The sequence below is a fragment of the Vipera ursinii genome, assembly GCF_947247035.1.
Source record: "Vipera ursinii genome assembly, chromosome: 2".
Lineage (NCBI taxonomy): Eukaryota > Metazoa > Chordata > Lepidosauria > Squamata > Viperidae > Vipera > Vipera ursinii.
The window spans coordinates 272,460,863-272,532,951 of NC_139513.1; the positions used below are offsets into that span (position 1 = coordinate 272,460,863).

The window sequence follows — 72,089 nt, forward strand, 5'->3', positions numbered from 1 at the left end:
TAATTGCAGCTTAGGTAACTATTTTAACACAAGAGTATAGAAAGAGGCCTCAGGGCCATACAATGATCACTCAGGAAGTAGCAGCAGATAAGGGCTAGTGATGGTCAGCATCAGGACATCTCACGTTCTTCTAGGGCTAAGGCTATGTCTTTATGAAAGTAGGAATCAATTAAATGAAGACTGATAAGATAGGAAACTGATATGACTTTTGAAGAAAAAAATAAATCTGCATCAAGGAAGAAAAGTTATTATGCCAGAAGAAATGAATACATGGGTGGGAATGAGACAAACAAGTACAGAAAAAGTGATTGGGCCATTCATTGTCCTAAGAATGAATGAGAATGATGAATGGTGAATATCCAGTTCGGGGGAAAAAAACTATTTAACTCAAGCATATAGTTTAAGCATAAGTCTATTCATTTGTACATATAGCAGAGGAAATAATATAAATTTAAAAGCATGGTTGGTTTGATTGATTACGATGCAGGAGGAGAATGTGAATCTAAAAATTAATGTTGGAAAGAGGTAGGTAACGGTGTTTGATGAGGAAAATAAGAGTGAACTATTCATGTTATATGTACATGACAGTATATTGGATGAATCTATGTACTTTCATGACATATTTGCTCAAGATGGGATAGAGAAAAAGGATGGAGAAATGTTAAGATGGTACAGATATTAGCAAAAGGATAATATCAGATCTACTACAAGTAAGGTTTATTGAAAGAAGCAAAAATTTCTGTTCATAAGAGTGTAATTTTGCTCACTTTGTTGAATAAAAGTGAGAGTTGGGTTTATTAGAGAAATGGAAAAATAAAATGTAGAGTGGGAATGGGATACTGGAGAAAATTGTATGGTTAAAAAAAGGATAGGACTTTTTGAATGAATGTGAATTGAACTTAAAAATGAGTGATCAGTACAAAAGGGATAGATGCTTTGGTAATGAATGAATAAACATTAACTTCTAAATAAACAATGAGTAAATGAATATTACATTCCCAAATAAATATATGAAGGAAAAATGAATATCTTCTGAAGAGGAAAACTGAAAAGTTGCAGCTGGATGAAATCCTGAAAAAGAGAGAGGTGAGCTATTAAGAGAACATATATACAGCAATATATGAATGTGATAGAAGCAAGAATATTTTGCAAAGAAAGAATATTATTGAAGATTTTAATGAATGGTAATGTGGTAAACTAAATTTAGCAATATTTCCTTTCCTTTTTCATATTGACTTCCTTGATGCCTTTGGCCAAGTTATTTAATGCTCTTTCTCTTCATTTTATATAATATTGCATTCTCTGAAATGAATAGGGAATATATATATTAATTTCTGAGAAACAGTATGGAATTTTAGGGAGGATATATGATACAGATGCATGCATGGGGATATACACAGAGAGATGATAGATATATCTTGGTAGGTGGGTAGGTAGGTAGGTAGATAGATAGATAGATAGATAGATAGATAGATAGATAGATAGATAGATAGATAGATATAGACAGACACAATTAACAGTTGAAATATGTTTTCTTGTACTTGTACCTTCCTTTTAGTATGCATTCCTTTTGCTTTTAATGCCTTTATTTGATTATTTTTTATTCCTTAGACTGTACATACTTCTAATTATCTGCAGTTTGTTGTTTCAGCACTAAACTTGTGGAAGAATCATTTTGTTCCCCTGGGAGTGTTTCCCACCCATTCTGAACCGTGTGACTGACCACAATTATGGCTTTTCTACACAAATGCTCTAATAATTAGCCACATGTACAAAAAGAGGCAGAAAAGCAACTTGTGGTTCAGTCATCCTGAAATTTAAAAAAATATGATGAAAATTGTTATTTGGATCCACCTCGTGCTTTAGAAAATTGGTATCATTTAACAGGGCAAGTGTTATTTAATGGTGCTTTTGGTGGATTTTGCAAAATGCAGCAAGTGCCAACTAGACAGAGAATCTTCTGCAATTTTTTAATAGGTATTTGGGATGTTATGTTGCTTTTTCCCCACTGGCAAGATAATTAAGGAGAGATTTTTCTAAAGACAGCACTAGTATGTTGTTTCTTCAGATTAAGACAAAATTGCAGTTTGAAAATTGCTTTCTAATATTTGAGTTATTTAAAGACTTAGGCAGCAGCAAAGACAGGCATAAACTAGATGTTAGAAGGAAGTGCCTTCTCCAAGCTCTGATGGGTATCTCAGTGGTAATCCACAGCTATTAAGAACTCCATCTCTTAGCCATTATCTCCCATTGTTGAAACATAATAGCTTCCCATTGACTGTTAATCAGTAGTCTGGCTATGAAAAGAAAGGGCAGCTAGCATCTTTGCAAACTAAGTCTATTGAATACTTTCTGTTAGCTATTTAATCCTGTTGCCGGTAAACAAAAGTTGACAAATGCTCCTATGGATTAATCTTTATCATGCTTACAAAACAGAGAAACTCATTATGTGGTTTTGACTTTTGTTTAAATCCAGCCTTCAATAAACCATACTTAATAAAATGTGTGGATCCAATAGAGCAAAATGTGATTTTGCTGGAATGAGTTAAACATGCTATAAGGACTGCATCTTTGGGCAGATCCATGCCTCCCGTTTTACCCCAACATGACACTGAGACATCCATCATTTCTGGAGAGCAGGAACATACCATATCATCTTCAACAAATACCCAACTATATAACTCTTTACACAAATTTTGCTTCTGTTGTCCAGGTCCACATCCAAAAAGTTCAGTTTGCATTCTGCACTTCAGTTCCTTATAAGCAAATGCTTGCACTTCAGTTTGGTGTTTGTATCTGTAGTGCAGTGTTTCTCAATCTTGGCAATTTCCAGGTTTGCTGACTTCAGCTCCCAGAACTTTCCTTCACTAGCCATGCTGGCTAGTGAATTCTGGGACTTGAAGTCCACATGCCTGGGAATGCCCAAAGTTAAGAAACACTGTTATAATAGAAATGCCCCTTAGCTTTCAGTCACTAGTCACTGCCCTCCATTTAAACAACAGCAACAGCAACAACAAAAACAATGAATAAGTTTCTTGGTGGAATGTGGTCTTTTTTTTTAAAATAACCAATGAAACTGAAAGGAAATCTGCCACCTTCCCTTTTCAGCTCTAGCCACAAATGGTAATCCTATAATCTTTTTAGTCTCTTCTCTTCTTCTCAGGTCAGGTAAAGAAATACCGGTAGGAGAATCCTCCAGCGAGGACTATTAACAAACATGGTGCATACAAAACATCAAGTAAAAGTAAAGAAATGGGTTGCAATTCAAAAAGAAATTTCTTAAGTCGGCCTCATTTGCATCCAGCTTTTGTGTGGGAGACAGGCCACTGAAGGCTTCAGTGTAGAAAAGTCCTTTGTCAGAAACCAGCATGCATATTGTTTTGAGCTTGGCTGCCAAAAGAGAAAGGTAGTGTTGTAACTGCTGGGAGGAAAGAAAAGAAATAGCCAATAGTCTAGGAGCATTTTTTCCTCTGAGAACTATTTTGATAATGTAAACATAATTACTTCCTCAATTAGCACTCGACTCCTGGAGATTTCTTGCACAAATACAGGCCACATAATATAGAAATGGATTTAACTTTCCAATCTAGTCTAAAGCTGGTGTCTTTTCTCCAAGTAATCTTGCTTAAGTCTTCTCTAACCAGACCAGACAATGCTTAACTTTTCAAGATCCACAAGAAATGGTATATGGGCAGAAGACCTCATTTAAAAGAGCCTTGGTGGAGCAAGTGGGCTAATGCCTCCTTAAGTAACACCAGCTGCGTGCAATTAGTGCAGGTTCGAGTCCCACCAGGCTCAAGGTTGACTCAGCCTTCCATCCTTCCGAGGTAGGTAAAATGAGGACCCAGATTGTTGGGGGCAATAAGCTGACTTTGTAATAATGCCGCTTGGGGTGTTTGTGTGAAAGCCCTAATAAGCAGGCATATATATAGAATGAAGGCTACTGCTAATTTTTTAAGCCGCCCTGAGTCTTAGGAGAACGGCGGGATATAAATGGAATTTTAAAAAAATGTTGTATTTTAAGATAAGGTGATAAGATATTAAAATTGTTTATACTTGTGATGACGAAATTTATATATTTCTTTTCTTTTTCTTTACTCTTCTTTTATGTTTTTCTTTCTTCGCTATTTTTCTATTTTTCTTTTCTGCACTTTCTACTTTTTGGTTGGTTTTTTTTGGAAGAAGATATCATTAGGAAAAATTTGGATTGTACAGAAATGGATAGGCTTGCATTGAAAATGAAAGGGAAAGAAGATACAGAATATTTTCAAACATGGGATAATTTTTATAAATGGCTAGAAAAACGGAATAGAGAATAGAAATGGAAGTTGTATTACTATTAATGTTAAATATGTGAACCCAGACATGTTGTTTATCAAGCACTGAAGATTTGTAACTATAAAAACTTAATAAAATATCTATTTTTTTGTTTTTTATACATTTAGTTTGTATAGTTTGTAACTTTTTAATGGTGCCTTTTCATAAAACAGTAAGAGAAACAAAGTCTTATTTCTGGTTACAGAATAGCAATCCTCTTCTCTCATTCCTCCAAATTTGACACAATTAAGGACCCATCAGAATAAATATGCATATGATTGCAACACAGGAAAACAAGCATTTGCAGCAATTTTTTTGGGAGAAGTTCACAGTGTAATATGGGAGGTCCCAAAATAGATTGTAATTGGGATTTCTGTGCATACTTTGTACCACTACAAAGTACTACTCACTTATGCTATGTCTTCAGTTTCATTTCCCTTAATTAAAATCAAGCACAGCAACCTTAACAATGATATTGAAGATTTTTGGCCACCTGATCTATTTTATAAGCTTGACAATTTTACATAACAGTCTTATTTTCTAGAATAGTAATACGAGAAAGTTTCTTAAATTGAGCTGGATAGTTGCCCATCAAGTTTAATACTGTCTCAGCCGATTGGCACCAGCTCTACAGGTTTCAGATTGGAATACTTCCCAGTAATTAATCCTGAAATTAATACACTTGGCTGGGATTTAGATTTATTTTTACCTTCTCACTGTCGATTTGACTTTTTTAAAAGAAAAAAACAAACAGCTAACACAATATACTCCTGCATTACTTGAATTCTATACTGTACTGCCAAGTAGAATTGCACATTTCTTCTTGGAATGGGAAATATTGTGCCTGTTGCACATTTAATTTAAAAAAGGACATTTTTAGTTCAGGTGTGGAGAAGCTTTGCCAATAGGTATATAAAGCCTGATCTTGAGAAATTATTCTATTATGTCCACCCCACTTTTTTAAAAAAATAAACTTCTGATCTAGCCAATGTATTTTTGTTTTTTGGCTAAAATCCTGAAGGGTTCAAATCCAAGCATCCTAGAACTAAGGAGAAACTTCCTAACAGTTAGAACAATTAATCAGTGGAACAACCTGCCTCCAGAAGTGGTGAATGCTCCAACACTGGAAGTTTTTAAGAAGAGACTGGACAGCCATTTGCCTGAAATGGTATAGGGTTTCCTGCCTGAGCAAGGGGTTGGACTAGATGACCTCCAAGGTCCCTTCCAACAACTTCTTCTTCTTCTTCTTCTTCTTCTTCTTCTTCTTATTATTATTATTATTATTATTATTATTATTATTATTATTATTACCCTACTGGAGGGTTAAAAGGCAGATTTTCTTTCTTTGGGAGGAAAACAGGATATATATCAAAGAAATGAGCACTTTGCTTGGCTACCTCTTGGTCTTGCTTGTGATGCATGCTAGGCTCTTCTGTCTAATGATAAAAGGCAACATTTCTTTATTCAAATGTGATTCCTAGTGACTTCATGGACACAACCAAACAGTTCACTTGCCATCAAGTCACAATTGATCCTATTTAGTTATTCTGAGGCGTACTGAAATACAAAAGGTGCTCTCATTTAGGCTTGATAGAAGTGCTTGGAACTTTGAAACGGCTTTTAGATTCAGTTAAGCTTTGGCCCAGACTTTTCTTTTAAGTGCTGGATGCAGCGTTGGTCTTTTCTATAGCCAAGGAAAGGACATGTCAGTTAGCTTCATACTTTTAAGGCCTTGAAACAGAGCAACAGGGATTCTTAGTTAAGAGGTCAGACCAGTTTATTTTATTGTGATGGTATACATCATGGTGACACTTAAAATATATGGGCAACAGTTCTGCAGTATAATCTTAAACTCTATTTCAAAAGGAAGACCTGTTGTAAGACAACAGGAAGCAGACACACATACCCCACACACAAAGGTTAAAGTCTTACAGATTCACTTCAGTTGGTATACACAACACAACTCTCTAATATTTAAATTTCTAATTGCAGGAGAGGCATTATAGAATTAAATAATTCAACGTTTTATTAATTTTTTATTCAAAGGCCCAAGCATTCATGAGATCAGCTGGGTGACTTTGGACCAGTCATTCTGTCTCAACCCAACCCAGCTCACAGGGATGTTGTAATGGAAAAAATAGGAGGAGGAAGGAGGATTAGGTACATTCATCACTTTTAGTTAATTATAATATTTAATAATAATAATAATAATAATAATAATAATAATAATAATAATAATGATGATGATGATGATGATGATGAAAGCAGGGTAAAAATACATAAATAAAAAATAAATAAAAAATAAAACTGAAGCCCTGCCCTTTTTACTGTGCATATATACAAATTGTGCGCTTTTAATCACATGGTTGCAGCTGTAATCTTGACTTTCTTGACCCTCCACAGCTCTCAGTGCATGATCCGATATAGACCAAACCCTTGACTGTCTAAATCGTAGTTTATATCATTGCTTCTGTTTCTTGGTTTATGGGGCAACAATTATTTCCCATAAAAGGAAAGAGCCTCCAAGCACTATCCATGTCAATCATTATTTGGATTGTTCGTTGATTGACCAAAAATATATAAGATCAGGAGCATTTATTATTATTTTAACAAAAGGGACCTGGTAGAGATGATACTATATGTTTTGCTTCACATCTAGAATTCTGAAAGGCTTAGAAATCAGCTCCCCTATTTAAAACAATAAAGAAATACTGTAAAAACACATGGAGTTCTAAGGCTTAGAGTTAAAACGGTGTGAAACTTGCAAAGTGCCTGTTAAGGAAATGGGCTGTATTGTTAAGGAAACGGACTGTGCTGTCCTGCTGATTATGTTTTTTTTTTATGGTTTCCATACTCTTTCATGGTTTTGGTTTTTGTCATGTCTTTGGTTATTTTTGCTCCAGTATTCTTTTTTTTTTGTTCTGTGTGTGTTTTGAACTTCTTTTTTTTGTAACTTAAGCCAGCGTTTCCCAACCTTTAGGAACTTGAAGATGCGTGGACTTCAACTCCCAGAATTCCCCAGCCAGCATAGCTGGCTGGGGAATTCTGGGAGTTGAAGTCCACTCATCTTCAAGTTCCTAAAGGTTGGGAAACGCTGACTTAAGCTGCCCAAAGTCACATTGGTGGGAGGGATAGCTGTATACACTGGAGAAACAAAGTAAATAAATAAACCGGGGGCGGGGAGAACGTCGTGGTCCTTGCAGGCAATCATGGACCGAAAATCACGCACCAGATCTCCTAGTCGGGGTTATGAGTCCAACTTTCCCAGTTTTGACGGGTTTTTTTTCATTCTCCGCTATTTAATGCCAGAAGATGCCCCGACCTTGGACCAAGCACGTGTTCGATCACTGAGCCCCCGATCGCGCCCCATCGATGGCCTCGTTTCTCCGAGCCCATCCCCATCTTTACCCTCCCGCCCCAAGGGTTGTCGAGGTTTTGGGCCCCGGCCCCCCTCACTGGCATTGATGGGAGCGCCACGTTGAGGAAGGAGCCCCCAGCGGAAGGGCCCTGTCCTGGCATCGTCAGACGGGCAAGCGATTCTCTCTCGCCGCTCAAGGCAGAGCCCCAATAGCCGCCGGCTTCTCCTTTGACGTCAGGCTCCAGTTATTAGAGCCGCGCCAAGCCAACTGGAGCATCGAAACCCGACAACCGGTTGCAGGAGCCGAGAAGGGCCGCTAGGGGCGCTGCGGCATTTAAACTCGGCGCATAGCTCGCTCGGAGGCCGGTCGCACCATGAGGGGCTCCGGCGCGATCGTGCTACAGCTGGTCCTGCTCCTGGCCCTTTGGGGCCCCGCCGAGGCTGAAACTTCAGGTACCTCATTTCCCTCGTCCGCTCGTGGGTCCCTTCTTTTCATTTGTGGGAGGGCGGCTGGAAGACTCTGCAGCCACCCAGGCGTAGTCATCCTTGGGTCGTCTTCCAAGGGGACTGCTAAGTCACCTCCGTAGAATCCACTCTCAGCCAAAGAGGGGAAAAATAATATTTACCCGGTACGAGCAAGGCTCCTTCTTCGGGAAAAAGACGCTGAGCAGAACCCCCTCTCCTACCATTACATTTGGATATTAGTGCATCCAACCTGCCTGCTTTGCGGCATTGGGACCCGACTCCCGCGCCCGTCCTCGCGGCCAAGCCTGGGAAACAGGTTGTGATTATGAACGTTTTAGATCAGGTTTGGATTTATGTAACAGTATGTAAGAGATCACCATAGTCCCCAAACCTCGCTGCCTCTAAATTATGCATTAGTTTACTTCAACGAAGGTGTGTGCGTGTTGTGTGTGTGTGTGTGTGTGCGCGTGCACGCGCGCCAGTGAATGATGAAGTAGGTAAAGATGGGTAGCAGTTGCTGAGAATAGAAGATGGTGCTCTTCAGGCACCATTTCCTGTGATCTTATCTTAGCATTGCTGTGATAATCTCTGGCAACTACTCTTAATAACTGCACCTCTTTCACATCTCGTTCCTTGATTACTTTTCTTTTATTTTCTTTTAGTTTAGAACTTTGTTGGACATTTTATTCCACAGTATATGTTCCTGTTGAAGAGAACCCTCGCTGCACTAGTGGAATGGACTCTAGTTTATCTCTAACCTATAAAAAGTTTATGTTCTGCAAGCCTGTTAGGTTCCTCGCTTTTACTATTTGACTAAAGTCAATGTTGGGACAAAGGCATTCTGAAAACTCTTGGCTACTGTGTTGGGTAGTGCTTGTGAAAAGATGGGGAAGGCTGGCATTAGAAGAATTCCTTTTACCAATTCCTTTTATCAGGCATATGTGTAGGAGAGACTCACAGCCTCCTGGATGAGAAACCAAAGTCTTAAGAAGGATAATTGATCAGTTGGACACACATTTAGTCCAGCAAAAAGAAAATTAAGAGGTGATGTAGTTTGAAAGACATAGATGATGATGGACCAAGCCAACAAATTCAGGGTTCTTGAAACTGGTGGGGAGGGTGTGATTGAAACTTAGGAATAATTTTCTTCCTAGAGTAAGTGCCAAGATTTTGCATTTTGGTATTGTGCTAGAAGCAAGAGAATATTTGAGATCTCTCCCCATTCAGTAATTCTGTGACTGTATTGAGGATACTATGGACAAAGCTACAATTCAGGTGGCAACATCCAGTTGATCATTGGCTGATCTCAAAATAACCAACCAAGCAAATTTTAGTACTTGAATGATAAAACACCAGGATATCCCAGGGTTGTAGCTTAAGCTGGGAAATTAAAATTAATTAAAAGCTATTCCCATATTATTACTTTAAAAACTACAGTGTTTATCCACATTGTTCCTAAAAATTAAACCTGACTCGCCTTTTATAGAACAAAGGCTGGAATGGGCCTTAATCTCAGGACAGAAATTAATATTTTTGAGAATCTTTTCATTCCCTTCTAAACTTTTGAGAAGTATTCATAGTAAGTGCTGTTAAAAATTTAACTTTCTCTCTCCCAGCTACAAATAGATATGTTGTTTTGTTTCAGTTCAGCTGCTATGATATAACCACAACCACAGAAACTCAATGACCTGCTTCTCCCAAAATCTGGGCTTGCTTAAACATGATTTATTTATTATCCCAATAAGATGTTGTACTGAAAATCCCATAAAGCCATGCATTTTGGGCTAGAGCCCACAAAGACTGAATTCATATTTGGGCTGTATCGTAAAGAGTTTTGTTTAATTGTGGCATAGTATCTTATATAGGTTTCTCTACACTCAAAGATCCAGGAAGTCAGTTTCCTTTAAAAATGGCTAGTTATGCTATATATCTATTGCTATTCTTTCTCTTGGCACAAGACACATTTCAAAAACTGCTGTGCCTTTGAATGTTGCTTCATAATAAGCACACCCACGCTTACACAATTTCTGATATTTTGCTTTTCCTGTTGGTATCACAGCAAACCTCAAAGGAAGTGTCATTATCATTTCCGTCGGAAGATGAATTGAGATAATATTTCACTAAGATTTATGTTTAGTGATTTTTAAAAAAGAAACTTTTTCGAGGAGCAATTAGTTAACATTTGTTAATTTAATTGCATGCATAATAATTATTGAAAAGTGTTCTTTTCATGATCTCAGTTTTTACAGTACATTTGATTAACATGTTTTAATCAATTTCTGAAAAGTAATTTACAGGAAAATAAACAGATTTAAGAAATTAAAACTCGTACATAAAATTCAGGCTAGGTTATTTGAACTAGAATTGTAATCATGTAGTTCAGCTTTACCAGAACCTGGTGCTTTCCAGATAAAATTTGGGAGACCCTGCTACCACAATGCCAGTAGGGTGACCTTGGGCCAGTCATTCTCTCAGCCCTAGGAAACAAGCAGTGGCAAAACACTTTGTACAATGTCTGTGGCAGGTCTTAGTCATCCAGGCCATGGTTGTTCCTAAGGTGCTTTTTTCAAAGGCAACTGGACTTTCTTATTTTACTTGAAGATGTTTTGCTTCTGATCCAAGAAGCTTCTTCAGTTCTGATGTAAATCCTCCCATTCTCCACCATTCAATCAGAACTGAAGAAACTTCTTGGATTAGAAGTGAAACATCTTCAAGTAAAACAAGAAAGTCCAGTTGTCTTTGAATAAAAGCACCTTTAAGACACTTTGCCAAGAAAACTGCAGGGATTTGTCCAGACAGTTTCTAGGAGTCAACAGTGACTCAAAGGCAGAAACAACAACAACCCTTCCCCCACCCACCCACACATACATACTTAGAAATAAGTACTATGAAGCTCTTTAAGAGTTATTTCCAAATAGATATATATATATACTATGCGATCCTCTTGATTTTAATTGGATTTAGACATCATCCAGTTCTGCTTCAGCCACATTCCTATCTAGCTCCATTACTACCACTACAGAACTGGATGTGACAAAAATTCTGGTGGAATAAGATTGGTCAAGAAAGAATGTGTGCCAGTAATTCTATTTACCAGTTATACTTTTTAAACAAGAGTCTGTGGCATTGATAGAATTCTTGACCATACCAAGTTCACATTGCCAATATTTATTCATTACAAGACACATATTATAAAAAGCATCCTGCAGAATAGAAACAGTGTTAATCTCACCAGGATCGATGGCAGTTAAAGATATGCAGTTTTGACAGAATAATCTTCATTCTAAATTAATTTAGAATTTGCTGATCAATTTATTGGTTATGCTGAATTATGAAATCCAGGTACACTTTAGACTGGTAAGACATTAATAAGAAAATGTTAAGGTGAAATTGAGTTAGAAAAAAAAATCCATGGGGACATTTGATAGAAGTTTATAATACCAGACTTGGGCAGAAAGAACATTTTCTTCTTTCATACCTGTTTTGGGATTGTCTAAGAATTATTCTGGGAACAGAGTTGTATATCTTTGTATTTTTTAAAATGAAATTCATTTACCTAGAAGGAGGTGACAGCCACCGCTTTAGTTATATTACAACAGTCAGCAACATCTATTGCTCTGGTTTCTCCAGCTATTGTTCACTTCCCCTTCTTACTCTGGTGTTCACTGTTTATAAGACTGTTATTGTAGTTTTTTTTTCCTTAAAGAGTTTCAAACATCAGCATCATCAAGACCCTAAAGAATTTCAACTGTTGAAGCATGAATGTACGTATATGAATAACACAGCTTCTCTTTTGTGTGGAGCTGGTTGGATTTTGGTTTCATAAGCTCCCACACCTAGAAAAGGGCTTCATTGTTGGCATAGAATATTGATTTAAAATTCAGCTTTACAGGTAACCTTCTACTTGCTAAGACTCTAAGGAAACTCTTGGTTCAGAAACAGATTGTCTTTAACAGGGATTGTTGGAAAGCAGGACCAAGGAGAGGTACTGCATCAGATCCTGCTTGTGGTTTATCCTAAAGCAGCTGCCATTAAGTGAAACCTTCTAATGTATGTAGGAATCCCCATTAAAGTGTCCCAAGTAACTATGGTTGGATATTCAAAGCTGGTCTAATCCAGAGGACCAACTGCATGTCTTTGAGAAGCTGAATAGGAGTATAGCAACGTTCTCTGTTGGGGTCCTTGGTGTTCTCTGAGCTTTGTTGTTTCCTTGCATTACACAAACTAGGTAACATCAAACGTTGCTAGTACTGAAGATGCTACCTAGTTTGGGTCACAAAATATCTGCAAGAAAACAAGCAAGCTCAGAGAGCACCAAGGACCCCTCATTTCAACCCTGGGCTACATATATTCTTTATTGGTACATTTTCTGGTGTTCAGTGGCTTGGTTTTAATCAAATAAACCAAAAGTATGCTAAATAATATTGAACTAAAGAAAACCAGGTTTAAAAGTTAGTCTAATAACACATTAATTTTAGCAGCATTAGGAAAGGCCAAGATAATGCTAGGAAAACTGCCCATCTTGCTTTGCAAGAGTTTTGTGATAGGTGAAGGTTGCACTCCATGAATTGGTACAGTAAGTATTTGGGTTTAAGATGCTATAATCTCTTTAGTGTAAATGATTTCTTAAGTTTAAACACATTACAGGAAAAGAAAAGAATTTACTCCCTAGTGTGGTATGTTTAGTTAAGGGCGTGTAGGCAAAATACCAGAACTTTTAACACATCCATCTTTATTGGTTAAAAACTTACTTTGCCATTATATGTATTATAAGTATTGTGACCCTGCACACTTTACTTGCAGAAGTGTAGAGATTAGACATGAATGGTATATTTGTCAAAGGTTTGGGGATGTATTTTGCTGTTCCCCCCCCCTTGCATAAATTTGTAGATATACACTTGCCTTGAAGATGATGGATGAATGGATGAGTAAGAGACAGGCAATAGAGGATGGATGGATGGATGGATGGATGGATGGATAGATAGATAATATATTTATTTATATACCACTTTTATTATTTTTATAAATAACTCCAGAGGGTGAACATATCTAATATTCCTTCTGTTGTGTACTGGGTTCATTGCTTCATGACGAAGATGAGGTGAGTGAGTTCAGCAAAGATCATTGTTTATTGCTTGCAGGATCTGAACTGAGGAACAGGGCTGCAAATGCAGCAATTTATACCCTGGCCTCTAGGCGGTGGCCAATAGGTGTAAAGCAACCTATTGCCACCCTAGAGGCAACAAATTTGTCTGAGGAGCTGGGAGCTGTTAGCCAGCTTCCCTGCTCAAGCAACCTCCCAGCAATTACCCATGTGGTGTTCGCTTAACAAAACAAGCCCAATACATTACACCTTCCTTCTATTTTTCCCAGAACAATCCAAATTTCATACCTAAGACACAACTAGAATTCACAGGCTCCTAGTTTCTTACCTGGTGCCTTAACTACTAGATATATAGATAACTATTCCTGTTTACATTTTTCTTGATTTTACTCATCTACTCGCTGCTGCAGCTACTGTTCCAGTAATAGGGCTTCCTTGCTATAGTATTGTTATATTTGCCTTCCCAACCTTGGAGGATTCCCAGTTCAAAATTGGCCATATAAATATTTCTTTCCATTTTTCCCATTTACCTGTATTGCTCTACTAGTGCCCTGGTAGACATGCTGAAACTTTTCCTTTTATTATTAACCCTATTTCAAATAAATTCAATAATAAATCCATTGCAGTGTTTATACACTTGAGTTATTTCTTTCCATCATGCCAAGATTAAGCAGGTGCTAGGCATTATTTCTTAGAGATGCTTTAAAATGGATTGTAGAGGATTGACCTAGATGCCTCCGTCAAACTCTTATCATAATAAAACACATCACTAACCATTGTTGATACCACTCTAATGGCAGAAAGTGAAGAAGAACTAAAGAGCCTCTTGTTGCGGGTGAAGAAGGAGAGTGCAAAAGTTGGGTTGAAACTTAACATTAAGAAAACCAAGATCATGGCATCTGGCCCTCCCAATTCCTGGCAAATAGATGGGGAAGAAATGGAGGTACTGACAGATTTTATTTTCCTGGGCTCCAAGATCACTGCAGATGGGGACTGTAGCCAAGAAATTAAAAGACGCTTGCTCCTGGGGAGGAAAGACATGGCAAATCTAGACAGCACACTAAAAAGCAGAGACATCACCCTGTCAACAAAAGTGCGTATAGTCAAGGCTATGGTCTTCCCAGTTACAATGTATGGCAGTGAAAGTTGGACCATAAGAAAGGCTGAGCGCCAAAGAATTGAGGCCTTTGAACTATGGTGCTGGAGAAGACTCCTGCGAGTCCCTTGGACTGCAAGGCGATCAAACCGGTCAGTCCTAGAGGAGATCAACCCTGACTGCTCTTTAGAAGGCCAGATCCTGAAGCTAAAACTCAAATACTTTGGCCACCTAATGAGAAGGAAGGACTCACTGGAGAAGAGCCTGATGCTGGGAAAGATCGAGGGCAATAGAAGAAGGGGACGACAGAGAATGAGGTGGCTGGCTGGAGTCACTGAAGCAGTAGGCGTGAGCTTAAATGGACTCCAGAAGATGGTAGAGGACAGGAAGGCCTGGAGGAATGTTGCCCATAGGGTCGCGATGGGTCGGACACGACTTCGCAGCTAACAACAACAACAACCATTGTTTATGGTGCCCTTTTAATATTTTAACTCTAATATGTATCACTGAGAGTCACTTTGGTGTAATGATTAAGGTTGTAAGTTATAAACTAGGAGATTAGGAGTTTCAGGCCCAACGTAGGTATGAAATCAACTGGGTGACCTTCAGCCAGCCAGTCTCTCTCATTCTTATGAAGAAGACAATTGGAAACCACTTCCAAAAAACCTTGCCAATAAAACTGCAGGGATTCCTGTAGGTGGTTGGCAGGAATCAAGACTGACTTGAAGACAAAATTGGATGGGGTCGTGCAATGTCTGGCTTAACAACCACACTGCTTAATGACAATTTTTTTGGTCACTATTGTGATTGTAAGTTAAGGACTATCTGTGGTGTCCCTAATTCACAGGTACCTCCCAAACTAAAGGTTGCTGCTTGGCTCTGCCTAATGGTGGAATGCACCATTTGCTTGTCATTTTTCTCTGAATGAGAGCATCTGAGCATGCTGGAAGCTTTGATACAAACATAATCCGATCTGTGGAGACTAGACCACCAGTCTGCCTTAGAAACAAGAAGACATGATTCTGTGCAGTGGAGAGTATCAGTTTGATTTAATTTCCTAGTCAGTTATTGACAAAGACATAATGGATTCTGATGAGACACTCTGTCTTCGTTCCACTTTGGGACCTATCTGAAATGAGGTCATCTGTCTGGTGTCAGCACAAAATGTTATTTGCAAGCAGCAAGGCAAAGAAGAGAGAACCTGGGGTCTCTGGCATTACATGATGAAGAGGCTCCAGACAACAGAAGTGAAATATTTCCTTTACTCTGTGACTCTACAAGGCAAAAGCGGTATTTCAGCCTTGTTAGCACACAGATTGCTTTCTTCCAAAAGGAGCACATTTTCTCCCAGTTAGAACATTTGTTCAGGGCTGCTCAGAAGGCAGAAACGATGCAGAACCGTTGGGAAGAATATTATGGATTCCTTCTTAAAATCTCCCAGCACCCTTTCAAGAAAGTGTTCAGGAAAAAGTGAGGAAGAGGGAAAAATTCAAGATTTTTCCAATATACGGTATATCCTGTGCTCTGTGTTATATATAAAGATTAAATATAGAAGGTTCTGTGTTAATATCTCTTCATAAATTTGTGTGGTTTTATTATAGTCTTGACTAACAAGAGGAAAATACATATATATCCACCCACCTAGCCAGTCATTGCATCAATAATGTATTTTTTTTATATTGTGAGTCATAACTAATGCAATATTAATTGTTTCACTTTTCAACTTTACAAATAGATTTTGAGAACACTGGAATACAATTGCCAAAAAAGCAACTTAGAGAAGGAACAGCAGAAATTATTTCCTTTCCATGATGAAAAAAATATCAAACATAAATATGGTTGAAAAACTTATTTAGTTAGGCTCTGTAAAGTTGGATAGAGATATTTAATTACAGTAGTGATTATGGAACTATTATGGAACTTGGTCTAAAGTAGTGCTTTCCCAAACCTGAATAAAATACCTAAGATCGGGTGAATGCCTTTCTTCTGGTAACACACAAATCCATTACCCATCATAACAGGGACTTTTAAATTGACTTAAAGATTGCTATGTCCACTAAAACATATTTGAAAGTTGTTAAGCAACCAACCAAATATCAATAAAACATTGCAAGAAATTGATAAAAGGAATAGCAAGGGTTACCACCATGTTGTTCTCACTTATTCTTTACCATAAATCTGTTAAAAGAAATACATAATCTGTATTGCTGTAACTAATTATGGATTTTATTTTTTATTTAAAAATAGAGACTTTTACTCCATCAGAAAATACCAGTCAGAAAAAGACAGAAATTTCTAGACGTACAACTTGGGAATACTCCAGCACAGGTAAAACCCATAACTTTCTTTCTGAATTTTTCAGTTTTCACTCATGTATTATTTCAAATTGTAGTGATAGTTGTAAGATAAGGTCAAAGAACCTGTGACTTTCAAAATGTGGCTGAGCTTCACCTCTTATCATGCCTGACTGTGACTGGGCTCAAGCCCACTCCTGTTAACCTGATCTTCATCCTTGGGAATTTGGACTCTTGTTTCAGAAAGAAACACTTTAAGATTGATGTATCTTAAAACATTGTCAGCTAAAGCATGCTATGCTGTTTGTCATGTATGGGTGGGTCTACATTTTTCAATCCAGACAGGTATATGAAACAGCTTTCTTGCTAGATATAAACAGCATGGGAATTAGCCTCTGGTGAGTTAAAAATATCACGTAGCAAAATTCTGAAGGCTGCAGAATATACAGTATTTAGATTGATAGACAGAAATATTACTCTGGTGACTGTCTCCCATCTTAGTGTATAAAAACCAGATGTATTCGCTGGATAATTACTGGTTTGGATGTTTCTAGGCTATAACATACCCTCAGTGATGTGAAGAAGGACCCCCAACGTTTACCTCTTCTTGTTTCTCTCTTGTTCAAAGAATTCTTGATGGAATATAGAAATGCCAATCAATGCTGAAAGGATGTGATGAATGGATTTACAGGTTTTTAGGTTTTAAAGTATTCTGAAGCAGTTTGTGCTAAGATTCCAGAGGGTGTGTATTCTTCAGAAAGCTTATTGTCCTTAAAGTTCTGGCCAATCCATGTTTAGTATAGTTTAACTTACAAAATCTGCCATCCAACTTCTCTACAAAGGGAGCTTCTAGGGTTTTAAAAATAATTTCTGTAGATGGTGGCACATAATGACTAAGATATTGTTGCTCCTGAGTTGACGTTCTTTTTCTGTTATTTATTGTTTTCTATTACATTATTTATTTCTCCATCATTTGTCACTTCTGTGGATGTCCCTTTTCTCAAATAAATCTTGAAAGGCTACATGGGAGGAATTTCCTTGTGTTGATTTCCTTTGGGATATAATTGAAGTTCAGAGATATGATTGTAAGGGATACGATTGTTCACTGACAAACAGAATCAGTGCATAAGCTCTTTTACCACTTTGATCAAGTTGTACAAAAAAGTTGCAAAAGATTATTGTAGCATGATAAAAAGAACTTGAACACATGGGCAGGTGATTTCACTGAAGTGGCTCGGATTCAAAAAGTGTTTCGTTGGTGCTTGTTTTATAATGTGGTCCCGAGTACTAAACTTAAGGGAAGTTTAGATGTTTATGTCTCTGAATGGTTTCCTGAGCAGATTTCCTGTCAGTTGGTAGGCGTCTTGTCTTCAAACATTGCTTAAAGGCTTCCTGAAAGCATCTAGTTGGGCACTGGGCGAGACAGGATATTGGTCTTGAAGACAGGTCTTCCTTTAGACCCAGCAGGGTTCTTTTGAAACCCTTCAACTCTGTTGGACTTCTCTTTCCATGTAGCTAAGCAAAGTTGTATATTCTAAAATAAAACATGTTTGTTGCCATTAATTTTACCTCACCTACAGGAAGGGTGGAGAATATAGAACAGCTAGCCAAATGTTATTAAATGTCTAGAACAGCTAGACAATATGTTATTAAAAGGAGTCCAACTTCTGCAGAATCAGAAGACTTGTTAAAACTTTTTAAGAACTAATCTGTTATTGTTCCTAAATAAGGTTATTCCTGTTTTCAATGTGTAGGTCAAGGTGGGAGAAACTTTTTCTAATGTATATACTGTTTGATTTCTAGAGGTTCTGAAGGCCTTACAATAATCCAGAAAGAGCAATATAAAAACAACAGTGAAGTAGAACAATTAACAAGTAATCACAACCAATTGAAATACAGTACTGCCTGGGAAGTGGGAGTAGCAAGATAATTCATCCCAGTGAACACTCATGCATTCTCCTTGATCTGTACCTTTGCATACCATCCCTGGCCTGCATTGCACCTCTCAAACATTCCCTCACGAACTTGCCATGCCTCCAATGCATCACTTGAGTTTCAGGCAGGGTTTAACATTGAGACAGCCTTGCTTGTGCTTGTCGATGACCTTAGTCAGGAAGGCAAAAGAAATAGCAATAGCAATAGCACTTAGACTTATATACCACTTCACAATGCTTTACAGCCCTCTCTAAGTGGTTTACAGAGTCAGCCTATTGTCCTGAACAATTTAGGTTCTCATTTCACTGACCTTGGGAAGGATGGAAGGCTGAGTCAATCTTGAGCTATTGAGAATCGAACTGCTGGCAGTTGGCAGAATTAGCCTGGAGTACTGCATTCTAACCACTGCACCACCATGGCTCTTCCCATAGCAGTGGTGCATCCATTTTTGTGCTGCTTGGTTTCTCAGTAACTTTTGGTACTGTTAACCATGGCATCTTTCTTAGCTAGCTTTGTGGATTGGCTTTACCATTTTATGGAAGTTCTCTTCTCTGGGGTTAGTTCCAGTTGTTATTTGTTGCAGGCAGAGAGATCACTTTCTAGGCCCCTCTTTTGTGAAGTTATGCAGGGTTCTACTCTCTCTCTCCTGCTTTTCAACATCTACATGAAACTGTTGGGTGAGGTCATCTGGTGATACCATCGGCTGGTTTGGGATTCAGATTCCTCAAGAAGCTGATGATACTCAATTATATCTTTTGATCCTTTGTCAGCCAAGTGAGACTATTAATGTCCCAGTACCTGGAGGTTGGGTAGGTTGGAATGGGAATCATCTAGATTCATTCCTACTTCATTGTGCTTGCCATTTTTTTAATCTTTCATTAATTTGACTATAATTTGTTCAATTTTTGTGAGTCGCTTAGAGTCATTTAGAATCAGTTGGCATACTTTAATGTATTTTTATTGCTGTTACTGTTGTAATTATTATTTCATGATATGGTAAGTGTGTTCTACAGCTTACAGAAGGAAAAATAGTGAAAGTCTGATGTATGATAAATCCTCATTTTAATGGACTTTAATTTAGAAGACTTCAGATACAACAGATATATTTCAATGGGCTAATATCTGTTAGATAGAAGATTTGTCCACTATGTATGTAAGACCACAAATGACATAAATTGACACAAATAATGTAAATTAAACATTAGTAGACTTGTACATTTAACAGATTCTCCATCCTCCTAAACTTTATTGTCATGTTAAATCAATATTTTCCCATAATTTAGATTATTGCTTATTTCCAAGGAATATTTGTTAGAAGAGGATTTATTAGAATTATTAGAATTTTTTTTATAAATAAGAGATTTATATGGCATTTCCACAACAAAAGGTCCTTTGTTACTCTCTTTGTAATAGTAAGTAATGGTTTAATATTAAGTATAAATCCTAACCCCATTAGCAATAGTCTTAAATAGAGGATAGCACATAGTATAAGGAAATCATAACACGGGCTAAGTTGAGAGAAATCTGGAGGAGCTGTTTATATGAAGCTGATGAGCATGACATGTCTTCAGTGATGTTTCTTTGAAATAAATCCAGTCACTTTTTTCTTAAAACAGGTCCTTCTTCCACTATGGAAACCTTTGGTCAAGGCGAGAAGCTCCCTTTCTTGAATGATACCATTATCATACAGGGTATGTTTTTCTTAACCTTCAACTTGAATATTGGCTGATAAGAGAGATGTAGGCTAACCTATGTACTACTAAAGGTTATGGCCATGTTTTCATAACCTTTATCTGGGTGAAACCATGCATCATAGGGCAACAAGGTACCTCACATGGACTAACTTATAGAATGTGTCCAAAATCTGGGATCTATGACTCTGAGGGAATGAAATTTGGAAACGTTGTGGGTATTTCAGTGCTATTGGCTGCAGTTGCACTCCTGAGCTTCTGCTGCAGTCATGTGATCTTCATGTTCAATATTCTGTGACAGATCCCCAACCAGTCTCACAATATCTCATACCCTTCTCCAACAACAACCCTCCCCAACAACAACAGCCACTTATCTGCAAGGAATGAAGGGACAAATAGGGAGGAAGGAATCACCATGCTTACTCCCTGGCCTATGCCACCTTCCCCCCATGTACTCCCTCAACCTGGGCTAGCTCCTGGATGATTTCCCTGACCCTCACTGCCTCCCTATGTGCCTTGTCTGACCTGCGCAGCACATCTTCACCCTACTGACCTTTACTGCCTTCCCACTCACTCTTGCCTTTCTCTTTGACATCTCTGGCCACGCCCACATGCCCTTCCCATCCCATGCTTGTGCCTCTCTCACATCCTTATGTACCATTCCTGACTTGCACACGCTCACTTCCTCCTCCACCTCCACCATCCAGCAGCAGCCAATTACCTGCTGCTGGCTACATCATGGACTTTCTCCTTGCAAAGCAAAGCAAATGTAGAAGTTGGTGGGAATTCGAGGGAGGGAGGTTTCTGATGCTCCCTGTCAGCTTCCCACAAGGAAACTCAGAGAGGAAGCCAGTAGGGAGTCTGAAGTGATCCCATTCCACTGCTTTTTGTGCATCCTTGGTCATTTTATTTGTCTGTCTACATAAGGAAATATGATGACCCAAGGGGGCAGGAGATGTTTAGTTATATTTTTGAATCAGCAGTAAAATCTGAGGTAATTTAATACTAGCACTTAGGCTTACGTACCACTTCACAGTGCTTTACAGCCCTCTCTAAACAGTTTATAGAGTCTGCATATCGTCCCCAACTATCTGGGTCCTCATTTTACTGACCTTGGAAGGATGGAAGGCTGAATTAACCTTGAGCTGGTGAGAACTGAACTGCTGGCAGTTGGCAGAATTAGCCTGCAATACTACTTTCTAACCACTGTGCCACCACAGTGAGACTGTTTGATTCAATTTGTTTAACTAGCTGAAAGCTTGGGCAGAAATTGATGAGGGGGGGAAAAAACAGTTCCTATGCAAGGGTGAGCGTTTCATTATGTAGGTTGTTAGTTGCTTTTTTTTACACAAGAGGTTGTCAAATCAGCATGTAACATTCCATTTCATGGTTGTAAGTTTAAATTTTGCATGCAATTTTGCACTGTATAATATAATAATCAGTCGCTAATAACCAGGAGCATTTCTGAAATTCAAAGCACTAAAGAGTTTATCATTGCTACTAATACAAGAATCTAGTCAACTAGCGATCAAAACTAACTTGGTGCTAGATAAGGATCAACAGAATTCATGGGGGACCAGACTTAGGTCTCTTGTGGCAATGTAATAACTAAACCGATGACACATTTAACTCTGACTTCCAGCTCAGCTTGCTCTCCTCCTACTCTAATGTGGCTACCAAAAAGTCTGAGGCAATCCTTTTATTTCATATTAAACTTCCAGATCCATATTCTGGGCTGCAAAAATCCAGATAGCTACTAGATGACATCATGATTTTGAGTTTTCTTTATATTTGTTTCCATCTAGAGGTAATCTGGAATTCTGTACTCCTAATATGGTAGTTATATTCATAAGAATTTAAACTGCTTTGATTTTCTGAGTCACTTCATTATATATGTTCAGTACCTTTTTGTTAACTTTGTTAAGTTTCCGGATTTTTTATTTTATTTTTTGGCTAAAGCTCATTCAAAAAGAATTTAATTCTCCCATTTCTCATGTTGAATATTTGCAAATGAATTTTACAGGCCAAAAGGATGAGCTATTTGGAAAATATCTGATTAATAGAAACTAATTTTCAATCTTTCTCTTTAAAGAAAGGTCAAAAAGATTAGCAACAATGAAATTACAAAGGGTTATATTTTACAAATAACAAAACTGGCAAAATTAGTAAAAAGTAAATGAATTGCCCCATCCTCAAAAATTGCATCATAGGTCACATATTTTTTATCAAAGGACTACAGCTAAATAATCATGTAGCCAGATGGGTTATTTTGGTGGAGAATATTTTTTAAAAAGCGTAACTTCTCTGAGCAAGAAGCCTGTTTCTTACATACTTTTCTGTTAGATTTCAGAAAATGCACAAACCCACATCCTCCATATTGTCCTGAACAACAGACATATAGATATAGATAGATATAGAGATGGATATATAGAGATAAAGAGATATAGAGATAGATATATAGATATCGATGCCTATACATATATACATTTACATATACTTATTTTTCAAACCTCCAAAAGGCAAGACAAGAAATTATGGAAACTAATCAAAGAAAGAAGTAACCTGAAATTAAGGAGAAACTTCCTAACAGTGAGAACAATTAACCAGTGGAAAAGCTTGCCTTCAGAAGTTGTGGGTGCTTCATCACTGGAGGCTTTTAAGAAGAGACTGGACAGCCACTTGTCTCAAATTGTATAGGATCTTCTGCTAGAGCAAGGGGTTGGACTAGAAGACTTCCAAGGTCCCTTCCAGCTCTTATTTGATTGAATTAGATACATATTCAAATGCATATACATGCACATATGCATATACTGTACATATGCATATACATAGGATATAGATTAGATAAAGATGTTGATAAGGATGGAATTTAGCAAGTTGGTGCATAGTATCTTGAACACAGATCATCTTGAATCTGACATTTCTTGCCTGGTGCTCAGAGCACTGTTTCCATTTACACTGGAAGTCATTTGGGGCCAACACTCTGACTGAGGTAGCTACTTTAGAACTTGGAAGACAGTGAAGAAGATTTGAAATGATTCCTACTCAGCTGTTTTTCACATTATTAGGGTTTAGCAAAGCCCAAAGTAGCAAAAGCAGATTAACCTCACACTGCTTGCACCAGTTAATCTTCAAGACTCTAAGTTACAGCTTCCCAGTAGATCTTTTGCATATTAGAGCCATACTGACCGCTACTATTCTGTAGCTGATTTTATTGGTAAGTCCCACTTAGCCACTACATCAATGCAATCTTACAATGACTCTCTGAAATAGTTTTATTAGCATAACTGACTTCTCCTTTTCTGTCTCCTCCTTTCCTTTAAATGGCATATCCCCAGCTCTGCCTTCTTGGACTCCATTGTCAGAATTTAATCTTCCCCATTGTCTTCATAGACTCTACTATAGCCTTTTTGCCTTCCATGTCTTCTGCTGCATCAGCTTCCCATTCATGACTGCTCATGATTCACCATGATCATTTTCTAGCACTATTTTGACATATCGCACCAATACGATCTGTTGATTCACATTGTAAGAGAATTGTCTCCCCCCAAAATTGCCATCATTTTCTGTTCAATGATGGAAGGTGGGAAAGATATGGCTGTGGATAAAGTAGTGCTTTCCTGGTGATAGACATGTAGACATCTGATAGAAACCATATTGCATGCCATTAGATTATCATAAAATTATGCAAATGATGTAATTTGAGCAATGAGTTCATGGTATGCATCATTTATCTCCTTCACAGTCTGCTTGGGATTAATAGCTCTATCCAGGATGCATTCCAAGTGAAAAAGACCTGTGGCTGAACCAAAGTCCTGTTCATTTTAGTGTATTATCTGAACTAATAGAAGGGAATATTTGTAGCTCAGGGTTGAACTGTGGGATCCTTGTTGCTCTCTGAACTTGGTTGTTTTCTTTCTCAAACGAAAGCAATAATTACAAGATTGTGATTTGAATTTCTGAAAGTAAGTACATCTTTAAAAAATAATCGGTGAACAATTAGATTTTTTTCAACTGTCATTCATTTTGGAAAACTAGATACACTGATGTGGCATTTTAGTGTTCTCCTAAATTTGCCTATCAGGAGAGAATAATTTGATTGGATTCATCTGGAACTGGTTCTCCTTGAGTTGTGACAGGCTTCCAAATGCAAAGCCAATAGCAAATTCTGGTGCATCTGGATTCTGATGACAGGATAGTTTATGCCCACTGTTAAGCACAGGCTAAAAGGTAGTATAATAACTCATCTATGAGAGACCAAGCAATTATCAGACAGCCATGGCAATTGTTTTATGAGTGAAATGTTAGGTATACAACATTTTCCTGTCATTGTCTTACTAAGGCCTTTTCAGGAGCCATTCAACTTCTTCTAGAGCAGGGGTCCACTGGCCAGTTTCATCACACCAAAGCTACACTCACCCCATTGCCGGCAGTGCAAAAAGAGTCGCAATATGTCACAACACATCACGTGACGAAGCAAGTTTGACACCTGTGTTCTAGAGTATCTGAAACAAAGTTTCAGTGTGGCATGTGATACTGCAATATTTTAGAAAGCTAAAGATTTTAATTGCCAAATTCATCTGAATGTGCTAATTGTTTTGAAAAGTTCTTCAAATAATACACTCATTTTTTGCAATTCTTTTGTTTTAATCAGGAAGTGTTATCTCTTAAATATTCTCTGTAGGATTTTCCACAGTTTCTCAAACAAAAAGTATCACATTAGCGAGTCCAGCTGAACTTGAACTAATGTGTAGTTTGGTTATCAGCAACACCACAAACGTGGAAAAAATGGAGACTGCTTGGAACTCAGGAAATGCAACTATGAATCCGGAGACCATCAGAAGGAATGAAACCCACTCCAAATGGTGCACTCGATACACGTAAGTGGTTTTTATGTTACATGCTGACATAGTTTAAAGTAGAGAGGAACAATCTATTAGTAGGGAGGGTCCCCCTAGGAGGGGCACCTGAAGTGGCTAAAAGACTGTCACGCAGAACCTCTTTAAAAATTCTTAATAAGGCTACACCTGGAATACTGCATTCAGTTTTGGTCATCGCATTATAAAAAAGATGTTGAGACTTTGAAAAAAAAGTGCAGAGAAGAGCAACTAAGATGATTATAAAAGCCTGGAAACAAAAACACATGAAGAACAGTTGCAGGATTTGGGAATGGCTAATATAGAGAAAAGAAGGACTAGGGTGACATGATAGCAGTGTTTCAGTATTTGAGGGGCTGCCACAAAGAAGAGGGGGGTCAACCTATTTTCCAAAGCACCAGAAGGCAAGATAAGAAACAGTGGATGGAAACTAATCAAGGAGAGAAGCAACATGGAATTAACAACTTCTTTTTTTTATTCAAGTTTTATTGGTTTTTCAATATTTACATATACATATATTTGTCAAGCAATATGGTGGTTGGGTAGTGAAAAGTAACAAATAACAAGTTGTTTGTAAATAGTTCAGGTTGCATCAATAGAGATTCCCTCTCTGATTCCCTTAGTTTTCACATAGACAAAGTGATCAAGTTAGTACATTTCTAGATATGACCTAATCAATTAAGAAAGTTTTCAATGTAATTAGACTAATACATATCAAAATCTTGTTTTTAAGTTTTGCCTAATTGCAATAAAATACTCTAAATTGGCCTATAATATACAGAAGAAACCTTACTTTTTGGGTAACCTAGAATTCCCTATTTCAGTAAAGAATAATTCTCTTGTCTACAAAACTTACATTGTTCATTACAAATCATTCTTATGATTTAACAGTAAATTCTAGTTTTCATCTTAACAAATCACCAATTGTTAAAAAAGATTTTTTGTCTTAACCATTCAACACTTATTAAAATACTATCTTATAAGATTCTAAATTCTATAGTATAATTCAAAGTTTTATTCTAAAAGCTTAATTTTGTTTTCCTTTAAAAAATCTAAAACCTAAATATGAAATCAGTTTATATATATATATATTTAAGATTCCCCTTAGTCCATCAAAAAAGATTTTTTAAGTTCTGTCCTTACAAATCCCCCCCAAAAAGACAAGTCTAAATCTTTAAATCTAACTCTCGCCTTCCTTTTGTGCCAATCAGGCTTCCATCTTAGTGTCTTTAAATTCTCAAATGTGTCTCCCTTTCTTCCTCTACCTCTTATTTGAATCTAGAGAGACCATCCAAATGACAGTTTTGCCAAGCTGGTGTCCCCTTTATAATCATTGAAATATTGCTTTAATAGCTCAGTTTTTGATGTTTGATGTAATTCTTGTTCCATTTCCATCTGGGTTAGGTAGAACATAGTAGGTAATGTTGTTATCGTTTGATTAGCTGTATCCTCAACATACTGTATTTGAAGGCCTTTGATATCTTTGCTCTTAATGTTGCTTTCTTCGGGTGTTGTTGTTTTTTGAACTGTAAGTTTTGTAGTTAAAGTTGAAGTTTGGAATTCAAAGTTGTCTGTAGGCTGCGTTTGTTGTTCTTTGAAGTCTCCTATTTCAGTGTTAATTTCCAGTTCTTCTATTTGTTTTTGGGTTGTCAGTTCATCATTTAAGGTCAAAGTTTGATCTGGTGACTTTGAGTTGTCAGGTTTATCATGCAATTTGGCTTTAATTTGCTCAGTTATAGCCAAGGTTGTGTCCAATATCAATTTGTAGTTAAGTGGTGGGATATAGTCATCCATTTCATTAGTGTTTACAGCTAAGTCTTCCATGGAGGCTATTTTAATAGAAGTCAGTAATTTTCCACCTCCAATGCTCCTAAAAGTTGTTTTCAGTGCCAGGTGTTCCCACATTTGTCTTTGAAGATAATATCAAGGACTGTTGTTTAGTCAGCTGTCAGAATAAGCAAAAGGTTTACTTGCAATTCCAAGTTTAGCCACAGGATGTCATCAGTAGCATATAGAATAAGTTGTAAAATTCTTTTTCCCCAAATTAATATAAAGCTTTTATATAATTAGTCCATTCTTTTTTCCTTAGTTCACATCTTAAACAGAAAATAGGGTAGTAGATCCCCACAAAAATATGAGCTTTTTAATAGGTAGGAATGAGATTGCTTAGTTTCTTTGCTTAATCAGATGGTGGTTTTTTTCTTTGCTTTAAGGCTTAAAATGTTATTCCCCCAAGTATACAAAAGCTGTTTTTGTTTTGTTTGTTTTTTTAAAAAAGGGGGGGGGGAGAGAAAATTTTCAGAAAAGTCCCAGAGGCAGGCAGTTAAGGGGATAAGAAAGGAAAGGTCTCACCCGAGTCCTCCAAATTGCTTCATTGTGCTAGATGGTGCTTTTGGCTTTCGGCAGGGAATGGCTTAATGATCGGCCATGTTGATGGCCGGTCTCTTTTTCTTCGGGCCAAAAGGAGCTGCTCCAGATTCAGGTGGAGGGCTGCTGCCCTTCCATGATCACAGGAGGGCCTCCTTGCAGTGGTCGCCCCCCCCCGGGTGACTTTTGACCCTTTTCAGGGTCCTCCAATGAAGAAAGATCGGACGGCAGGGAGGGAGCTCTCTCTGCGCATCCAAAAGTGCTGCACGCGCAAACCAGAAACCAGATTTAACTTCTTAACAGTCAGAAGAATTAACCAGTGGAACAGCTTGTCTTCAGATATTGTGGGCGCTTCATCACTGGAGGTTTTTAGGAAAATATTGGACAGCCACCCACCTGAAATGGTATAGGTCTCCTGCTTGAGCAGGCCATTGGACTAGAAGACTTTCAAGCTCTATTCTGATTGAAAGAATTGTTCACAGTTAGATTTACTTTTTTTCTGCTTGCTACATTAAAATTTATAATTTGATAACTTTTGAAGTGTACTTCGTACTTCAGCTAAGCCTTTTGAGAGCTGCAAGCAGCTTGCAACTATAAGATGTGGACTTCAAGTTTCTTTCTAGGTATTTCACTGAGGCAGGATACTGATAAACTATATCCAGAGAAGCAGAACCGACACAATAAAGGGCTGAAAGGAAAAAAAAAGAAAATAAAAAAAGTACGGTTGGAGATGTTGGTTTTATTGTGGAATGATACAATAGTGGCAGTCCCTGGATTAAGAAGGTTCAACTATGGACAGGTTGCCTTTTACTAAAAAATGTCAGAGGACATTGTCCTTCCTTAAGCCAACAAACTGGCGAAGTCACACAGTGATTTATGAACCATTGAAATTACACTTTTTAAATAGGCAGCTTGTTTTTAGTGGTTTTCATCAGTCCATAAAAGCATTGTGTGGTTTTACTGATTCATTAACTTGAGAAAGAAAAATTCTATTCACCATTTTTAGTAGTAGGGAGTCTGTTTGTAAGAACGAGTTCATACAAGTGGGTAAAAAACAGTCAGGAATGGAACTTGTTCTTAAACTAGTAGCTGGTTATATATGAAGCGCTGTTGCGTAGTTAAATGAACAGAATTGTTCCAGAAGAGAAGTCAAGAAGCTGTAGGATGATTAAATTATAAGGAAGGAGATTTTGGATGGAGAGCAGGAACCATTTTCCAAACAGCAGCAGACTTTCAAGAATGGAGTAAGCTGCCTTAGGTAGGGGCATAATCTTAATCTTGTTTGCAATGGTGGCGAATATCTGTAGCTCAGTGTAGGATGAGGTGAAGGTGGATTCTCCGAGGTTGTGGGTTGGTTTCCGACCCTTCACAAGACCCTCACTTGGCACACCCACACCTGAAGCCCTTATAATCAGAAGAAGACAGACACCCCTTAAATTCTGCTGAAGATGTTATCTAGCCTAGTAATGAAACATTTGGAAACCAACCCATAAGCTTGGAGAATGAACCTTCGCATCCAAATATAAATCACATGACCCTGGGCATGTTGCAATGGTCATAAGTGTGAAAAATGGTCACAAGTCATTTCAGTGCAATTGCAATTTTGAGCAGGGATTATTTATTTTTTTGGTCATCAAGTTTTTGACACCTTGCTAGGTGGTACTCAAATATTTCCATATCCTAAAAGTGGTACAATTGGTGAAAAGGTTGAAAAGCCCTGGATTAGAGGATGACTGAGGTTCTTTCCATCTGTAGTTATCTGAACTATGATGATCTATTTGGACTAAATATTTCAGCCATCATAAATCTGCATTTGTTTCAACAAACCACTTGCATGTCAACATTTATCAATCCAGAGCATTCCTGTTGTACTATTTTTCAATTACTGTTTTCATATTTATTTTCTTTGTTTTTACTTATTATCACTTGTTTAACTATTTTTTTAAGGATAAAAGTCAGAAACCAAGACCAGATGAGGAATTACACATGCGTTTATAAAACTAAACCAGAAATAAAGGCTACATTTGTTTTACAAGGTAAGATCCAAGAATTTACCCTTCCCTAAACACACCATTTATCAGCAAACCAGAGAATTGCCCCCCACCTTTTCTGCTCAAAGGTGCCAAAGATGCTTTTTCCAAAAGGCAACTGGAGCTTCTTATTTATTTATTTTTCCTTTGAAAACATTTTGCTTCTCATCCAAGAAGCTTCTTTAGTTTTTCTGAAGCTTCACGAACTGGAGAAACGTCTTGAATGAGAAGCAAAAAACTTTCAAAGGAAAAAAAAAGTCGGGTTGCCTTTTGGAAAAAGTACCTTTTGGATAACCATGAGCTGGATGATTGAGAATCTCCATAGATTGTCATACAGGCAATCCTCAACAATTCATTTAGTGACTGTTCAAAGTTACAAACAGCACTGAAAAATATTGACTTATGACCATTTTTATCACAATTATGACCTTTGCAGCATCCACATGACCATGTGATCAAAATTCAGGATGCTTGGCAGCTGGTTTATATGTATGATCATTGCTGTGTCCCAGGGTCAGGTGGTCACTTTTTGTGACCTCCTGACAAGCAGTCAATGGGGAAGTCAAATTCACTTAACCGGGTTACTAACTTATCAACTGCAGTGATTCATTTAACAACTGAGGCAAGAAAGGGAGTAAAACGGGGCAAAAATCATTTAACAAATGTCTCACTTAACAATAGAAAAATTGTGGTCATAAGTCAAGGACTATCTGTACTGCTAAGCTTGTAAGCCGCCCTGAGTCTTCGGAGAAGGGCGGGATATAAATGGAATTAAAAATTTTTTAAAAAAATAAAAAAATAATATTATAAGCTCTCCACCATCCCAATTAAAAAAATCATGAAAACTTGGAAAAAACTGGACCAACCGCAGTAGTCCTCAGTGCTACCAACATGCACAACTTTTTTTTTAAAAAAAAAACAAGGCTAGCAAAATGTTGCTTGTAATGAATATGAAGCAGTTGGAAATCAAACTCAAAACATCTATCTTTCTCATTAACATGAAGGAGCAATTTTGCTATACAGCATCAAAATACTATGTTCTTTTAAGACCTAATTTAAAACATATCAAGACTGGTTCCTTTAATTTCTTTTCATTCTTCATTTTAAGCTTATTCCTCCCTCTCCTTCAGTCTGCATGGAATGTCGCAGCAGTTTTTACTCTTGCTGTTCCTTTTTACCGATAATACGATATCATCTGATGTAAAATGATATTCCACTGAAGACGTAACTTGTTGAATGATTGAGATGACTAAATATAGAACAGTGATGCAGATTAATGGACTCTGTCCATTAAACGTTAATGATTCCTTGCCTTTTATATACAGCCACGGATTTTTAAAACTGAGCAAATGCATTTTGAAGAAACACTGCTGGGGCTGTAAATATATTCACTTTCAATGCTATTGAAAGTATTCTGCTTGTCCCTTTGCACAATGATGTTTTATAGGATTAGAGTTTGGACACTGTACGGTTTAAATGTGAATCTAAGCCCTAATCAAGCATCAGACACCCAAAAGAATTCAGCTTCACTGTTCCTTTAGTTGGGTCAGTTCTTGAAGCCTGATGTTACAACCTCAAGGGAATTTCTGATATGGATAGTTTCCTGCAAGGCGCTATTCATTTGCAGAAATAGCTATGCATTTCCAGACCCATTTGCAATATTCTGATGGGAAAAGCTCTTATCATTTTGGTAAGAAAATTGCTTTTTCATGATAGCATGGACATTTTGAAGTAAAAAATTGAGTATGGGAGGATTAAAGATCAACACTGATCATTAAGGATGTTTAAAATTCTCTGTCTGTATACTAATCCATATACTGTAATTTTGGCAGTAGAACTGCTGCAAAAGTGCTAAATCAAGAACAATGTAATGGGTTGTTGTGTATCTATCATCCTCACATAATCATAACTAGTGTTTCATAGGCGTTTGTTCCATTGCTTAATGTGAATCATAAAACAATGCATGCTAAGAAGGAAAATTTCATTAGGATAAAAAAAAAATCATAGCCAGAAATATTACACTCTGCAGCCGAATGTTAATCAGACTGGAAAGTGGTAATGATCAGATACATTTTATTTTATGCTGTATTTGTTTAGCTCTAATCTATCAGTGAGACACGAGCAATATATTTCACACTGCTATATTTTGTGGCTGGGTAATGGTGTGAGCAAAACAAATTTGCTCAAACCAGGATGTTCTAAATAGCTCCTCATGCTTGGCTCTGGCAAGCTCAAGTTTTTGTTTTCTCTTGGTCAGGAATTTTAACAGTTAGTGTGCAAAAACTGCTTTTTGGTTTTGCTGGCTTGTCATTTTTTGGATGAGAAAAATAGCAGAAACTAGGTTTCCACAGTTATTGGCTGCTGGTACAAAAAGCTTGGGTCATGTTAAATTAGATTATCTGCATAACAGTGAAAATATTCAGGCCACTGTAGGAGAACCCTATTTAACTTGCAGGCATGGTGCTTTTTTAAAAAAAATATGGCAAATTTCTTTCTACCTTTGTAGGAAATGATTTATGAGGTTTCACATAAACCTCATCTTCAATTGTTCTGTGTCCCACTGGTTTGCACAGAAGCAATTATTAACTATTAACAATAGTAAACAATTAATAATGTTAATTTTGAGTAAGTTAGTTCCATGGGATTTAATTCCCAGGAATGCTTAGGACCATAACTATTGCCAGATGTAACCAGGGACATTATTTCCATATAAATTGTTAAGTTTGGAAGACAAAATCTACCTTGAGCCTACTGCCAGTAGCTAGAAGAACCCTTCTAACCTTCACCCTTAAAACTGTACTTCATGATCTACAGCAGAATGGACTTCTTTCGTGCAGCCAGGGCCTGTTTGCTAATCTCTGGTTCCATTCTAACCTGTACTGAATCAGAGATGACTAAGCAGAGTTGGAAGGAGAGAGGATTGGGTGATATCTTGATAGCTCACTCACTCCGAAGAAAGAGAAAGAGGCAGAAATGGTTTCCTGATGAAATAGCCATGTTTTAAAGGCCTTCATAAAAACAAACCTGTTCCACAGAATGAGGGCAGGGAGAGAGAAGGGCTGATCTCGGAAAGCAACAGTCCCTAAAATGGACTATGCCCTGTCCATTTTTTTCATTAATTGATTTTCAGCCTGGAATCTACCCTCTTCTATTTTATCATTTCAAATTGGAAATGGATTTAATTATACTTTATTAGAATTGCCTGCAGGAACTCAGGCAAGTGAAATTGCCCAAAGAGCCGTAGGCACCTATTTCAGTCAAGTATCATGTCCCTTCAGAGATGCCCTAGAATAGATCAGGGGTCTTCAAACTTGGCCCTTTTCTGACTTGTGGACTTAAATTCCCAGAATTCCTCAGCCAGGCACACTCCCTCTGCCTAATCTGGACCCTTTGATTTTCTTAAGTCCATTCTATTATGCATTTCTCTTAAATATACATTTCTCATAATTCATTCAACTTACAGTGCAAAATAATTGTTTTAACTTTTAATGATGATACTAAAGTGCTGCTAATGATGTATATATCAGCCCAAGTAGAAGTGATTTTTCTCTCAGATGCAAACATTAGAAATCATAGCTTTGACTGTAAACATAATGGAGAAATAATTAAGAGGACAGCCTTGCTAATGATGTACCCAAAATTTCATGTTTTAAAGTTGAAAATGGTACAGAGCTGCCAATGATTGAAAAGGCCAGGCAGTCTGTTCACTGGAATTCAAACAAAGGAGACAGTAGAAATCAATGGATAGAAAAAAAATTGAAGTGTCCCCCTCCCTTTCGAGTGTGTGCATGTGTGTGTGTGCGCATGCACATGTGCATGTGATATTTTTCACGAGGAAAAAATGTATTTATTGGAACAGCCATGTGATCATGATAGATAGGTCTTCCTTTTGGTTGACCTTAATTTCTTAGGTCTAAATGATATGAGTTGATGAATTCATTTGTATCTATTAGTTTTCTTGTCTTCTTCCCTTCTCTTTTTCTGGGCAGCTAGTAACCAAAGAATACATACAGAGATTAGTTCTAGAGCAGGGGTGTCAAACTGCCGGCCCGCGGGCCAGACGCATCATGAAGAAACCACGCCCACTCCATTGCCGGCAATGGGGGGAAAAGCTCTAATACATCGCTCAATATCACGTGACATCGCGAGTTTGACATGTCTGTTCTAGAGGGTCTAGAAAATTAGAATAAAAGGATAAAAACTAAAAAGATAGGTACTGTGTAAAGAATATGTAAATATACATTTCACATTACAAAAAACATCTCTTTGCTTGGCTCTATGCTGTACAACAGGGTTTCCCAACCTTGCCATCTTTAAGATGTGGATGTCAACTCTCAGAATTCGCTAGCCAGTCATGTACAGTAATGGAAGCATATGTATGTGTCTATGGACCCACAAAACATTCATACAACCTCATCTTTGAGCCCTATCATATAAGACAGCCTTCATTATCACTTTTTTTTCTGTGAACACACTGGCACACATTTAAAAATGTAATTCTGATGCCCGCTCTCCAAAATGTGTGTGTGTGTGTGTGTATTAAACAGTCCATTTTGAATACTTAGCAGAAAAAAGAGTCTTGAGAGTCAACAAGGTTGATTCTATATGATATAAACCTATTAGAGAATATAGTTGTTCTACTTCAGGAACCATGAAGTCTTCTCCCAGAAGGTAACAAAGAGAAGTGGTCATGGAGAGGATGTGTAGCGTCCCTGGCAATACTGAGGACCCTGGTCATGCATCACTTATATGGATAGAAGGCAGTGAACTTTCAATAATCTTTCCTGCCATCTTCACTACCTTTTGCACAGCCTTCCTGTCTGAAACAGTAATGCTTCCAAACCACACAGTAATACGATACAACAGGATGCTTTCAATTGTCCCTAAATAGAAAGAGGTAAGGATAGGGGAAGAAAGATGTGCTCTTCTCATATGACATCACAATTCTTTTTTGTTTTTCCTTAGTGCCTCAAGTCCATGTAAAGTCTGAGCATATAATCAGTTATGTGGGTGACACCGTGCTCTTGACTTGTGATGTTGGAAATGGGAAAAACCCCATTAACCCAAGTTTTTGGACCTGGTATTCAAATAATGGAAGTGGAGAGGTAAAGTTCTGTTCCCTTTACAGGAGGAATCCAACCCCCATTATTTCAAGATATTTTTCAAGATATGCTTTTGTAATATAGCCATTTTGCCCAAGCTAGACTGTGAATCAAATATTCATAGATTTTGGGTTTTTAAAATTTCCTTTTCACATCTCTATTTCATTGTTATAATTTTCCTCCTAGAATCTTCATTTATATATTTAAATATCTATATATTGGAATTTCTAGTGATGTATGACTTTATGATGAAGATTCTTCACTCTTTTTTCCTCCTGTCAGGTTGTTATCAATTCTACCCTGATGCCAAAGAAGTACAGCTTTATCCAGACACATGAGAACACTACCAAACTGAAGATCTTTGATCTCTCTGAATTAGATAGCAGTTCTTACTGGTGCAAAGCTGGATTTCTACTAGGTGAAAGCAAAGGAAAAGTATCGCTCAAAGTCCTGACCTATCTGACACCTCTCAAACCATTTCTTGTGATAGCTGCTGAAGTTATCGTTTTAGTAGCACTTGTTTTTATCTATGAAGTGTTCTCCAAAAAGAAAGAAGCGAATACTGGTAAGATATGGAGGAATAACATATTCAAATATGCTTCTTTTATTTGGTATTTTTTGTGTGATAAGAACAGAGGATGACATGAATGGTAAACCTATGTTTATGAATGGAGCTTCTTGGAGATCTCATGGGCTATGTGTTATGTCATCACACAAATTATGCAGATAAAATAATTTGCAGAGGTATAATTTGTGTCATGATGTATGATGACCTGTGGAACATCAATATGGCTTCTACCAAAAGTCTGAGCTGATATGTTCCCATAACGTCTAGAATTCCTGAGCCAGAATATATAATGCAAGAGGAATTGTAGGAATGTAAGTCCAACAGAATGGAGCATGCAAAGTTAGGAAAGATTGCAATAAACCATAACATTAGGCAACTTTTTCTTGGTGGATGATTGCATTTTACCTTCATGTAATGGGTTCAGGGCTACATTTAAAAAGTGAACAGAGTTCTTGCAAGCAAGAGTGGCGTACACAACAAAATGTGACTACACCATGACACAAATGGCATGATTTGGGTACATACATCAGACATCAAAACATCAATGTAAAAGGGCGTTGACTGTATGCATATTATCATTTTGGCATCATTGCATGATGTTCTGTACCAGCCTGCTACCAGCCCTGCAGAAAAGGCAGGGACAACCCCTTTACAAATGGCAAGAGGCTAGAATTAAGCCCGCCAAATTTATTAACATTAAACAGCAAAACAAGACACCAACCATGAAACAGGAGCTATGAAACAGGAACTATTCAAGCGGTTGACTTCAGCAAACCAGCCCTCCCACGCATTCCCCTTTTATACAGTTCAGGGCGTGGCTTCTCTCTGCCTCCTTCCGAGGTGCCCCATTGCCTTCCTCTGTTTACTCCTGATTGACTGCCTCCTGCGTCGGGTGTCCTTGAACAGGGCCAGCTGTGGGTCATCTTAATCCACGCTGTCAGGCTCACACAGCTGGGTCTGCGTCGTGACCAGGTGGGAGGGGCCTGGCTGAGGGCTCTCATCAGCAAGCTCTCCAACCCCCTCAGCAAGCTCTTCAACACCCCCCTCCTCCTCTGAGTCGTCCAACCCAACTGCCGACCCTACAGGCTGACCCTGAATCACAACACATGATGCAGATGTGGCTGACAGGGCTGCTTTCAGTGGGAAGAACCTGGCTCAATAGTGTACGCAGGACAAAATGATTTTTCCATAAAAAAATATTTTCAATTTTGAGCCAGCAAGCAAATGAGTCATTTTGTCCATCTGTGAAATTCTAGCATATGTCACTAGCGAATTTGTGTTGCTGAATTTGCTGGGGTCTTTCTCAGCAATTATTGCAGGAAAAACCTCAGACAGTACATGATGCCCATAAGTCCTTGACTGCCATCCCTGCTTTATTATGATTAACTAAGAGTAGCTTTACCAGAGGATTTTCTTCTTCTTTTGAAAGCCATTCATAGTCAGGGCACAAGTAACTGGACATATCTGCCTCTCAAAACATCTCTAGGGAAATGGTGCTTATTTCAAAATATCAGGGTTTAGTGTTATTTAGTAGTAATAAAGATGATGCATGGAATCATGAAGATGCTGTATTTTTGAACAAGATAAAGGTTTTGTATGTGCGTAAATATTTCATGTTTTAGAATTGAATTTGGCAAGGAGGTTGAGTTGCATTTTCATTTTGGGGTTTTGTTGCATATCAGAAAGGGGTGTGGTGGACTGGGAGACAAATGTTGCAAATGCTAAAATAATATCTGTGGCCACTGAAAGGGGAAACTCATGCCTTGAAGTTGGTCTCTATGAAAATACAAATTACCTTGGTTGCAAATTATAGTGCAGGAGAACACTTTATTCTTCATTCCTACTTTGCGTCTCTCATGTTCATTGATTTCACCTGGAGAGATTCGCCTTCAGGCGCCTTCTTTTAGTTGTGCCTGATGACTGGAATACACTCATGGATATGGATGGGGGGGGATAGGCAGTAATCCCATGTGTATCATGACATCATCCTGCATAAGAACTGCATATTTTGTGCCATTTGTGAGATGATATCGTGACATGCATGATGTCCTTATAACTTTGATCACATGCTTACGTGTGCCTCTTACCACAATGGAAGAATTGGTTTTCAATTCAATACCTATCCCCTTTTTAAAAGAGTTATCACTTATCAAGGGTTTTAATCTGTTACTTTAATTTTATTATTTCTCCAATTCTTAGTTTATGTTTTATTATGTTATTATGTCTTTATTACTGTATATAAAGCCAAGAGATTTCAGTAGTTGGCTGTATTAAAACAATTAACAATATTTAAGTAAGTACACAGTAAAATCACCTAGTCAAACTATAGAGAGGAAAGGTATTAACATTAAACTAATGTGCTTGTTAACTATACCAGTAATTAAATGGGCAAAGTTCTTCTGCACACTAAAGGAAGAAATAGCAGCTCTTTTTATCTTGCAGTATTAGTGGGAAAAGTATTTCACATAATGTAACGTGCTTCCAGCTGCACTATTCCATTTTTGGAAATTTGCCCTTTCCAGTCAATATCTTTTGTTATCTTGAAGCATGATTCCTTTTGTAGAAAGATTTGGTAAGCAGTCATTTTAAGCCATTATATTAACTATACAACTGACTATATAATCCCTTAAACTCATAAATAAAAGAAATAAAATTATGCTCAGTTTGGTCTAGTGGTTAAGGCATCAGGTTAGAAACTGGGAGATTGAGGTCTAGTTCCACCTTAGACTTGAAAATCGACTGTGTGTCTTGGGCACTGTGTGTCTCTCTCAATCCTAAGAGAAAGGCAATGGCGAACTACTTCCAAAAAATGAAAACATTTAGACCATACAGTCGCCAGGGGTCAAGACTGACTCAAAGGCTTGGGTAAGGCTTGAAATATTAAATAAGTAAGTAAGTGAGTAAAATATACCAACAGAAAAGTACAAATCACATTGGTTTCTTTCTCTTTACAGAAGTTGAAAAAGAATTTGAACAAGTAGAAACATTGTAAGTAATAATAATGTTCTTGTTGTAAAGTTAAAGTAATAAGTTGAAACAATAACAGATGACAACCAACACCATTACAATTCAATTTGAATGGGGTTTGGACTTCAAGTATTAATTCTGTCTCATTTGTGTAGTAGTGGAGTGGGAGGAGGGTTGGCAGGAAACCCCCTGAGCCTCAAACATGCCAAGTCTATTAAAAGTAAAAATACCAAGTTGTTTATTTGTCTGCTAATGAAAGTAAGTACAAATAGTTATGTTTGAACATTACTGACTCTACTTGCCAAATAGGAAAAAAAATCTACTGCAAACTTCTTCTAATTGAATCTAAGCTTGATCTTTTTTCACATTTAAGAGGCATTCACTTGAAATGTTATTCTGCTTAAAAATAGTAATAGTAGTATCAGACTGTTTCTCCTTATCATCCAACCAAAGTGATAAGGAATGATTTCAAAAAGGAGATTTTTTTTGACAAAGCAGTTGAATAGACAAAATACATTTTGCTTCCATGCTGCAAACACATATTTGCATATACACATTTGCAAGAGACCAGAGACGTACTTAGAGCAAAACTGTTACAGGAAATGGTGGCTTTTCTTCTTGTTATACTGTGCTCTAGGGTTATTCCCATGTTCAACCACTCACTCAGGCAACCTTCTAAATACAAAGCCTAATAATTCTTAGGGTTTAATTTCCTGTGATTGTGAACTAGTTGGTTGCTAGGATGGACAACCCAGTGAACCAACTGCCTTCCCAGAAAAAAATCCTACAAGCCTGGATAGCTAGTCAGCACGCACCCAAAAACTATCCTTTTAAAAATCACCAAACTAGTTGTCATTTTGAAACCATCCTAGCATATAAATAACAAACGGTTCTAATTCTGACTTAGAGACTCTTCTGCAAAGTTCTGACTCTGACAACTATCAGAGTCTCAAGAGTATTGGATGTGCAGAGTTCCTTGGTTTCATTCATTGTCAAGCGTGTTTCTAGGGCAGCAAGCCTGTATCTTCAGTTCTCAGTCCCATGTTGTCTCTGAAGAGAAAATTCATGCCCTATTTTGAAGCCCTTCCTGGGTTCTCTTTTTTTCTGGCAAAGTGACAGACCAAAAATAACATGGAACCAGAAAAACCAAAGAAATCTAAATGCAAATCTATTGCTTACATCAGATGATCATTTTATAAAAGTAGAATACAGATGCACCACATTAAGTTTATAATTTGTTCTAACTTATCCTATAAGGTCTAAATTTAAGTTATTATGATTTGGGCAATCTGTGTTGGAGATCTTGTGACTCTCACTTCAAAAACCATTCCTTTATGTACTTTTTATATTGAGGTCCAGGATTTTTGTCCACATCTGTGGGATCAGACTTCCTGATTCACTCTCATCTACAAGCATCCAAATAGGCTATAACCAGCCTACTTTTACAGTCTGTCTCTTGACTTTGGTAGAGGTCTTGTGTAAGCTTATTAGAGGCATTCAATCCATCTAATCTAGGAATTTGAATACAACTTTCGTTTCCAGATGTTGCTTACATCTTGACCTTCAACAACCTATTTAACCAAATATACTGTACTTCTGTCAGTCCCATTTCTTGATTCTCAAATTGGTAGCTGATGTTGAGAAAATTTCTAATTCAGCCATCAACTGGCTTTATTTCAAATCAATGCATTAAAGAGAAATATGCCAGAAACAACCAGATTAGAATAGAACACTCATACATCAAAAAAGTATTCTGGGAAACCCCACTAGATCTTGTCAATGCCTCACATGCATTGTTATGTAATCACGTGGGACTAGCTGTGTCTAGCTTGTCCAGAACATTGAAGAAGCTCTCATTTTGTGTTTCCCCCTAGGCTGAAAAAGATCACCTACAGTTTGAAGCTTAGAATTTTGCTCGCTTGCACTTTTGTAGAAGGGGATGTGAAGGCTGCCTTATTTGTTTACAGATATGTACAGATATGATATCAATTATATAGTGTATTTCTAGAAGATATGAAGCTTCCTCACAGATGGCTAGCCTCTACTGTCTCTGTTCTGCTCTATTGGTGGAAAAGTTTAGCCAAGCAAGAGTTAACAATGGAAAAAACCCATGTAAGATGAAAGTCCATATTGAACTAAAAAAAAATCCATGGTGGAAAAAACCTGAACCCACCCTTTTTTATTCTGTACAGGAAATCAGAAGACAGCAATGGTGTGGAGACTAGTACTACCCGACACAGAAATGTCTAAATCCCTTGTGGAAAAGTGGTAAGTTAGAAGGTAAATCTGAGAGATCCTGTACCTATTAGTGGCTGGGTTGTTGAAATGAAGAGTTCCAGTTCATTTCGGGACTGTCCGATTTGAAAAGGCTGAACAAACATTAAAGAAATACTCTGGTACTCATTTATTTTATTCAATTTATTTGCACCCATCTCACACAGGCAGCTTTGGGTGCCAGACATAGATCATCATCAAAAACATTGATGTAAGAATACAAACTGAAAATTAAAAATGAGAACGGACTGGAATAAAATGAAAAAATGGCTTACCTAATCGGCCAGGTTTTAAGGACTCTCCAAAAGATTAGCAGAGATAGGGCCAAACTAATATTGAAGGTGGAGGGAATGGTGTTCCTTGGGGCAGGCACAGTGATAGAAAAGGCCTCTAGATCAGAGGTCCCCAACCTTTTGGGCACCAGGGACCAGTTCTGTGGAGAAAGGTTTTTCTATGGACTGGAGAGTGTGTGTTTTTGTGTTCTATCTGTCTCCCACGGACGGGGCTTTGCTTGTATGTGAGGACCAGTTGCTGGCATGCTGTGGACTGGTACCGGTCCATGCACCGGGGGTTGCAGACCCCTGCTCTAGATGACACTCTTTATTTATATATATATCAGTTAGTCATACCCTTTATCTGAGATTCGAACCCGGGCTGATTATATATCAGGCAGTGTTTTAACCTCCTGAGCCACGGGTTCCTTCTCTCTTATATTATCTGGAAGGCAAGGCAATCTCAGATAAAGGGTATGACTAACTGATGAGAACATAAAGAGTTCGAAATGATCATCTTAGCCTCCCAAATTCTTTATTAGCAATTTGAATAATTTGCACAAATAATGAGCTGTCATAAGTTGACTAGTTCCTGTGGATAAGCCCTGAGCCGGGCCAAAACAGGAATGAAAGAGTTAATTAGCAAGGTCCATTCAAAAAGCCTTGACAAATACTTAAACATACATTTGCCTTGCCTTCCAGCTATATAAATTATATATATATTATTGATTTTTCCCCACTCAATAATTGGTGAACAGTGGGTTGTCTGGGTTATATTTGTAAAAGAATCATTAACAATTAATTTCTATAATCCATATTCCACATATTAACTTTAGTTTATTTCCTCTTTCCCCAAAATAACCTCTTTTGCAAACATTGGGTTAATACAATTCTTATTATTTTGATAAATAACAATTAAATGTATATTTTTCCCCAATATTCCTAAAAATAATTTTATTTATTTTTTTATTTTAATTTCATTTATATCCCGCCCTTCTCCGAAGACTCAGGGCGGCTTACAAGCTTAGCAGTAGCCTTCATTCTATGTATATGCCTGCTTGTTAGGGCTTTCACACACACACCCCAAGCGGCATTATTACAAAGTCAGCTTAATTGCCCCCAACAATCTGGGTCCTCATTTTACCTACCTTGGAAGGATGGAAGGCTGAGTCAACCTTGAGCCTGGTGGGACTCGAACCTGCACTAATTGCAGGCAGCTGGTGTTACTTAAGGAGGCACTAGCCCACTGCTCCACCAAGGCTAATCATATTAGTATATTTCTTTTCTATTCAATCATTCTGATTGCCTCGTCATAAATCCTGTTACAATCCTTAGTTTAGTTTATTTCTCCCACCAAATTCTAGATATTCTTGCTGGTGAAGATTTTCTCAAAAGTTAATTACATTTACATTTACAAATTTAACTCCACTTTTTTCCATATAAGCCATCTCACACTTTTACATTTCTTAAGAAATAAATAAAACAATGAAAAGAGAAAAGAAAAAAAAAGGAAAGGAAAGGAAAGAAAAAAGAGAAAGGAAAACAAGAGTAAAGAAACATAAGAAATAACATACTATTTAAAATATCTATCCCTCCTAGGCTAACATATATTTATTTCCTTAATTTCTTATTCTTTTTAACCACAATTAAGAATATATTTAATCTTTAATCTTTAAACATTCCATTCAATGCATCTAGCTGTAGATGGGAATCAGAGAATGCTGTTTTACCAGTTTGAAGGGTCAGGCACTGACAATGAGTGAAATAACCTAGCTTCGTGCCCCAAGATATGTATTTTCTTGCTACAGAACTATTTCCATTTTAGTTTATGAAACAGTTTAACTCAGTTCAGACTGCCATCCTCAGTAGGATGGATAGGGGTTGTTTATGGGATGGTGTGTTTTTTTTGGATATAGGAAAAATAGTATTTTATCAGTTGCCCCACTGATGCTCATTGTATTCAATTACAAATGACTACCAGATAAACCTTGAAAAAGGGAAGACGGTGGGGTAAGAAGATGAAAAGGGAGTTTTTCATATACAAATAGTCCTCGATTCATGACCACAACTGAACCCAAAATTTCTGTCGCTAAGTCAGACATTTAGTGAGTTTTTCCCTATTTTACAAACTTTCTTGCCACAGTGGTTGAGTGAATCACTGCAGTTGTTAAATTAGTAACAGGGTTGCTAAGTGGCTCTGGATTCCCCATTGACTGCTTGTCGGAAGGTCGCAAAAGGTGATCACATGACCCCAGGACACTGTAACCTTCATAAATATGAGTCAGTTGCCAAGCGTCTAAATTTTGATCACATGATCATGGGGATGCTGTAATGGCTGTAAGTGTGAAAAATGATCATAAGTCACTTTTTTCAGTGATGTTGTAACTTTGAACTGTATGCAACAGGAAAAACTGGGGCAGAGACATGGAGAGAAGAAGACTCCTACTGATTCTCTTTTTGAGTGTATGAAAAACTCCCTTTTTATCCTCTTGCCCCACTGTCTTGCACAGGTGTGCGTGTGCGCGCGCGCACACACACACACACACACACACACACACACACACACACACAGAGAGAGAGAGACCAGCAGCAGCTGTATCCATGTTGCAGAAAAAATGTGGGAATTAGTCAGAAACATCTGAACACATCAGTGCAGGTTATATAGAAGAAAGAAACGATTGCCATGTCAGTTGGAATGTTGATTGGAAGCCATTAAAAGGAATATCACCAAGTGAAGGACTTTTGATTAGCCTGTGAGAGGCATATCAAATACTGCTTTAATGTGCAGCTGTGCATGAGTGTTGCCCAGGCAAGCAAAGAGGGGAAATGACATCACAGCTGTCCTGATGCCATTGTGGTTTCTATCAAGACAACTGTGCAGGTGAGCAAGTGTTCTGTTTTTCGTAGCTCTGCATACATCAAAAAAATGCTGGTGGCTGCTGAAATGGGATGTGGGATATTTGAGACTTGACTTAGGGTTTGAACAACTATCGGCTTTAAACAGCACCTGAAAGGAATACTACTTTGAATCAGATGGCATTACTGCACTTCTTTAATCTATCTGTTCTTTTTAATTTAGGCAAAATGAAAAGAAATGCCAAGACTGCACTGGATTAAAAAAAAAATCTGAAACAGTGGAACTGTATCTACTTGGTTTCCAGTTATGGACTTCTAGGTGTCTTAAAAAATACTGCTTTAAAATGCCTTTTTAAAATAATGAATGTATTAAATAATGCTAATGTCGTACAGATTGTCCTAAAAGTTTTAGCTAAACTTGTGCTATAGACTATACTCTTTTTATATCTGTTCAAGCCTTTGGCTGCAATTAACCGTAACCTAATATTAACTTTCATTCATTTATCTGAATATGTATCAAGTGCATTTTTGTATATGATGATCAACACCTACTTGGAAGTACATGTAGTCCTTAATTTACAACAGTTCATTTAGTGACTGTTTGAAGTTACTATGTCACTGAAAAAAAGACTTATGACTGTTGCAAGCATCCCTATGGTCAGGTGATGAAAATTCAGATGCTTGGCAATTGACTCATGTTTATGACGGTTGCAGTGTCCCAGAGTCATGTGATCACCCTTTGTGACCTTATGACAAGCAAAGTCAATGGAGAAGCCAGATTCACTTAACAACCATGTTACTAACTTAACAACTGCAGTGATTCACTTAACAACTGTGGCAAGAAAATTATAAAATGGGGCAAAACTCACTTAAGAAATGTCTCACGTAGCAAGAGAAATTTTGGGCTCAATTGTGGTCATAACTCGAGGGCTACCTGTATTCTATTGATTTCTCTGTGCTAGTAAGGTTACATCAGAATAAGCTATACAAGCCAGGTTTTACAAACAAAAGTAAATTACAAAGGACTTAACATTTACATTGAGAATTAATATATATATCTCTAACCTAGAACCAGTTTAAGTGGCAAACATCTTTAGCCTCCAGTATTTTATGTCAACCAAGGGTCACCCTTAGAATCTCAAAGCATTTTCTCTTTTCCTTTTGTAAAGAAAGACATTGTTGGTTTTCTTGGAAGAGGTTATGTGACTAGCAGGGTTGTGTAAGGAATACGACAACTAAGTAGAAAACAAATACCAAATGGTGATAATTAAAGCTTGGATTTGGTTAGACTACTTGTCCAGAAGTACCATTAGTGGACAGTAGCAATAACCCAATGATATGCCTTGTTAATCTCATGGTTTATCAATAGCTTTACCAAAGAATTGAGAAAATACACAAATTTTCCTTTAAAATAGCTAATGAAGCCGTAACGTTTCTAATGTGTTGTAATTTCCAGTTCCCTGTATTCCCTTTACCCTTTCCATTGTTTTTATAATAAATACCACCAAATTTGAGAGATGGCTGTCAAATGTTTGACATGATTAAGCTTTCATGAAGTATTAACACAAGCCAATTATAACCATACATTTGAAAGAGTGATTATACCTTTTCAGGCAACAGTGGAGCTGTCCTATTCTTCCATATCCTAAGACAGTGATGGCGAACCTTTTAGAGACCGAGTGCCCAAACTGCAACCCAAAACCCACATGTATCATCGGGTGCTGGGTGGGCATGGCCTATTGGGTGAGTGTGGCCAGTTGGGTGCGCGTGGCCCATTGGGTGGGCATGGCTGAGGTGCTAACGGCAGACTGGGTGGGACTAAAAAGTTCAATCAATCAATTCCAACTTTGCGAGATCTTTTTTCCCCCCACAAGAAGTTGAAATTGATTGATTGATTGTTTGAACCATTTTTTTTACACATGGTGGTGGACGCCTACAGCGAAAAGGTTTTATAAAACCCAGCTAAAGGCCTAGGACAGGGGTGATGGTGTGCGTGCCCACAGAAAGGGCTCTGCGTGCTACCTGTGGCACAGGTGCCATAGGTTCGCCACCAAGGTCCTAAGAGAATCTGCATAAGGCAAGAAGGGATTTTAAAAAGGCATAATGGTTATCAAAGCATGTGATTAAAGCCTGTCCCCTTTTCCATGCATTGTCTTAATTGTGCTCTGGCATATAAACTTTGAAAATGAGGTCAAATGAAAGCATCAAAGTACACCAATATAAGCCAAATAAAAACAATGTTTTATTTTACCAATAGAATAGACTAATGAGATGTTGATTACATTATAGGCAAAAAAATTAATGCCACTGTTTGTTTTTTAATAAAATTAAGTGAAATTGGTTTTAAAAAAAGTATGTTAATGAGCATCATTTTAAAATTTAAAGTGCAATAAACAGGATAGGTGATAGTGCCCAAGTTATTATTTCACCTTGTAGAGAATCACAAACATGAATTGATTTATACAATTTATTAGTCAATATAATGGTTACTGCCTATCTCAAATTTAGGAACAGTGAAAAGTGCAATTTCTTTTTAAAAAAATGGCTTCTCTAAACTAGTATATGTGTATTGGATATTTCATTTATGCGTGGCCCATCATTTTGTAATGGATAGACAAATGGCATTGTGTAAATATCCTTTAAAAAGCAATTGTGAGATTATTAAATCCAATTTGCCCTTCATCTGTAATTTGATAGTGGCTATAGACGTTGATGATTATTCAAAATCTGATGAATTATTGTATATAGTTTGGGCAAAATACAAACAGAAAAATAAGTGTTGGTGACTACACAAAGGTACACACACACATTTTTTTTTTTGGCATTTTCAGTATTTTACAAATCACTGGTAATTGATCTGCTTAAAAATGTTATGTCATTGTTGTTTGGAAGTGAGGAAGACATTAGTGGAATTCTCAAATGGTTCTGATTAGCAATTCCACTCACTAGGGTGGGGTAGGGAGATGGGCATTCATGGTCCCATGCAATTCTGAAACTAGTCTGCCCATTTTGGATTAAATTACATGACCAAATCTGGATTAGAAATGTGAGTTTATGTTGTATCCTCCTGTCTTGATGCAACCAGATGACCTTCTACAAATCCTTTTTGTAATTTTTGTTAGATCTATAGCCTTGGTCTTTCTTGGTTGTTTTTACATAGATAAACAATAGGCAGGCCAAATTATACAGTATAAGGCCAGTGTTCTTTTGAAATACAAGAGCAATTAAACTGTAAAATAGATCACATAATAAGAACCTTTTTTATGTATGAGAAAACCTTTGGACTTTCTTCTGGAATGGTAAGGTTGCCTGACCCTCCTATGAAAAAAGAAAGATGGCAATAAATCCAATGAATAAACAACAGTGGGAAACCAATGGTGTATGGATTTTCAAAATAATGAGAGCTTTCAAACATTCAGAGATTAACATTTCCTAAAGAAACAATAAAACAAGCTTTAAAGACATTATTCCAGATGCCATTTTAAGACAGTTGTCTTTACCATGAAACCAGTTTCTGGCACTGTTAGCAGTTCCCACTCTAGGCAAGGAAACTCCTCAACAGCTAGAGATTCCTTTGAAAGATGATAATAAGGAAATAGCACTGCCAGGAACCATGATTATCCCAGAGGCATCAAAAAACATGCAGATGGAAAACAGTTGAGATAATTAGGACAAACACATCAAACCTTCCACCTGCAGCCTGTCTCTTTTCCTAATGTAATGTTTCCCAAAAGGATACTAGCTTTTCTGCTGCAAGCGTTCCTTGCATGAAGCTCAGCTGCTGGTGACTGCATTGCACGCATCCGTGTTCTTGATTGGTTGCATTTTTATATGCCAAACTAGATCGCAATAGAACCTTGGGCAAGTTATAAGATTATATATACTCTTTGTGCACACACAGACACACATGAATATGAAAGTAATTGTCCTTTTCTTCTTTTTCTCCCAGTGTAACTTACAGCCTTTTCATCTTGCAAGGTAGTCTAGACAAGAAGTGAAGTACTGCAAGCGCTATATTTATTGCAAGGTTACATTAATAGACTCTTGCAAGTCTGAAAGTATTTCTCCCCTTCTTTCTTTTTACTCTCGGGAAATCTAGCAAGGGTTCCTTTTAAAACATTTCCCATGCCTTCTCTCCTCCCCCTTCCTCCTTACACACTGGTTGTGCAGTCTGGTGCTCTCCTGTTTTCCAAGTCATTCCCACATACCATTACACAGTGTGGAATTTCTAGCTGATGCTCACCCACTGGAATACTAATTATTATCCAGACCTGGTTAGTGTTTTCAAGATCAGCCCCATTATTATTTGTATTAAATTATTTCACAAAAATTTGACAGTGTCTCTTATTTAAGTTTAATGAACTAAGAGTTAATCATATACTAATATACTAATATACATATACTAATAAGCTTCACGGTATCATTAATCCTCCCATTCCCAATGTCATGCTTGTCAAGGAAATTTCCTGTGATTCTGTGACATTTCCAACAAAACTAGTATATTATGGGCCATTAGTGTATTTTTTTTCATAAAATTGCTTCATATAAAACTATTACTGTATCTCCATCTAAATGTTAAAATTAATGGATTTTTTTAATGTCTTCATTTTAATCTACCCTATACAGTTACTTTAACTTACTCCATTTCATAATGAAGTTTAGGAGAATAGAATTTGTTACTTCTTTATTTCAATGTAATTAATTTTCAGAGTTGATTGTATATTCTTTTTTTGAATGTATGATTTAATCCATGCAAATTTAAAACAATTTATGATACAATCTTTTCATGTACTTAAATACAGGTTCCCCTTAATAATTTTGAAGCCGCCTAGTGGAGGTTGGAATCATATAATTTTGAAGCCTTCTAGTTAAATTTACATCATATAATTTTTTGCAGTAATTCCTTGTTTTTAATAAATTATATTAACATGATTTCTAGAAATTGCTTTGCTGCCCATAGTTCATAAAAATGGCAGAGAGGAACTGGAATGCTTTCTATCATTTGAATTCAATGGTCCTTCTTCCTTACCTCCTTCCCAACCTCATTTTACCTTTTTCTAATAAATTCCAACGTTTATAATGTCTTGAATTTGCAAAGAATCAGCTGGAGTTTGATGAGGATGGAACTAATAGCAGAAAAATACAACTTTTTGGAAGTCTGAGCCCTGTCTCATTATTTCGTATACTGTATGCTGTGATCTTTAGTGGTTGTTCCAGGCTGATAAGGTTTACAAACTTTGAACTTTGAAAGGGCTAACAAAATTAATTAAATTCAAAATTTGGGTCAATCAAGATGAACTCACATATAGTCCAAATATTTATAAAACATATTAATAGTTAGATAAAGCAGCAGATAAAACAAAATTAGACAATTCAGCAAAAAACACACTGAAACAAGGTTCAGACAGAGAGGAAGCAATAATGAACTTTTAAGAAAGGACATTCCAAAAGGTATGAACAAGAAATGAAAAGCATCTTTTCTCCACTCCTGATTTTATTGATTTAGAGCTGCGTTATTTTAACTCTATGGTATAATTGCATTCTCTCTTGGGATGAAGGAAAGATCTGATCTTGAATGCCTTTTCGACCTAGCATTAAACAAGATCTGACTTCAGAGAAGTCAAAGGAGAAAGAAAGCATCTTCAGAATCATGGAGACACAGAATTTGGAAGGCCCCTCTAGGCTATTCTCCAACTCCATATTCATTCAAGAATTCACATGGAAACATCCTGAATGGCGAATCCAAAGGTTAATAATTTCACAGGACACAATTCTCAAAGTATAGAAAAAGTGTTCTGTTTATGGTGCCAGTGGATGGACTGTTCAACCTATCTCAGGGCTGGCAATCAGAGAATGACAGGAAATACTGAATCTTCTTCTTCTTGTGCCATATCCATTATTGGACGTTGGTGATCCTGTTTTTATCAGCAGCCACGAGAAAAAATGCTGAGTTTTGTCCAAACCAGTCCCTTAGATTTTGAAGTCATGATGTTCTTCTGCCTGGAGCTTGTTTGCCTTCAATCTTTCCCTTGAGGATTAAATGGAGTATGTCGTATTTTTCTGGGTGTCACATCACATGTCTGAAATATTCTACCTTTCGTTTTTTAATTGTTTTGATGATTTCCCTTGGCTTTTCCAGGTGGCTTATCACTTCCTCATTTCTGATGTTGAAATAGTGAATGGAGAAAAAAAATAAAAGTATTTCTTCCTCCATTGTCTTTATAGCTGCATATTATATCTATTTATCTACAGTAGTGCCTGGGGAATTCTGGGATTTACTTCTGACCTGTATATAAAAAACTGTACTTTTGGTAATTTTAACTCAACAAATGTTATCATTGACAAATTAGGTTTCTCCACTTTTTATTATGAAGCTTTAAGAATATGTATAGAAAATTTTGCAATAGTAATTTTTGCATATCTTTATCAATTTTTTGGGTAACCACTAGAATTCTTTACAATGAATTTCACTGATAAAACATTTCCCACTATCCCTAATTATTCATATATGTCTCAATCAGTTCAGTTTAATTACTTTTTGAGGTCAGCCATCTGCCCATATTTTACCAACTTGCCTGATTACAGATAGTCCTTGACTTACAACAGTTCATTTAGTGACTGTTTGGAGTTACAGCGGCACTGAAAAAAAATGACTTATGACCATTTTTCACAGCTATGACCGTTGCAGCATCCCCATGCTCACCTGATCAAAATTCAGATGCTTGGCAACTGATTTTCTGATGAGCAACATCAACGGAAAAGCCAGTTGCCCTTAACAATCATGTCACTAACTTAACAACTGCAGTGATTCACTTAACAACTGGCAAGAAAGGTCGTAACGTAGGGCAAAATTCACTTAACAACTATTTCACTTAACAGAAATTTTGGGCTCAGTTGTGATCGTAAGTACTGGTAATGACTTGTGTGGATCAGGATTTTTACTTTTGGCCCTGTTTCCATTGCATACACACATCATCACACATGAGATACAGTATTGGATTATTCTGACCCCAGAGTGATTGCACAAAGATTTATAGAATGATTTTACCATAAATCAACTGTTCTGTGTACATATACATGTACTAATAGAGTAGCTTTTATAAATCTTAGCAACTTTAAGATGTGTGGATGATATCCACTTTGTGCTCCAAACATATATTCACTGGAAATCAGTTAAAATTCAACGGAAACCAGCTAAACTAAATACAGAAAAGTAGTAACTACAGTATAATTTTTTTAAACACTGAATTTTTAAAAATCATGTACAAAGAAAAATGGTAAAGTGAGCTTGAAATTAAAAATCACATAGGGGAATATTAGGGAGGGAGATATTTATGTTGCTTGAGTCCAGTATAGCCCCAACAAAACAAAACAAAACAGAAGAAAGAGTATATTGCCCTTGAAAAAGAATACATTGCTCTTGAAAATAGAATTCAAATAACCTGACCGGTATAGTCACCCTCCTACAAATATTCCCTTTTATGGCTTGCTTAAATTTGTAAACAAAGCAATAATAGGAGATAAAGTGCAATTTCTACATTGAACACAAGAGGTCACGTTCTTACCATAATTCTGAAGTACCTACCTATATAGGTGCTCGCTCTTTTTTTGTCTGTCTTGAGCAAATTGTCTCCCCTTTTTTCTAACTTTAGGTGGGTTAGAAATATCAAATAGATATTACAACTGAATACCTGGAGCTGAATTGTTTTGTGTACCTGGAAACTTTTCCTCTTAGTAATGATCTTTTTGCAAGATCGTGGAAAAACAGTTTATGGATGGCGTTCTATGTGACAATTTAATTGTGTGAAAAGATTCTGATGTGATCCAGAATTCAGTGTAATAACGCCAGAGAAGTCCAAAGAAGAACAAAGGACTAGTCTGAACTGAACTGTGACATTCTCCTTTTCAGTGGTAAACCTATCAGCTTCATAAAATAGACTTTCAGAAACTAGTGTCATTGGTTCATTGGTCTTCATAGAATTCCTCGTAGAAGGAAAACACTTTGAAAGACTTTACAGTGAAGGTATGTCTGGCACACTTTGCCAGGAATAGAGAGTGGGAAATTGACAATGGTTTTGGGAGGACACATGAAATAGTATTGATTACGGCCATAGAAATAATTTTCTGGGAATTGGGAAGACTTGGATGTTTGGAAAGCAAGTTGTGGGATAAAAGGTAACTCCGGAGGAGGAGGAGGAGGAGGAGGAGGAGGAGGAGGAGGAGGAGGAGGAGGAGGAGAAGACGACGACTTCACCAGGACTTTGCTGATAGTTGAGAAAGAAGAGGAAACTGCACTAGCCTATACTTTAGGTAGAAAAAGGAATGCTTCCTGCCAATTTCCCACAATAAAGATCAATGGGGAAGCCAGCAGTAAATCACACCCACTTCTTTTTTGCTGGCCCATGGTCATTTTGTTTCTCTGTTTAGATAAGGAACTATCTCTGAAACTATGACCCCTGGTGAGTCAAAGAGTCATGGATTGACTAGTATATCATTAGGAAAAAAATACCATCCAGCTAACCACATCCTAACCAGGAGGAACGTCATGGACTCTCAGCATGAGTTCCTGGAAAGACAGGGAAAAATGAGATCTCAGATTAGCATTGTATTAGAAGATGGTAGCAGAGTGATAGACAAAAGGGGAACAGTATAAAAGTTAACTGTGTATCTACTATATCCTACTGGTCCTTGTGGTCAGTAGTTCATAACATACTAAAAAATCAGTGCATTGGATTTACATTTCTAACAATATATTTCTTAATAGTTTCTCTTTTAGACAGATATGGGACAATGGAAAATAATATAAGGAATATAGCTATACCCTCTTAATTCTTGTTTAAACCAATTGCAAGTACCAAGTTTTTCAGCTTTAACAAATATTGCAACCCTACAATAATTTTGGACCCACATTTACAGTTGCTTATTAGAACTGGCTACAGCTACAGCTTCAGTGGTGATTTTCTTCAACAAAGCTTCAAGAGAAGCACCCTTCAAAGCTGCTTTTATAGAAGCCATAGGTACTTAACTCAAAACTACAATTTTCCTTTTGTGTTTGTTTATGGAATCTTCTTACACATGCAATATCTAGAAGAGTATATGCACACCTAAGCAAGGGAAGGAAACTCTATCAATACTAAATGTGCCAGGAGAGGTTGCAACAGTGACATGAACTTTCTTGAAAGTGTGAACAATGTCACCTCTAGAATGCAAAGGAGTTCTTAGACTTGAAGCAAGCGTTCTGCACTTTGTAGATTCTTTTTTTAGTTTGACAGGGACAAGACGAGAAAGTTTTGACTTCTGTTTTTAAGTAGACATTTTTCCCACTTAAAAGCTAATTAAGTTTTACTTTCTAGAGGTATTAGATATTGCTAGGGGAACAGGATGAATTAAATAAATTTCATCTGGTGGAGAATACATCGTAATTACTTTGATTCATGAAGACAGTGAGGTTTGGAGGGCAACATTTGTTACATAACTGCAAATTTTTATTTCCTTTTTAAAAACACCCTAGCTAGTCTTTCCTTTAAAAATTTAGTGCTAGACAATTTGTCCATTGGCTTTTCCTTGGCTTTTGAGATTAGTTTAGATAGTAGTTAATGAAGTATACACTGCACAAAGAATCCCCTGAGCAACACCGTAGAAGAACGTCTGTCCGGGAGCAACTCACAACAGTCCTTTGTCATTTTAGAATAAGTCATTAATTTTAGCTGACAGACCTGAAGGCGGTGTAGGAATTTCTGTACATCCTGCTAAGCCACCATCCTCTGCTGACTTAAGCAACAAAATCATTTTAATTTATGCTGTCTTTTCCCATTTGCCCAGAAGATCAAAACAATGTGTGAGAGTCCCTGAGCTCTGCAAAAAGGAAAGAGAAAGAGAGAGAGATTAAGAGAGAGAGAGAGAGATTAAGAGAGAGAGATTAAGAGAGAGAAAGAGATTGATAGAGACAGAGAGAAACAGAGAAAGAGAGAGATGGAAGGAGAGAAATTGAGAGAGAGAGAAAGGAGGAAAGGAGGGGGAGAGGGGGAAGGAGAGGGGGGAAGGCGAGATCTTGTAACTATGTGTGCATGGAACTTCCAAAATGGTTTACTCTGTGAACCCATAAATATTTTATATCTCTTGCTGAGCAATTACAAAAAGGAGAGGGAAATATCAAACTGGTCATAATTTATTTAAAGGATACTGAGATTACCAGGTGTTTGAATCATCTCCATAACCTTGACCATCATTTCAGCTCCAGGAAAACAAATAAATGAACAATGATTACATTGTGTGTGAGAGCACCAATAGTACAATCAATAGGGAGCTGCAGACAGCCCTGATTTTCTGTTCCCACTTAAAAAATAAAGGTGCATTTAATGAAGCACCTGGAAGTATGGCAAACTTAGATTAAAGAGAAACGTATCTGACAAATAAAGAATGAAACAACTCTTCATGGGACAGCTCCCCTTTGTTTTTCATGAGTTCCCTCTGTATAGCTGGTTCCCCCTTCCTCATTGATTAGGTACTACAACTAACCTGCAGGGAGCATAACTTGTAAGGAAAAAGAAAGCACCATAAATGGTACCCCCATTCCCATTCTTCAGAGCTGATCCAGAATGATGCCATGAACAATGGTGTTGAAGTTTCCAAGAGTTCAAGGAGCACAAGGATGGAGGCTTCACTTCCACCCCAACTCTTCCCCAGGTCATTTACAAGCATGGCTCTCTCAAGGCTCTCTCAGTATTAAATCCCAACCTGAGTACCACCTTCTTCAGGATTCTGATCAACTGCAGTCCAGCTGCCTTCTAAACAACCTTCCCCCAAAAAAGTTGGTGAAAGGATGATAATTATCTAAAATTGTCTGGTCCAAGGACAGCTTCTTGAGAAAGGGAACATATTACCACCTTCTTCAAATCTGGAGATATTACCTACTCCCTCAAGTATCCAACACCACAATATATACTCAACCGGAGTTCTATTTTACCCCTATATTAGAGGAATCTGAGTCTAATAAATATGTAGTATAGCAGCTTCTGTCCACTTCTTCAGGAGTCACCCTTTCAAATTCATCCCAGATAACACCATAAGAACAGGGTCAGGCCCCAATTAAGTCCAAGTAGGAGATAATAATAATAATAATAATAATAATAATAATAATAATAATAATAATAATAATAATAATAATAATAATAATAATAATAATTTTATTTATATACCGTCCTTCTCCCGAAGGACTCAGGGCGGTGAACAGGGCAGACATATAAAAAATACAAAAATACAAAAGTTAAAAAAAAATTAAACATATGCCCAAGCTAAAAACAGTAAATACATATATTAAAAATGACAATAAAAAACCCAACCCATCCCCCGTCAGGCCAAGCCGGCTTGTTCAAATAAATGTGTCTTCAGCTCACGATGGAAGGAGCGAAGGTCGGGCGCCATCCGGAGCTCAACCGGCAACCGATTCCGTAGTTCCAGGGCGCCCACAGAGAAGGACCTCCCTCTGGGGGCCACCAACCAACATTCTCTGATCGGTGGCACCCTGAGGAGGCCCTCTCTGTGGGAGCGCACAGGGCAGAGGGAAGTTGATGCCGGCAGCAGGTGCTGCCTAAGGTACTCCGGACCCATGCCATGTAGGGCCTTAAACACCATTACCAGTACCTTGAATCTCACCCGGAAGACAACTGGCAACCAATGCAGCTCACGGAGCAGAGGTGTAACATGGGAGTATTGGGAGACTCCCAACACAACTCTCGCGGCTGCATTCTGTACCAGTTGGAGCCTCCGGGTGGTCCTCAAGGGCAGCCCCATGTAGAGAGCGTTGCAGTAGTCCAGGCGAGAGGTCACGAGTGCATGAGTGACCGTACATAGGGCATCCCGGTCTAGATAGGGCCGCAACTGGCGGACCAGGTGAACCTGGACGAAGGCCCCCCTAGTCACGGCCACCATGTGGTCTTCCAAAGTAAGCCGTTAATCTAGGAGGACTCCCAAGTTGCGAGCCCTATCTACGGGGGGTAATAGTTCACCCCCCATGGAAAGAGATGGAATATTCTGAATATCCCGGGATGCCGGTATGCACAGCCACTCAGTCTTGTCGGGGTTGAGTTGAAGTCTGAGATGATATGATTAATGATTAAAATCATTTGAATTTACTACTAATCAAAACCATTGCTTTCATGAATAAATATTCCTTATTTTATATCCCTTTATCAGCTAATCATGACCAAAATGTAAAATACAAAAATTCTACTTTTTAAAACTAAGTTAAAATCAATACTACATGACCCAAAGTATCCAGAATGATATGAGGTGTTCCTTACACAATGGTTTCTATTGAAATCATAAGAAGAAGGAACAGTAATTGCAAGCTATCTTGTAAAAGTTTCATAGATAGGAGGAGACCACCAGAAAATTATAAGTTTATATACAAAACTAAGTCAAAAATATTCTAGAAAAAGACAAATCATTTCTGCCAAGAAAACTTGTTGGTTGTATCTACAAAGTTACCAGGAATGGAACTCAACTATGGAATGGAATGGAATGGAATGGAATGGAATGGAATAGAATAGAATAGAATAGAATAGAATAGAATAGAATAGAATAGAATAGAATAGAATAGAATAGAATAGAATAGAATAGAATAGAATAGAATGAATTCTTTAACGATCAAGTGTGATCAGGCACACCAGAAATTTGTCTCTGGTACATAAACTGACAGTGTACATATAAACAGCAAGTAATAGATCATAGGTCATAATCATAGTTACAACCATTGATCATAAGTTACAAACAACAATTGATAAATCATAAGAAACCAATAGGAGAAAATAGTAGGAAAGATGAGAAGATGAGAAATGAGACAGTGATATGGGAATTAAGTGTTCAGCAAAGTGATGGCATGGGGGGAGGGAAACTATATTTATGTCTTATTCATTTGGTATGCAACGCTCTATAGTGGCATCCTGAGGGGAGAAGCTGAAATAGATTATGTCCAGGATGTGGAAACAAAGAAATTTAGAAAACTAGTGATCATCATAGCTCAAGTGTTTTCTATTAATCTCAAAAGAAATAAGTGTGATAAATCAGATCTAAAAATGTAAATGCTCCTCCTCAATTTAAGGAAGACAATAGGATAGTAACAGAAGAGTTGAATTTCTCTACCTCTCTTTTCCAGGATTTTATAGGCGCTTATTTTTTTTTCCTTCTGAGATACCAGAAGTTATTTTTGAAGAAGGATTTGTATCAAGGCAGAATGAATGTATTAAACCCCATTTAAAATTTTTTTTTGTCATTTTATTTTTTCTTACCATCTAAAATATTTTCTGAATAGTATACTTTCCCCATTCATTTTGACAACCTAAAGAACATTGGAGTTTTTAAAACATTGATGTTAACCAGGCTCTAGATTTAAGTTAAAGCTAGATTTGAAATGGTAATATGAAATGGCCTGTAAATGGCAAATTAAACTACATTTCGCTTAATTGTTAGCCTTGATTATAAATGCCCAGAAGAATTGCTCAGTTTCACCTAGGAGTGAAAAAAATTGTGGAGAAAGAATGCATATTTCCAAGATTAACTTCTGATTAGTTCACGATAACTGCAGGTCAGTAGTTTAGGCCAATATTTCATATTCTGAATGCTTAGTTGAAAGTGAATTATTATTTTTTTTAGATTTCTTCCAAATCTCATTTTTCCCTATCATTTTTTCTCAATAATTCCCTCTGGGAGCATTCATCCCCTCTGTTAAGTGTAATATCCAGTTAGAAAAGCTTGTCATTTTTCTATTCAGCTCTCTAATGAGAGTACAACTATTTCATGCTTGTATTTTAAAATTATCTCTCCAATTCTGAAATTACATTTCTAAGCTTTACATATCTCGAATAAAAGGAAATCATACCAACTATGACAATGAATAGAAGGAAACAGTTTTCAAGGGGATTTCTTTTCTTTTATTTCCTTTTTGCCTTGAATGATTAAAAAAAGAACCTTCTCTTCTAATCTAACACATTTTCCAACCTGGACATCTGAGGGCAGTAAATTTTCACTCTTTGCCTCTCTACAGATGCTGTACTAGTACAAAGAACAAGATTTGCTTGGGGAGCAAGTAACACAGAGTATCAAAAGGTTATTAAATTAGGTCTAACAGACAGATTTTTTACTATTGTTATTTTAAACTGAAGTTTGATATTGTTCTCTGGAGTACTGATTAAAAGCACTAGCCTAAAAAACCCATCAGATTGTAAGTACTGGTCCATAGAAACCATCTGAAGAACTATGGGCCAGTCAACTCTCATAGTCCTAGGAAGAACACACACACACACACACACACACACACACACACCCCACTTCTTTAATCTTTATGTAAACTTAGTTTTAGATAAGTTAATTATTTTCTATGACAGGGATGTGAGGAGCTTTAAAATCCTCTGTTAATTACTGTGAAGAACTGCTGATAAATGACCAAAATGAAAAATTATGGTTTTCAGCAAGAAACCTAATGTTAGCAACTGCTTTATTAATTGTAACAAAATACATATTACAATAACTTTGGAATCATCCTTTATTCATTATGGCACAGAAATCTATACCCGCTGTGATTCCTTAGAGGAATATCATAGCCACGTGGTCCTTTTATTTCTCGAAGGATGTGTTGTGGCAAATAAAGAATGAAAGGATTTGCTAGGATCTTGTGAACAAATTCAGGGTCATGCTTAATCAACCCTGTCCCCACCGGTTTCTATACATAATCCCATCAAATCTGAAGAAATGATTGGTTGATTGATCAAATACCACAAAGCTGGTGTTGACTCTTAGCATGTGCCCTCAAGTCAGTAGTGATCCTGGTGATTGCCTGGACAAGTCCTTGCAGTTTTCATGGCAGCATTGTCAGAAGTGGTTTGCCATTGCATCCATCCTAGAGCTGAGAGAAACTAACAGGCCAAACATCACCCAGTAGAGTTCATGCCCAAGGCAGGATTAGAACACACAGTTTTCCATTTTCTAGTCTGATGCCTTTAACACTGGGTCTCTTGAGTCTTAGGAACCATGTACATATTTTTTTCATGAAGAGGCTCTTCCAAAAGGCAAGGCAAGGCAAGGCAAGGCAAGGCAAGGCAAGGCAAGGCAAGGCAAGGCAAGGCAAGGCAAGGCAAGGCAAGGAAAGGAAAGGAAAGGAAAGGAAAGGAAAGGAAAGGAAAGGAAAGGAAAGGAAAGGAAAGGAAAGGAAAGGAAAGGAAAGGAAAATATCTCACAGACAAGAAATCATCAAGAGATGTGAATACTCAGCCCTTGCACCTGCTTAGCAGCAGACTTAATAAAGGAGTTATAACACTATTTCTGGTTGGAAAACTAAATATTCTATTTCTAAATTAAGAACACTCATCAAATCTCCCAATGTTCCAATATTGGCTATAATGGGAACAAAGGGCTTAACTTGAATGCATTTTAATTTTCAGATCAGCTAACATCATCAGAACCATAGAAACACAAACTGCTTCACATATAAAAGTGTAAGTTAGCTAAATCTGAGAGTTGATGAAAAGCATCTTAATCATTGTGTTCTGATTGTTCTGATTAATCATACTATCAAAATTCTCATGTCTCTAACCTTTACCGGGTGAAGAGGATAAGCATATCACAGGGCAAAACTATTTCAACCATTTCAATCAAATGGGCTAATTTACAGAATACTGGGATCCATTATTAAGGAAAGAGGAAGGAAGCAGAGAGGAAGGGAGGGAGGGAGGGAGGGAGGGAGGAAGGAAGGAAGGAAGGAAGGAAGGAAGGAAGGAAGGAAGGATTTACACTGCTTACTACCACCTTCCCAAAAGAAATTCATTGAGGAAGCTGACAAAAAGTCAGAAGTCACTCCTGTTCCCACTAATATTTTGCTCATCCATGGTCATACTTGTTTCTCCATTTAGGTAAGAAATATTTCTGAAATGATGACCCAACAGGGCATGGGTTGTATAATAATAATAAAATTAGAATATGATAGAATATAATATATAATAAAATAAAATAAAATAATAAAAATTAAAAGAGTTAAAATCAAATATGTGAGGCATTTCCTCTGAAGTCATCTGCATGATAGCAAGCAAGTAAAGAGTACTGGGAGTCAACAAATGTTCTGTCAGCTAGTCATCTAAAGCAGAAGAGGTAAGGTGAAAATAAAAGATGGATAGTTTGCCAGCCAATGATTACGGAACCAAAGAATCAGGAAAGGAATGGGAAATCAAATGACTGGTACAATTAAAAATAAGATACATCAAGCAGCATTTTTTAAAATTTCATTTCCATATGTCTGAAATGAAATGAATGCAGCCTTGAAATGAAGCATTAGGTTGCATTGGGTCACAGAGCCATGCTGAACATGAGCTGCATATGGAAAAGCAAGGACATCAGCCTGGCAACCAAATGTAGGTTAGTTCATTCTGTGGTGTTTCCTGTAGCTGGTATGGTTGTAAAAGTTGGACCTTAAATAAGCAAGACAGGAAGAAAATCGACTTTTCTGAGCTGTGGTGCTGAAGAAGGCTCCTGCATATTCACTGGACAGCAAAGGTGACCAATAAGTAGGTACTGCAGCACATAACATCAGACATGTCACTGGAAGGAAAAAAAAATCACAAAATTGCTCCTGACTTATTTTGACCATTTCATGTGGGGAAATTCATTGGGAAAAGCAATTATGTTGGAAAGAGTTAGTGGTAAAAGGAAGCCAGGCCACCAAAGAACACAATGGCTGGACACCATCAAAGCACAGAAAAACTCAATGAAGCAGTGCAAGATAGGAAGATGTGACGAGACCTGGCCCATAGAATCAACAAGAGTTGAACACAACTGAACGGATAACATAATCATTATGTCTGAAATTTGGTGTTTCAAATGCAATGCCAGCATCTGAGACAAGCATAGATATTACCCATACGTACTTTGGCACTGTAAGCAGCATGTTATGAAACATTTGCCATCATTATACAAAGTGTTATTTACTTTGCAATTCCAGGAATAAGGTTTTCAGCTTTCTGTTAAATCAGAGATTTTCACATCTTCAGTTGAAGATTATCTGTAATCTTCATATACAATGCAATGAAAGCAGAAATGCTTGGAATTGACAGAGCTAAGTGTAACAAATCCAGAAATTTCAATGTTATAACACAGGTAGTCACAAAGCAAAACACATAAACACATGGATTTAGTCAGTTGAAAAAAATGGCCAGAACAAGAGAGACTGGCCCTGAAGCAACTTTTCACAGAGTTATGTGAAAATAGTATATGAAAAAAGTGACTTTACCCGCCATGAGATAATCTTGTTTGCTTAAATGAATATCGCACATATTCAGAAGAACAACAATCAGATTTAAGGGAACAGAAGAGACTCAGTTCAGATCCTTCTGCAGAAAATATAAATATGTTTGCATCCCCCGCTAATGTAGGATGAAAATTCTATACCCAGAATCTGTTTGAGGACACAGTTTTGTTGTCCTTGACTTATGTCTCTAATCTAGGAATATGTCTATGTAGAAGCTTTAGCTGGATCAAGGTTTATGTATTTACAATTCCTGTTACTGCTTCATTTATTTATACAACTTTAGAGGCCATCCAGCTTCCAATGATTCTGGGTGGCTTACTATTAACAAATGAGAAAAATAAAATAATAATAATAATAATAATAATAATAATAATAATAATAATAATAATAATAATAATAATCCTGAAGGTAAACTCATAAACAAAAAAGACACTTAACAGGGAGGTCAGTCTTCAATAAGCTGCAAGATTAGAGAGAATAACCAGGTCTTTAGCAGCTTCTTGAATGTCATCAGAATGGGAGCCTGGATCTCTGGGGGTTATTATTACAGAGGACAGGTAGTGAAACAGAGCAGACACACCTTGTGTTTCCCATTAGATGACACTACCTGCAGTATTCTATGGGATTCAGAGCACGCCACTTCTTCGCAATCTCACCAGATGGACATAATCAGTGGCAATAGTCTCTCAATAATTGTCCATAATCTGTTCAAGAAAGGGCATGGATTTTAATCCTCTGTACTGCTCTCCCCCCAAAGCCATATTCTTTTGGGAATAACCTGTTGGGTGATAAATAATGGCCAAACCTACAAACAGTGAGAAGGATCGGAGCCAAAGCTTGGTGAAACAATGACAGTAATTTCGGGGTCCTACTTTGCTTTCTTTCGAGCTTCAAGCTGCAAGGAAGGGATTGGTCTCTCACCACAAGATTAGCTCAGGAGGATCTCTACCCATACAGCCCCCCACACACACACTTATACAAATAATATGATGCTAGGCAGGATTTGGCTTTCCAGCCTGCCAGATTCCTCTCCCTCCCTCTCTCCCTCCCTTCCTTCCTCATATGTTGTTATTTATTATTAAAGGGATTTTCTTTAAAAAAAATCAGGAGGGACAGAGATTTAAATGGAGATAGCCAGAGGAGTATTCATGCTTTTCCTTTCCTTCTTTTACAGCTTCTATAGTCCATATAACTCAAAAACCCATAAGGACCCAGATACCTGGATCAAGAAACAAAGTAGCATTCAGTGAGTGCTTTGACAGCATCATATAAGAGCCGTGGTGATGCAGTGGTTAGAATGCAGTATTGCAGGCTTATTCTGCCAACTGCCAGCAGTTCGATTCTCATTGGCTCAAGTTTGACCCAACTTTCCGCCCTTCCAAGGTTGGTAAAATAATGACTCAGATTGTTGGGGGCCATGTGCTGACTCTGTAAACCACTTAGAGATGTCTGTAAAGCAGACATTTGAACAAGCCGGCCTGGTCTGATGGGTTTAGGGGTATTTTAACATTTTGTATTAATCTATTGAATTGGGCTATTGTATTTAATATTTCTTTTAATTTTTATATATTGTATTTTATTGTATTGCCCTGTACACCGCCCTAAGTCCTTCGGGAGAAAGGCGGTATAAAAATTAAATTAAATTATTATTATTATTATTATTATTATTATTATTATTATTATTATTATTATTATTATTATTATTATTATTATTATTATGTGGTATATAAGTCTAAGTACTAAGTGCTATTGCTATATGATGGATTGGCAGAATAACTCTCTTAGAGATCTTTTCTTCCTTGTCCTTAATCTGATGTAAAAGCTCTGACTTAGTAAAGAAGACAACAAGATCTGGATTCGGTGTGACACTGGGGGCTGATGGGGGGAGACTATTCTCTCACAGGATCCCTTCCCTTCCCCTCCTCCCTTATAATAAGCAGGTCTATGTTATTCCTCTTTCAATGATTTCACTAGAAAGGAAATCTGATGTTGTTCCTACAGATCTAAAGGAAGAAAATCATTTTGGAACAGGAAAAGAAACAAAGACAAATTCCTCTCACGTTATAGGGTTCAAAACTCCTGGCAAGAGTCCTCCACCTTGACACTGGTAGAATCGCTTTGTTAAGAACATTTAATAAACCCAGCTTTGAAACTAGATTTATATTAATCTTATTCTTAACCATTATCTAATACTTTCCTGAGCCTTTACCACACACACATATATATATTTAGTGCCCCTACCTTGTTGGTATTAACATTTGAGTTTATTATTCTTTTATCATGAATGGATAGGGCAGTATAAAACCCAACATGGAAAATAGGACAACAGCCAGATTAAACATCAGCAGTAACAATAATAGCAACAAACAGAGCTAAATAATGAATTCCCTTAAAAAGAATCAGGAAAATAAAGCCATATTTCATCTGTTTCATTTATCTGCTTATTCTAACAGCTCTTAAGGATTTGCTAAAAAAGACATTTCCAATTGAAACCTTTCCAAGTAGTCACCACAACACCATGAAACAAGGGGAATGCCATTCAAGAGGTTTGCAAAAGGGCATTCACCCTCCCCTTTCAACTCAGCCTAGTTTTAATAAAAGTAATAGGATTTCTATTTTTAACATATTGCTATCCATGCTAAGCCTTTGACTCAGAAGGTCATATAGCCAACAGAGGTCTACAGAATTTTAGAATTGGGTCCAGCCATTTCTCTCAATACCTTTTCCTTAAAATGCCCCTCACTTGCCCTGGGAGTGTGGGAGAGATCCTTTTCTTTACATTTTAATTAGGTGCAGCCAACACACATAATGATTATCCATTCATTCTCTGAAAAAAATTGCCTGGTATGTTTCCCCTCCCTGCCCCATACACTAAAGATTTAGGCAATGATTGTTCCTGAGTCAGTTGTGAGAGCAAGTGACAGTTTTGAGCTGGGAAAGTTATGAAGTAGCACATCTGGGTGTTCTTAATTATATGTTGTAACATTACACAAAGAGAGCAGGCATTTTGCTCATAAACTACACTCAGGTCCAATAGATCTGGCCTTTGTCCGTAAATGGACTGCTTTCATTTATGGAGCTTCAGTTGAGGCATGCAACTTCACACTTTTGTGAACCACATTCCTTGCTTCTTGTTTTGTTTTACACTAAGGAAATGCCTTTTTATACTATATTGAGGAGAGGCATGGTGGCTCTATGGCTTAAAAGATGCTGGAGAAGGTCTATACTCTGGTGTTTGGATCCTACCACCACATGACAGAGTGAGCTCCTGTCACTTGCCTCAGCAACTGCCAACCTAGCAGTTGGAAAGCATATAAATGCAAGTAGATAAATAGGTACCACTTTGGTTGGAAGGTAACAGCATTCCGCATGCTTTGTACTGTGGTGTGATGTCATGCTGGTCACATGACCATAGAAACATCTTCACACAGTATTGTCTCAATGGCCTAAAGAATAGAGATGAACTCTGCCCCCACAACTAGCAGAGTAAAACCTGCATAGACTTCCTTACTATATTGAAGTAGAAAGATCATATGTTCTAAGAAGAGCTGCAGATTGTTGCTGGAGTCAGGTCAAGGCAGAGGGCATTTATCCACATTGTTGCCAGGGTCTGGGCTTGTCCTAATATATCAATTGAGACACTTTATTTAGGAGAGAAATCCTATGCTTATTATAGGATTATGTAATCAGCTTCTAATATCTGAATTCACCTGTGGATGATTACTACATTTGCTCCAAGAGGCAGGGATGAAGGCCAGCTTTTTAGGAATGTAGAAAACTGTCAGATTCCAAATTAGATATATACTTTTCTTAGTGTAGCATTAAAGCTCTGTAGAGTTTTAGGCAAAAATTTGTCCAGCCATAGCGGTAGATCTTGGGGACCAAATGAGGACCTTCTGTACACAAATCACTCTACCCCTCAACTACAATCTCTTTTCCTAGCTTCATCCCTAACAGCAAAGACCATAATAGAAGTATACAAAATTTAAATAGATTTAGACTTAAAAGACTGCCTCAGCATTAGATCATTCTCACCATGCTGCCTTAATCAATATGGTCTGGGCTATTAGTTTCTCAGTTAGGGTTTTCGTTCTGATTATTTGTTTGCTATTATAATAATTATAAAGATCAAGACTACAAAGAATTTAAGATGCAGTCTAGTGCTTTTTCTATGAGACCCAAGGTATTACTTTAGTACTTGTGATGCTATGTTCTTGCTTGTTCCTCAGAGCAAAAGATCTCACACTGAGGAGGACTATTAAAGTGCTTCCAATGCTGGAGACCTAACCTATCATAATAATCCATCTGAGATGTCTGAAAGTTTGAATCCCACCTAAAACATATGAAATCATAAGCAAAAGAAAACATATAGTGTTGGTAAGTAGCCATTGTTCTAAATGCTGAATAGGGCAACAGAACCTGAAAGCTTTTAGGAACCATAATCAAGCGATTTGTGAAAATCACATTATAAAGTAGCTAAAAATGAGAAAGTTCTCCTTGGTCAGATTAGGAGCAATGCATTTTACAGGAGAAGGAAGTGTAACTATAATAAGAGCCCCTGGAGTGCATGACAGTAAGAGTGGTGATTAAGGCTTTGGAGTAGCAATGGGGCAATTGAGGTTCAAACCCATCCTCCACAGTGCCAAAGATCCAAAATGTAGCATAAATGTTGCTGCATTGGATCAATGTCTGATGGCCTGGATCAAAGCTTTCGTCTATTTCATTTGGTTTCCAACAGTGATCAGGAGACCAAAAAGCTGAGCTTCTACATCAAGTATTCCTTTGCACTGACTTTGGTCATGGACATTCCAAGTTTGAAACACACTCAATGTTTACAAAATGAAAGCATTCTGGCAAGAAGAACAGGGTATAAGCCAGATTCAGAGCAGTGTTCTCTAATCATTCCTTTAGGGGCTGCACACTAGAACTGACAGTAGTGAAACACTGTACCATCCCTGCTCCAGACAGACAAGACTGTTCCTGGAACATTAGAAGGCTGTGATGGATCTGACTGAGACTCCAACATCGTGTTCTCATAGTCCCAGGAAAGCCACAAGGACAGCATGAATTTGTTTATTCACCACTATGGCAGGAACAGTGGGCAAAATCTTCATATTTAGAACTATACTTCATTCCTGTTATAATGTTGATTGCTATTTTCTGCACCTTTTAACGGCTTAGATATCTTTGCAATCTTTTTTGAGACATGCCCATGTATCTCTAGAGGAACAGCCTCTTCCTAACAGTTGAATAATCTCAGCTTTTTAGGGAGAAAAAAAGAGAACATTGCACAATTATCTTATGGTGAGTACTTAATCAAAGCTAAATAAATTAATTAAAAATTAACACTGAATATTTCTATAATTGTTAAAGTGTATGATTCATAAGATATATTCCCAATACTTCTCTTTTCTTCGCTTCACACTTTAAAATAAGGCATACATTGGATGAATTTGAATGAAATTCATTATCTGGAGTCATTTTAATAGGAATTAAAATACTTAAATTGCTTGGCTTGGCTGGTGAATGATCCATACAAGAAAGAAGGAGAATACAATCCTGCTAGTTCTTGTAGACCTTTCAGTGGTATTTGATTATTTTTTTAACATAGGATCTTTTGGGGGCCTCTGGTTGGAAAGAGCCTCAGTGGAACTATTTTTTAGTGGTTTGTCCTTTCTGCTGGATGCTCATGAATTGGTGCTGGGAAACTACAGTACTATTTGACCACCAGTTTTTTGACCTATAAAGTCTCACAGGGTTTTCTCTTGTCCTTTTGCAGTTGATCATTTGCATGTGATGATGATGCTATCTGTTCAACCATGTCTGTTCTAGATCAGGCATGTCAAACTGGTGGCCTGTCGACCGGGTGCATCCCGCACAGGCCACACCCACCCCAGCTCTGCAAAGGCAAAAACCATCGTGATATGTCACATGATATGATTGAATTTGACACCTGTGTTTTAGATGGTTCCATAGAGCAACTGTAAACAAAACTTTAAAGCATCATCATTCAACTCTAGTCAAGGAAAACTATTGAAAGCTTTTAGAAAAAAAGAGGATATATATACTGTTTACTGCAATAAAACCTTTCAGCAGCAATCCTAACATATTTTTGTAGGAGAAAAAAAAACTTAGTAAAATACTCATGAGTGGTGAGTTATACTTGTACTTATCTTAACTACAGTGACCTATGTGTGTGTGTGTGTGTGTAAATTTTTTGGCTTGCAAACAAAGAATAAAGGGAGACCGATATGATCATTTCAAACTTAATTGTTCTCATCAGTCAGCCATACCCTTCTGAGATTCGAACCTGGGCCGACTGCATCTTAAGCTTAACAAACATTTAACATGTGTGTGTGTGTGTGTGTGTGTGTGTGTGTGTGTAAATTATTCAAATTGCTAATAAAGAATTTTTTAATAGGGAGGCTGAAATGATCATTTCGAACTTCTTATGTTCTCATCAGTCAGTCATACCCTTTTTATCTGAGATTCGAACCTGGGCTGATTATATATTAGGCAGTTGCTTTAACTTCCTGAGCCACAGGTTCTTTCTCTATTAGCTAGGAAGCAAGGGAGATATATTTGTTAACATATCGCACCACCACATACATCGGCACCACCATATACATGGCACCACCACATACATCGGCACCACCATATAGATGGCACCACCACATACATCGGCACCACCATATACATGGCACCACCACATACATCGGCACCACCATATACATGGCACCACCACATACATCGGCACCACCATATACATGGCACCACCACATACATCGGCACCACCATATACATGGCACCACCACATACATCGGACAGACCAACAGAAGAATAAGTGCACACATTGAAGAGCACAGGAACTCAGTCAGAAAGGGAGAACAAACTTCATCCCTGTTCCAACACTTTAAAGCCACTGGACACAAAATTGATTTTTAAAAAAACAGAACTATCGCCAAAATTGAACACTTTAACAACAGAATAATCAGAGAAGCCACCGAGATAGAAAAACGCCCCCACAGCATGAATAAACGACATGATACCTCTCGCCTACCAGCCATTTGGAAACCCACCTTGATTGACAGACAAGTCCCAACCACCAAGAATGATACCAGACCCAAACTCATGATAACATCACATGACATCACCACCACACAACCATCCAAAAAGCAAATCAGAACCCACAACGATAACGACACACAACCACAAAACAGAAACCTAACTACAGCTGTAACATTAGCCACTTTAAACCCCTCCAAACCACACAATAAGCAAACTGACACCCACTATAAAAACATGGCACCACCACAAACACGGAGCCTAACAAAAGCAGCACAACTCACCAGTTCAGGTCTAAGGCTGGCAGCTGAGACCAGCCCATCCACTCAAAACACATCCCCACCCAATCAGAACACAGCCCCCATTCAAAACACACTCCCACCCAATCAGAGCACACCTCCACTCCATCAGAACACAGCCAAGCCTCCACCCACAGAACACACCTCCTCTGGCAGTTTAAAAAAGAAAAAACAGCCACTATCACACACTTCTTCCAGAAGAAGGAAGCTGAAGTGACCAGCCTGAGGATGACGGATGAGATTTCGTCAAAATGTTGCCCTGATACCTAAAAGGTTGAAGACCTCTTGTTATATATTCAGTGTCATATGTTAACCTGACAGCTCAGCCAGGCAATCAGCTGTGTAACACCCAGCAACAACAGGTGGCATCAAACTCCCGTCCGATTGGTCAGGGCGTTCTAGAGGGACCCTTTAAGGATGTGGATTGGCTGCTGGCTTGCCAGCAACAGTATTTAAAGGAGCTGAACTGTGGAGAGTTTGTCTGTTCCATCCACAATAAAGCTGAGCTCAAACCTCGATGGTCTGTCATCTGTTCCTGACCGGTCTACCCACGATACTTAACACCTAACCACAGCATAAAGATGTCCTGCAAACCTTCTTACAAGACATATCCAATTCATTCCCAACTCACTGTAAAGACAATTTAAAGTTATATTAAACTGTTCCTGTTTTATGGCAGACATCATGAGGTATGAGTGCTTCCCAATTGGCTCATTGAGAATATTGTGATGATGCCGAAATATTTGGTATCTATCCATTTCCTGTCAAGTGGGTTAAGTTGCTGCAGTCATTCTTCTACCCTCATGTCACTGGAACTGGTATCAACTGGTATTGTTTGGGCTGCTGGATGTCCAGGACAGCCTGGATATTTGGTTCCCAAAGGTGCATCCATCCTAATAAAGAATTATGCACTCTCCTTATACACATGGATTTGGTGCTCTTCTAGAAGAATGAGTTGTTAAATATGTTTAGTGTTATTCTGAAATTGCATTAGACCTGGTTTTAAGAAAAAGGATTGGTGCTACAGTTGGATTTAAATCAAGAATGAAAGCTCAGTTGTGCCAGCTATTTGTGGTTGGTTCTGACTATATGTTTTCTCTTGTTTCTGCAAAGAAGATTGGAACAGCGGCCTTTCTTTCTTTTACTTTAATCAAGAACAGCATGGATTTCAGTTAGGTATCTTTAATGATAGTTTCAGATGAATGCAGAATACTGAAAACTGTAAAGCAGTGTTTATCAAACTTGCTACTTCAAAACTTCAACATGCTGGCTGGGGAATTCTTCTCACTAGAGGGATTCCCAGTCTTGGTTGTAATGAGTTGATATTTGTAATGACAGTTAATATTTTCCCCACCTCTCTCAGAAACTGTACTGAGCCCCTTCCCATTCAAATGCATTATCTCCAGATTTTCTATAGTATTTGAGGGGGGGGACATTGTTTTGCCTATTCCATGGAATATTTTGTGGTGCTGCTGATCATAGTGAGACCCAGCTTTTCATCATGACACTGCTATTCTATTGAGTGCTTACCAATCTGGTATATATGGGAACTATATGAAATTAACTATCAAGAGTGAAAATCTGGCAGCTACGTGCTTCTTTGATTTCATCTTGCCATTAGAGTAAGGGGGAGGAAGATGATATTTTCGAATAGGTTAGTTAGAGAAACGAAACCTCTCTAGTTTTGTGGAAGTTTGCTGAGGGAGTCTGCCTGGAAACTGTCAAGGTCATTCTAGGCAGTGTAAAGAGGATAGCAGATGATTCTCATAACAAAGAGAATTTATTTACATGAGCTCCATGGACATCTGTGGGATTTGGCTGGGAATGTCATTGTTATATATGCTGTGGTTAGATGCCTTGTGATTTTAGAGTTAGTTTTCCTTTGCCTATGCCAGGCCGTGTATTCAATAAACCAGTTGTCAAGCCCTACCGGCTTGCCACTCGTCAAGGACACCTCTTCATGCCAGCCCGTTTGCCTCCAACGTGCCGACCGCCCTCCAGTGTCCCCTCCCTGTCTCTGGAGTCCCTTTCCCGCAGCAGCACAGAGGGGCAACTCACCACCTACGCCACCGACCAGCCGGGGCTGTACGAAGACACAGCTGTGCAGCGCCCAAACGACAGGAGCCGAAGCAGGTGGCCGCTGACCAGCTGACACCCATGCCTGCACTGAACGGCTGTGCAGCGCCTGAGCGGCCGGCACCAGAGCTGACGGTCGCACCTGTGCGGGATTAATTTAATTTAATTTATTAATATTTCTATACCGCCCTTCTCCCGAAGGACTCAGGGCGGTGTACAGGGCAAGAATAAAACACAGAAATTTACAAAAGATAAAAGGTAATTAAATACATGCCCAATTAAAAATACAGTTAATACATACTAAAAAAACCCAATAAAAATAGTAAAAAACCCCACCAATCCCCCCTCAGGCCAGGCCGGCTTGCTCGAACAAGTATGTTTTCAGATCGCGGCGAAAGGAGCGAAGATCGGGCGCCGTCCGGAGCTCAACCGGTAACTGGTTCCATAGCTCTGGGGCGCCCACAGAGAAGGATCTCCCCCTGGGGGCCACCAGTCGACATTCTCTGACCGGTGGCATCCTGAGGAGGCCCTCTCTGTGGAAATGCACAGGGCGGAGGGAAGTAGACGCCGGCAGCAGGTGTTCCCTAAGGTACTCCGGACCCCTGCCATGTAGGGCTTTAAACACCATTACTAGCACCTTGAATCTCACCCGGAAGACAACTGGTAACCAATGCAGCTCACGGAGCAGAGGTGTGACATGGGAGTATCGGGAGACTCCCAACACAACTCTCGCGGCTGCATTCTGTACCAGTTGGAGCCTCCGGGTGGTCCTCAAGGGAAGCCCCATGTAGAGAGCGTTGCAGTAGTCTAGACGAGAGGTCACGAGCGCGTGAGTGACCGTGCATAAATCATCCCGGCTTAGACAGGACCGCAACTGGCGCACCAGGCGAACCTGGGCGAAAGCCCCCCTAGTCACAGCCACCATGTGATCTTCCAAGGTGAGCCGTGAATCTAGGAGGACTCCCAAGTTGCGAGCCCTATCTATGGGGGGTAATAATTCACCCCCCATAGAGAGAGATGGAATATCCGAATAGACCCGGGATGAAGGTATGCAAAGCCACTCGGTCTTGTCGGGGTTGAGTTGAAGTCTGTTCCTCCCCATCCAGACCCGAACCGCCTCCAGGCAACGGGACATCACGTTGAGGGCATCACTGGGGTGGTTTGGGGTCGAAAGAAAAAGCTGGGTATCATCAGCATACTGATGATACCCAACTCCAAAGCCACGAATGATCTCACCCAGCGGTTTCATGTAGATGTTGAACAGGAGAGGTGAGAGGACCGACCCCTGAGGAACTCCACAAACAAGAGACCTCGCAGTCGACCTCTGCCCTCCTGTCAACACCGACTGCGAGCGTCCCTGGAGATAGGAGGAGAACCACTGTAAAACCGTGCCTCCCACTCCCAATCCCCTGAGACGCCGCAGCAGGATACCATGGTCGATGGTATCGAAAGCCGCTGAGAGGTCTAATAGGACTAGAACAGAGGAATGACCCCTGTCCCGAGCCCTCCAGAGATCATTCACCAGCGCGACCAATGCCGTCTCCGTGCTGTGCCCGGGCCTGAAACCCGATTGGTACGGGTCTAGATAATCCGCTTCATCCAGGACCAAAGGGAGCTGATGCGCCACCACACTCTCAACAACCTTCGCAAGAAAGCGAAGGTTGGAGACCGGACGAAAGTTGTTCAATACAGCTGGGTCCAAGGCAGGCCTCTTGAGGAGAGGCCTCACCACCGCCTCTTTCAAGATGGCAGGGAAGCTACCCTCACTCAAAGAAGCTGATAT

At 38.0% G+C, this 72,089-nt stretch overlaps 1 protein-coding gene across 3 annotated transcripts; it reads left to right on the forward strand.

Annotated features, from left to right (window-relative positions):
• The first annotated feature begins 7,976 nt into the window (after positions 1-7,976).
• Positions 7,977-46,268, forward strand: EMB (embigin). Of its 3 annotated transcripts, none has more exons than XM_083352092.1 (10): positions 7,977-8,128; positions 16,588-16,668; positions 20,186-20,260; positions 24,945-25,140; positions 29,452-29,540; positions 34,500-34,639; positions 34,919-35,201; positions 38,159-38,192; positions 40,364-40,439; positions 43,797-46,268. In XM_083352092.1, the coding sequence occupies exons 1-9, from the start codon at positions 8,050-8,052 to the stop codon at positions 40,419-40,421; spliced, it is 1,035 nt and encodes a 344-aa protein (XP_083208218.1). In that variant the 5' UTR covers positions 7,977-8,049; the 3' UTR covers positions 40,422-40,439; positions 43,797-46,268. The 3 variants fall into 3 exon arrangements, with proteins under 3 accessions (XP_083208218.1, XP_083208217.1, XP_083208216.1); XM_083352091.1 differs by having other exon boundaries at positions 7,979-8,128; positions 20,183-20,260; positions 40,364-40,451; XM_083352090.1 differs by having other exon boundaries at positions 7,986-8,128; positions 20,183-20,260.
• The last annotated feature ends 25,821 nt before the right edge of the window (positions 46,269-72,089 follow it).

Excerpts from the sequence above, each read along its gene's own strand:
- EMB (XM_083352091.1), top strand. The coding sequence starts at position 8,050 with ATGAGGGGCTCCGGCGCGATCGTGCTACAGCTGGTCCTGCTCCTGGCC. Across the intron at positions 20,261-24,944 it reads TGATACCATTATCATACAGG|GATTTTCCACAGTTTCTCAA; the intron begins GTATGTTTTTCT and ends TATTCTCTGTAG. Across the intron at positions 35,202-38,158 it reads AAAGAAAGAAGCGAATACTG|AAGTTGAAAAAGAATTTGAA; the intron begins GTAAGATATGGA and ends TTCTCTTTACAG.